The sequence below is a fragment of the Tamandua tetradactyla genome, assembly GCF_023851605.1.
Source record: "Tamandua tetradactyla isolate mTamTet1 chromosome 22 unlocalized genomic scaffold, mTamTet1.pri SUPER_22_unloc_3, whole genome shotgun sequence".
Lineage (NCBI taxonomy): Eukaryota > Metazoa > Chordata > Mammalia > Pilosa > Myrmecophagidae > Tamandua > Tamandua tetradactyla.
In genome coordinates, this window is record NW_027518253.1 from 2078046 (window position 1) to 2150134 (window position 72089).

The following is a 72089-nucleotide window of genomic DNA, read 5'->3' on the forward strand; positions in this document are numbered from 1 at the left end:
TTTTCCTTGGCACAAATAGGTCATATTTAGTGATGCTTGAATTTATCCTGTGGCTGTACAAGCATGAGTTGCATTTGGCCACAGGGATCATTATATTCAGTCCTGGCCTTCAGATACACCCAGTCTTAAAGTTCCTTTACTGTTTAGTAGCATGCTTATTTCTGGTGTATCTTAGCATTAGGTGTCTACCACCGCCTGTAATAACTGCCAATAGTTGAGACCCCCTAAGTGGCATATTGAAGGTTTCCAAGCTGCAATGGCCCTCAGAAACAATTTTTACTGCAGAGATAAACCCTTCTAGATTGAAGTTTCTGGTTCCCAGAAGGAAACTCTTTAAATAAGTTACATTGTAATTATTCCCCTGTATATGAGGCTGTGACACCAGGTTATCTGGAGCATTCCTCAAAAATTTCAAACAATCCCATTAGGTCTTTCAGGTCAATTCCATTCCCCAGGCTTAATAAATACTCTTTTACACCCTTGTCATGTTCATGAATCTCCACATTCTTGCCACTCCACTCAAATTCAGCAGTTCATTTGAAATCTATTTGAGAAACAAAACAAGTACTTTTGGAGGTAGATATTTCGAGGCATTAAATTTGAAAATATTCTTCTGCTGGCATCTCTTCATAGAAGCTGAGCTATCATCTTTTATCCCAGTTGACTTCTTTACTTCTAACTTTGTGTTTGATTCTCATCCCTTGCTAAAGTATCATGAATTTTATATTGTTATTTATAAATAATATATTTTATCTTAGAATCTACTTCATTTAAAATCTGATCCAGGCTCTTTGAATTTCAACAGGTTCTAAAGTCTTCCATTCTGAAACTTGATGAGCAGTTAAAACATTTTTGAACTTTTATTTACAGCTGCTGAACTCTAATGTACTTTTAAGTGCAAGTTGAGAGCAGAGTCCATGCATCAGATTCTCTCTTCATGCCACCCTTCTTACCCTCTCCAATCTGAGTCTTTATTCCCATTAATTCATGGACATCAGTTTTGATGATAGTAATATTTTCATCAATATAGCAGTCTCATGAGATTTTTCAGCCCTCATCTTATTTCATCCTCAGCAGAATTTGAGTAATTACTGCTTATGAAATCTTTTTTTCCCAGACAATTTTGACTATTCTCACAGGTTAGATTCCCAGAACTAATATGTAGGATATTTGTTTGTAAGTGCTGTTGTGATAAATGTGGTGGAAAGGAGAGGAGAGAAAGAAATCCTGGGCAGAGGGAAAATTGAATCTGCAAAGTAATCTTATTACTGATATGGACCAGTATGTAAGCCATAAACTAGAATGGCCATAACTACATACTTCCAGGCCTCTCTTCCTGAAGGAATCTGCAAGAGGAAGTATATTTACACATAATGCTACCATGGCTTCAGGTGTTCTTGGGGCCAATCAGTATCCTTCTACCTTGTATATTCTAGATTTCCCTCACCACTACATGGTACCTCTTTCAGTCTTAGGTCTTACCCTTGATAGGTCAGATCTCTTTGTCACAATACCTTGCTCAGGTAGGGTTTGTTAATTTTCCATTTATTAACAAAGTTTGACAGGAGAATATAGAGCGGTACCTAAGTAAATCATGTAGGTGTCAAACATATTCTTCCTTCCTTGTGTAATATAACAGCATACCTTCTTACCCCTGATCAAATTAATCACTCTTACCAAGATAGGGATCCCTATTCTTGCCTGTCAGGCCCTGATCTTAAACAGTAAGAAGTACCCAGCTGGGACTAAAGCAAAGAGTTCAGTGGCAGCATTCTTGACCTTATGTCTTTCAAATAAATAATAGAATTAGTTTATCAATGTTGTCAGTGTATTAAGTGTGAATTTTGGGCAGAATTTAATTATATTAATTTGCACACAACATATTAATTTATTGAACCATATTCTTCATGCTTGTAGAACTATATAATTTTTTTAATTTTTTTAACTTTTTTTATTAATTAAAAAAATTAAACAAAACTTTTAAATATCATTCAATTCTACACTTACAATTAGTAATTCTTAATATCATCACATAGTTGCATATTCATCATTTCTTAGTACATTTGCATCGATTTAGAAAAAGTAATAAAAAGACAACTGAAAAAGAAATAAAATGATAATAGAGAAAAAAAAACTATACTTACCATACCCCTTTCCCCTCGCTTTCATTTACACTATTTCAAACTGAATTTATTTTAACATTTGTTCCCCCTATTATTTATTTTTATTCCATATGTTCTACTCTTCTGTTGATATAGTAGCTAAAAGGAGCATCTGACATAAGGTTTTCACATTCACAGAGTCTCATTGTGAAAGCTATATCATTGTTCATTCATCATTAAGAAACATAGCTACTGGAACACAGCACTACATTTTCAGGCAATTCCCTCCAGCCTCTCCACAACGTCTTGAACAACAAGGTGATATCTACTTAATGCATAAGAACAACCTCCAGGATAACCTCTCGACTCTGTTTGAAATCACTCAGCCATTGACACTTTGTCTCATTTTACTCTTCCCCCTTTTGGTGGAGAAGGTTCTCTCGATCCCTTGATGTTAATTCTTAGCTCATTCTAGGGTTTTTCTCAGTCCTTTGACACTGAGTCTCACTGAGCTGCTTAATTTTTATTAGCTTTTAATTGGTATGTTAATTTTTAAAAATAAAATCAATACATGAGCAAGTTTAGAAACCTGAACAAGCACACAACAGTATAAAAAAGAGATCCCTTGCCTCCTCCCCAATGTCCATGCCCAGTTCCTCCCAGAGGCATGACTGATGTTAAAGCCTACTCAGTTTTGTAAAAATGTGATCTTTATACTGCAGTATCCTAAGAATTTGAGCTTTCTACTTTCTAATCCTTATATAGATTGATATCATTAAAAAGGCCTTGATTTTCTCTAGAGAACCTTTGCTCTCACATTTGCCTTGACCACTCACTCTCTACGTCTCAGTGAATGACAGTCTCATTCATTCATATGCTTTGGCTGAAAATGCTGGTATCATTCTTGACTTTTCTTTAAAAATTATACTCCATATTCAAGCCATCAGTAAATCTTTTCAGAGTCACTCCCAAAATATTTCCAGTACTCCACAATCTTTTTACTATATCTCTACTACCCCCTTAGATCCCAGTCACCGCCCCTCTCCTTCCTGCATCTCCTTGATTCTGCTTTTACCTCTTCAAGTCTGTGTAGATTAGATTACACCCGACACCTGCTTAAAGCCCTCTGGTAATTTTCCATCACACTGGAGTAAAATACGAAAAGGTTTTTCTTGGCCTACAAGGCCTTACATTGTCTGTACTTGGCTACTTCTCTGACTGTGTAATGAACTTCTCTCTCCCAGTTCATTTCACTCCAGCTACACTTGCTTCCTCATTTTTCGAACAACGTGTTTAGTACAATTTTCTTCTCAAGGTTTTTTGTGTTTGATTTTGCTTTTTTAAAACCTTTTATTCAGCCTGCAATATTCTTCCCTAAGACCGATGTGTGGCCCACATATTTTTTATCCAATTTTTTTATTAATTAAAAAAAATTAACTAACACAACATTTAGAAATCATTCCATTCTACATATGCAATCAGTAATTCTTAATATCATCACATAGATGTATGATCATCATTTCTTAGTACATATGCATCGATTTAGAAAAACAAATAGTAAGACAACAGAAAAAGAAATAAAATGATAATATAGAGAAAAAATAAAAATAAAAAATACAAAAATATATAAGTAAAAAACAAAAAGCTATAGCTCAGATGCAGCTTCATTCAGTGTTTTAACATAATTACATTACAATTAGGTAGTATTGTGCTGTCCTTTTTTTTTTTTTTGAAATCATACCATTCTACATATGCAATCAGTAATTCTTAACATCATCACATAGATGCATGATCATCGTTTCTTAGTACATTTACATCGGTTTAGAAGAACTAGCAATATAACCGAAAAAGATACAGAATGTTAATATAGAGAAAAAAAATAAAAGTAATAATAGTAAGAACAAAACAAAACAAAACAAAAACCTATAGCTTGGATGCAGCTTCATTCAGTGTTTTAACATGATTACTTTACAATTAGGTATTATTGTGCTGTCCATTTTTGAGTTTTTGTATCTAGTCCTATTGCACAGTCTGTATCCCATCAGCTCCAATTACCCATTATCTTACCCTGTTTCTAACTCCTGCTGAACTCTGTTACCAATAACATATTCCAAGTTTATTCTCGAGCGTTGATTCACATCATTGGGACCATACAGCATTTGTCTTTTAGTTTTTGGCTAGACTCACTCAGCATAATGTTCTCTAGGTCCATCCATTTTATTACATGCTTCATAAGTTTATCCTGCCTTAAAGCTGCATAATATTCCATCGTATGTATATACCACAGTTTGTTTAGCCACTCGTCTGTTGATGGACATTTTGGCTGTTTCCATCTCTTTGCAATTGTAAATAATGCTGCTATAAACATTGGTGTGCAAATGTCCGTTTGTGTCTTTGCCCTTAAGTCCTTTGACTAGATACCTAGCAATGGTATTGCTGGGTCATATGGCAATTCTATATTCAGCTTTTTGAGGAACCGCCAAACTGCCTTCCACAGTGGTTGCACCATTTGACATTCCCACCAACAGTGGATAAGTGTGCCTCTTTCTCCGCATCCTCTCCAGCACTTGTCATTTTCTGTTTTGTTGATAATGGCCATTCTGGTGGGTGTGAGATGATATCTCATTGTGGTTTTGATTTGCATTTCTCTAATGGCCAGGGACATTGAGCATCTCTTCATGTGCCTCTTGGCCATCCGTATTTCCTCTTCTGAGAGGTGTCTGTTCAAGTCTTTTTCCCATTTTGTAATTGGGTTGGCTGTCTTTTTGTTGTTGAGATGAACAATCGCTTTATAAATTCTGGATACTAGACCTTTATCTGATATATCATTTCCAAATATTGTCTCCCATTGTGAAGGCTGTCTTTCTACTTTCTTGATGAAGTTCTTTGATGCACAAAAGTGTTTAATTTTGAGGAGTTCCCATTTATTTATTTCCTTCTTCAGTGCTCTTGCTTTAGGTTTAAGGTCCATAACATTGCCTCCAATTGTAAGATTCATAAGATATCTCCCTACATTTTCCTCTAACTGTTTTATGGTCTTAGACCTAATGTTTAGATATTTGATCCATTTTGAGTTAACTTTTGTGTAGGGTGTGAGATATGGGTCTTCTTTCATTCTTTTGCATATGGATATCCAGTTCTCTAAGCACCATTTGTTGAAGAGTTGGGTTGTTGTTGGGTTTTTCATATATTCCCTCTATCATTTTAAAGAAGTTCCTTTGTATTCCTATCCTTTGAAGTGTTTTCAACAGGAAAGGATGTTGAATCTTGTCAAATGCCTTCTCTGCATCAATTGAGATGATCATGTGATTTTTCTGCTTTGATTTGTTGATATGGTGTATTACATTAATTGATTTTCTTATGTTGAACCATCCTTGCATACCTGGGATGAATCCTACTTGGTCATGATGTATAATTCTTTTAATGTGTTGTTGGATATGATTTGCTAGAATTTTATTGAGGATTTTTGCATCTATATTCATTAGAGAGATTGGTCTATAGTTTTCTTTTTTTGTAATATCTTTGCCTGGTTTTGGTATGAGGGTGATGTTGGCTTCATAGAATGAATTAGGTAGTTTTCCCTCCACTTCGATTTTTTTGAAGAGTTTGAGGAGAGTTGGTACTAGTTCTTTCTGGAATGTTTGATAGAATTCCAATGTGAAGCCGTCTGGTCCTGGACTTTTCTTTTTGGGAAGCTTTTGAATGACTCATTCAATTTCTTTACTTGTGATTGGTTTGTTGAGGTCATCTATGTCTTCTTGAGTCAAAGTTGGTTGTTCATGTCTTTCCAGGAACCTGTCCATTTCCTCTAAATTGTTGTATTTATTAGTGTAAAGTTGTTCATAGTATCCTGTTATTACCTCCTTTATTTCTGTGAGGTCAGTAGTTATGTCTCCTCTTCCATTTCTGATCTTATTTATTTGCATCCTCTTTCTTCTTCTTTTTGTCAATCTTACTAAGGGACCATCAATCTTATTGATTTTCTCATAGAACCAACTTCTGGCCTTATTGATTTTCTCTATTGTTTTCATGTTTTCAATTTCATTTATTTGTGCTCTAATCTTTGTTATTTCTTTCCTTTTGCTTGCTTTGGGATTAGTTTGCTGTTCTTTCTCCAGTTCTTCCAAATGGATAGTTAATTCCTGCATTTTTGCCTTTTCTTCTTTTCTGATATAGGCATTTAGGGCAATAAATTTCCCTCTTAGCACTACCTTTGCTGCATCCCATAAGTTTTGATATGTTGTGTTTTCATTTTCATTCGCCTCGAGGTATTTACTAATTTCTCTAGCAATTTCTTCTTTGACCCACTCATTGTTTAGGAGTGTGTTGTTGAGCCTCCATGTATTTGTGAATTTTCTGGCACTCTGCCTATTATTGATTTCCAACTTCATTCCTTTATGATCTGAGAAAGTGTTGTGTATGATTTCAATCTTTTTAAATTTGTTAAGACTTGCTTTGTGACCCAGCATATGGTCTATCTTTGAGAATGATCCATGAGCACTTGAGAAAAAGATGTATCCTGCTGTTGTGGGATGTAATGTCCTATAAATGTCTGTTAAGTCTAGCTCATTTATAGTAATATTGAGATTCTCTATTTCTTCATTGATCCTCTTTCTAGATGTTCTGTCCATTGATGAGAGTGGTGAATTGAAGTCTCCAACTATTATGGTATATAAGTCTATTTCCCTTTTCAGGAAGAGAATTTTAAACAAGAAGGAGAGTCCTTATTTACTTTCTAATTATTGAATTTGACTGCAGGCATTTAAGCTCAGGCTATTTGAGGTCAGGTTAGGTTATAGTGGACAAACACTTTCTCTAGATTCAAAATTCATTAGTACTTTTCTCAGGGAAACTTGCCTAAAATCGTTCAAGGAATAAATTCATGAATTTGGACTGGTAGGAAGCACAGACAAATGAACTAATACCTGAATAATGACAAATTTTATGAATGATGTGAGGGAAAGAAACTCAGTGTTTAAACCTGGCCCAAGATCTTAGTCATCTCTGTGTGGAGCAGGGACAAGGCAGGGCATGATAAATATTGTTCTCAGTAAATATATGTTGATGTGAGTAAGTGTAGGTTATATTGGACAGTAAACATTCAGGTGAGCCAGAAATTTTTGGGTTGTGAATTCAATTTTATGAAAGTTCTCACATTGGAGGGGAACCTGGGTATGGGGCATAACTGTGAGAACAAAGTATATGAAAAGGAGATTTTCGTAGTAAGGTGCATCATCTGATTATTGAAATGAGAGGTAGCATTCAGGTAATGGTGCAAACCTTAAGGAATTTGAACTGGGCACCAAGCAGAAAACGTTTAAACTCAGGCTGTGTCTTTTTCTAGTCATGTACTTTTCTAAGATTACAAACCTTAGAAAAGTTTCTGGTTTTCTAAGGTTTCTGAACCTCTTTTCGTTTAATTCATTAAATAGGTAAATCTGCCTTAATCAATATGGTTTATTTAAATATTAAATAAATGTAATTCTCCAAACACATTTAATAGAATGTTGTTTATGTGAATTCAGGAGCAAATGTGTAAGTTAATCTGACTGTTTTCAGAAAATATCATCATTTGTCCATGGAATAAATATATAATTATTAACAATGTTAATAAAAATTTAAAACATAGAAGATCTTCCACACCTATGAATGATGAAATGATAGATGTTACAACTGAAAGCTATTAATATAATATAAGATGTCAACTGCCATTTTACTAATCTCTAAGTAAGGTATGGGTTTTATTCCAAATCCTAAATTCTATTTATTTAATTTGAGCCTCCTAAACCTATTAGGATTGTGAGATGTTATAACACATGTGCATATGTGACTTTTTGATGGAAGGGATTTTCAGGAATATATTTGTAATACAACAGCCATCCATTTATCCCTCAAAATGGAATAAGTCTTTGATAATAAAATGCATAGTTTCTTGGTTATCTCAATCCAGCAGGATGAGATCATAAGTAAGTATTGAGAGAGTGATAGTATTAGACATTTAATGTGGAAGAACCAGAAAAATTTCAGGCAAATATCCTCAGAAGGACAGCTACAAGGTAAAGTAGGACAGAGGTGAGAGTTGGGAGGATGGAGGTGGATATTTCAGAAGCCAGACATATTGATAGCTGAGAAAATCCACAGTGATTTCTCTGGATGTGGAGACCAATGTTTTGAGTCAGGAAGGGAAAGGAAAATCTCTGAAAACCATGGGCTGATGAAGACATAGAACTCAATGGTTTTCATCTTGTCTGTACAAAGAAGTTATTCTCTTAGAGCATATTTCATGTTTCTGCTTATTGGATTGGGATTATTCCCAGGTGGAGTATTAGGATTCATGAGAGTTGTGTCTGGATGTCAATGATAAGTCCATAAACTAATAGCTTCTTTCTACATTCTCAGTTTTGCTTACCTAGTGCTTATCTTGTTGTGAGTGTAAGCCCAGAGGAAGGCAATTCTCAGCTGAGCTGTTGACCATGCAGCCACTGGTGAGTAAGGAATACTTCTTTTTACTGAAATTAACTCTGTATTTTCAGCAGATGGGCACAGATATTTGTGCTAGTTTGAAAGGATTTATGTGCCCTAGAAAAGCCATGCTTGAATCCTAATCAATCTTGTAAGAGCAATGGTTTCTTCTAATCCCTATTCAGCACTATAGGTTGGAAACTTGATTAGGTTATCTTCATGCAGATGTGGTCAATCATTTGTCTGCATTACACTTGTTTAGATGGAGACATGTTTCCACCCATTCTGTATAGATCTTGATTAGTTTAGTGGAATCTTTTAAACAAAGAAGGATTTTGTAGAATGCTTCAGAATGACATAGTCACATGAAGCAGAAAGTCCACCAATCAGTGACCTTTGGAGATGAAGAAGAAAAATGCCTCCAAAGGAGCTTCATGAAGCAAGAGGCCTGGAGAGAAAGCTAGCAGACACCACATTTGCCATGTGTCCCGCCAACTGAGAGAGAAATGTTGAATGTCATCACCTTCTTGAACCAAGGTATCTTTATCTGGATGCCTTAGATTGGACATTTCTATAGACTTGCTTTAATTTAGACAATTTCACAGCCTTACAACTGTAAACTAACAATTTATTAAATTCTCCTTTTTAAAAGCTGTTCCATCTGTGGAATATTGTATTCTGGCAGCTAACAAACTAGAATAATATTCCAATCTCATTTATAAGCTATTCAAGGATCTGAGCTAAATTTATATTTGCCCTGGTCTCTGGAATGGTGATGGTTCAAGTTTGCTGCTTAGATTTCCAACCTATAGTACTGAATAAGGATTAGAAGAAGCTGTTGTTCTCACAACACTGACTAGGATTAAAACATGGTTTTTTTTTCTAGAGCACATAAATCCTTTCAAACTGGCACATTCTACCCTCTGGACCCTAAAAAAGACACATTTTCCCCATATACAAAATACATTCATTCCATTACAATGTCAGAGAACCTTAAACCATTTCAGTAACATTGCCAATACAACACAAGGTTAAAACCAGTAAAAGTCTCATAAAAGTCAGCTACAGGCTAGGACAGTTGTAAGGCAAAATTTTCTTCTGGGTCTGGACCTGTGAAACTCAAAGAAGTATGAAACTCAAACAAGTTATCTGCTGCCAACATAGGAGAAACAGTCATAGGATATATGTACCCATTTCCATAGGGAGGAAGGAACACATGTGTCACAGGACCCAAGCAGTCTCAAAAACCTGTAGAGAAAATTCCATTAGATTTCAAATCTGAGAGTCATTTATCTTTGAGGCTTTAGAAAGCAGCAATCCCACCCTTTCTACAGGCCTATGTTTGCCTCTCTGAATTGAACCTTGGGAGACACTGGAGAGACCACCTTTTACTCAACTCCACCCTCGCTAAGCATCAGGGCCACACCCAGCCTCACTGCAAGCTTTAGGGTATACACTCAACCCCTCCATGTGGTGGCAGCCCTACTCTCCCCAATCTCCGAAGAGTGTGCTGCACCCTCTCCCAGGCCTGAGGCATCACCACTCTTCCACTGCAATGAGGTGGAAGGCCCATCCTCTTCCTTTGGGGTAAATTCACCCTCTCCACATGCTTGGATGGGTCTACTCTCCTAGCCTGAGGCTTCTTGACTTCAGACCTCAGCCTCCATGATTCTACTTTTGAAGTTATTTTTCCTCCAATGTGTCCTTTCTCTGTCCCTCTCTGTTCTGACTGCCAGTGGTTCTTTTTACATAGCTCCTGCAACACTTTCACTGGCTTTCTATAAAATAGTCTCAGATCATGTCCATCAGACATAAGAAGTTTCCACAGATCTGTCTTGGATAACTTCATGTCCAATCCTGGCTTTCTCTAAAATAGCTGGTGGTTTCCACATTTGGTTAAGTCTTCATGTTCAGCACTATACTCTGGGGTTCCCCTTTCCAGAAGCTCAGAATTTTCCAGAAAATCAACATCTGATTTCTGTGTACCCAAGCATTCAGTTTTCAGCTTATCCCTTTCCTATTGCATTTTGCTCTAAGCTGTGAGGAGAAACCAGGTTGCACTTCCCACATTTAATTTGGAAATCTCTTCTACTAAATTACCAAGTTCATGGGTTTTAAAATCTGCCTTCCATCCAAATTCACATGTCAATTGTGCCATATTATCTGCCATTTTAAAACAAGGATTACCTTCTTTGCTGTTTGCAATAACACATATCTCATTTCTGCCTAAGGCCTTATCAGAAGTATCTTTAGAGTCCACATTTTTACCAACAGTTGCTTCAAAGCATTCTAAGCCTTCTCTATCAAGCTGCTCACAACTCTTCCAGAATCTTCCCCTTATCCATTTTAAAAGCCACTCCAACATGTTTGGTATTTGTAAATTGTAGCACCCCACTTCTCTGATACCAAAATCTGTTCTACTTTGTTAGCTGACATGATGGAAAATACCAGAATCAAAAGAATGACTTTTAAAAGGGGAATTTAATTGTTGCTAGTTTACGGTTTTAAGGCTGTGAAATTGTCCATTAAAATATGTCTATAGACATATTTTATGTCCAATCTAAGACATCCAGGTAAAGATACCTTGGTTCAGGAAAGCTGATGACATTCAGCATTTCTCTCTTAGCTGGAAGGGCATATGGCAAACATGGTGTCATCTCCTTTTGCTTCATGAAACTTCCTGGAAGGCATTTTCCTTCTTCATCTCCAAAGGTTGCTGACTGGTAGACTCTGTGGTTCTCCCATCCTTCTGTCATGGTTTTGTGGCTCTCTTCTTGTTCTCAAAAGGGGCTCTGTCTGAAATGGCTTCTTTTATATAGGATTCCAGCAAACTAATCAAGACCTAGGTTGATTCATATAATCAAGTTTAGCACCCACTATTGATTGAGTCATGTCTCTGTAATGATAATCTAATGCTTTCAACCTATGATAATGAATAGGGATTAGAAGAAACCATTGCTCTCACAAGACTGATTATAATTAAAACATGGGTTTTCAAGGGTACATCAATCCTCTCAAACTGGCACAGTGATCATTCCTCAATAAGTAATCTTTCCAGCACAAGTTTGCTGCAGATTCCACTAAGACTCTGTATTCACTGGAAAACTGAGAGAGGTTTGTTCTCATTCAGCCCATGTCCTCTTTGGAGAAATATTGCACTCATTGATCCTGTTAATGCCTACAGTGATCTTAGTTGGTAGAATTGAGTAACAGCAGATATTTATAGTTGGTAGGGAGGCTGGTGTTCAACAAGTGAGTTCATCAGTACAGAGTTGCAGTTGCTAAAATGGAGGATTTTGCATTGTTGAGAGAAATGTGAGGACTAGTTAACAGAAGGAAAAGAGGAATCATTTATTTTCCTCAAACTGTAATTTCTTAAAGTTTTAATATTGTATATTTGTATGTTTTTAAAACTTTCAAAATGGATACCTAAAATTTTCCCTTTCTTTTGTTCTCATTGCTCTTTTCCCCTTATTTTAGGAATTTATTCAAATTTTGTAACTAGAAGTAATGAAAAGTATTGTTATTTCTTCAATGTTAGTTTGAGTATAGTAGGTAGAGTAAATCATAGCCCTGAGAAATTTTGTGATGAATTGGAGAGACCAGAATGGCTTGAGGACCTTCTTTTATTCTTGAACATGAAGAGGAGGTGAAGATATTAAAGAGAGGATGAACATGGGTTTTGAAGATCCCAAGGAAAATTGAGTTTGAATGATCTCATATCCCTGGAATGGGCAGCTAGGATCATCTTTTGGTATAGGGGTTTCAGGAGTTTGTGAAGTGAGCCACTGATCCATACTTGTATTTTATGATGAATACCTGAAGTTATGGAAAATTTAATGAGGCAGCATACACTTTTACAACTTATCCATGATACCTATTTAGTTCTGTAGAATGCTATACTTAACTGCAAAATTTGCTGCCATTCCACTGAAAAATATAGCTATATATTATGTCCAGATGCAAAGTACTTTACACATAAGCTCATTAGATCTTTCAAAATTTCAAACTGTTTGTGAAATTATGTCATAGATGAGAGAAAACAGATCATCTGGGGCAGTAATATAACTATAGTTATGAAATTGGCAACACATGGGTATTCTTTGTCCTGTGATGAGTCTGTACATTTACTCGAAATAGGCAGAAAATATTTTTGTTCTTATAAATGCTGAAGTGCAAATTATATCTCACCATCTGCAAGTTCTAATGACCAGTTTATTGGGAAATGTCAAGATTATATTAGACCATGTGTTTTTTGAGATTTTTTAAAATTATAGAGTCAAATAAACAGTGTGTATATGTATGTGTCCATATCTGTGAAAGACAGATTGCTCAGTACTGAGAATCATCTGACTAGAAACACAAGTGCAGTTTGAGCTGTCAGCAACAGTTACCAATTCCTCAGTGCTAAGCTCCTAATCATTGTACTCTGAATATTGGCAGATGGCCCTCTCTGAACACTGTATCTCTGATGCTTTTAGGAGTTAGTGAAATTGAAAGATGTAGTTATAGAGTTTACTCAGGCAGAGTGGGTCATGCTGGATTCATCCCAGAGAAGGCTGTTCAGAGATGTGATGCTGGAGAATATCAGTCATCTGTTCTCTGTGGGTGAGTATGAAACTTACCTATCTAATCCTCTTAAGAAGTGTCTAGAACAGCTTGTGTATATTGTCTTAGATTTTACTTTATATTCACATTCTATGTTATTTCATGACATGAAATACTATCTAAGATTTTTGTCTCTTTACTTACTACTTATGTCCAGTTTTTCCCCTAACTAAAATATAATCTTTGTGAACACAAATTCCATCTATTTCTTTTACTCAAATTTAAAGACTCAGCACGATGTTGAGAATACAATGAGTATTTTCTATACAGATAAACAAGGAGATTAAATATGCCCTAAATAATTATTGTGCTCTAGAGATTTTGTGTGGACTCAGATGGTAGTAACAACACAACAGGCGTATCATTTTCCACATTAACTTAGAATGTTCCAAGGGAACCTATTGTATTACTCAGGGTTTTCCAGAGAAACATCCAACAGAAGATATCTATAAATATGAGATTTTATACAAGTGTCTCACACCAACTATATGTGGATGTATGAGTCAAATTTTATAAGGTAGGCACTAGCTGGCAACTCCAATGAAGGTCATAAATGAACTCCCCAGGAGGTGCTGGATGGCTTAAGAAGGCATGGAATTTATCTCTTCTCCCTTAAAAGTCTTCAACAAATTGAATTAAATCCAACTGATTCAGTTCTCTTTTTGTGGAAGACATTCTCTCATTTGATAATAGATGTAATTAGCCATAGATACAATAAACTAAGTAATGATTTAGTAAGCCAGCCTTCAATTTATTAATCAGCCATGAAATTTCTTTGAAGTAATGGTTATGCCAGTGGTTACTTGACCAGAAAACTGGGCACCCTCACATAGACAAGTTGACATATGAACTTAACCATCACAATGTTTTTGAATTCTTTGTGAAAATCATAATGAACTATTATGGAAATCTAGAATTTTTCTTGTCTGGAAATATAGAGTGTTCTGCCATCTGTTCTTGAGCTTGGTTCAGCAACCAGAAGTTCTCACTGTATTTGGGCATAAGATCAAGATTTAAGGCATCACCACGCTTCCACTGCAATGAGGTGGAAGGGCCATCCTCTTCCTTTGGGGTAAATTCACCCTCTCCACATGTTTGCATGGGTCTACTCTCCTAGCCTGAGGCTTCTTGACTTCAGACCTCAGCCTCCATGATTCTACCTTTGAAGTTATTTTTCCTCCAATGTGTCCTTTCTCTGTCCCTCTCTGTTCTGACTGCCAGTGGTTCTTTTTACATAGCTCCTGCAACACTTTCATTGGCTTTCTATGAAACAGTCTCAGATCATGTCCATCAGACATAAGAAGTTTCCACAGATCTGTCTTGGATAACTTCATGTCCAATCCTGGCTTTGATGGTGAAAAATGGTCAATATTCTATGTTCCAGGTAATTTTCCCCAGGCTGACCTTCAACAGTTATATTCTTTTTAAGTCATGATAGTGGTTTGAAGCTGTATGTACTGCAAAAAAAGAATATTCTTAAATCTAATCCATTCCTTCACCTGTGAACAATTGTTTGTATTAAATTTGATGAGGTTACTTTAGTTAAGTTGTGTCCTTTCTTCAGCAGGATGGATTTTCATCTATTACTGGAGTCTTTTATACGAGAATAAAATTCAGAGAGAGAGAGGAAAAAAAGCCATAGGCATAAAATTCTGAAGTTGATTAAACCTTGAAGAAAAGAAAGAAATCAGGAAACAGCATCATGCGTCTTGCCATATGGCAAGCTAAAGAACAATGGTTTCCAGTTGTGAGTCTCAGAAAGCCACAGTCTTGGGGAGAAAATGTTGTCTTGATGATGCATGGATTTGGACATTTTCCAAGGCTCAAAATGATAAACAAATAAATTTCCATTTTTAAACCAGCCCATTACATGCTATTTGCTTAAGTAGCCTAGGAAACTTAAGACAGAGTTTGGCCTAGGCATTTGACGTGCTTTTGTTGCATATACCACAAATGGCAATACAGCTTCAGAATGGGGTAATTGGTTGAGGTTGGAAGGATTATGAGGTCATTTATAGGAATGGGTTAGATATCTTTGAAGAGAGCATTCAAAGACATATGGATGTGAAAGGTATTTCCAGTAATGCCCTAGAAGGAAATGATGGTGTATTATGGAGACAGGAGGAAAGATGATTCCTGTCACTATTGAGTTTTGATATTGTAGAAGACAGATCTTCATTTATGAACATGGATATGTAAGTAAGGCAATTTCCAAGATAAGCATGGGAAGTTCAGAATTCTAATCACCACTTATGTTAAAATGTGAGAGAAATGTGATAAGCTAGCAACTGAAACCATGGGCTTAAAGAAACCAGATATTGTTAATTTAGAGAACCTGAAGCTTCTGGAAAGTGAGCCCCCAGAGAATAGCCCTTCATGTGAGGGTTTAATTAAACATGAGAAAAATCAGCAGTTCTGTTCTACTCAAGATTGGAGATGCAGTTATCCAGGAAAAATTTGTGTAATGTTGTTCTGTCTGATGGTTTGGACCTCTGTGTACAATATTCACAACTGACAAGTTGTTTGCAAAATCTGCCTGAGCAATCACTGGCAGCCTTGATGAAAAGGGACAGATTGTAGGACAAATCACTTCAAGGGTAGAGCCATTGAAGCTGAGGTCTGGACCAAAGACATCTCAGGCAAGAAGGTGGGCCTGGCAATATATGTAGAAATTGTGTGTCTTTTTCACAGCTTGGAGTGTGTTGGCCTCACCCCATGTTGAATATCACTCCACTCGTTCAGATGGTGGGATCAGAACCCATTAGGATTGTAGAATTTCTCTCTGCCACCACACTGTTCTGAGAGGTATGTGACTACTCCCCAAAGGTTTCAGAGTCAGACCACAACCCCAAAGTCCTGAGAAGTTGGAGATTTCACTCCTGTGTTTATAGAGAGCATGGCTGTTGCACAAGCACTTGGGAGGGCTGAAATTGCCACTTCATCAGTCTTGGAGGACAAAATTTCATTATATATGTGATTCTCAGAACTTGAAATGTAGCAGAGTATGCCATGCAGGGTTTGGAACCATAAACTGTGTTTTCCTTTCACCTACCAATCAAATGGACGTGTTTATTTTATGCTTGCCACTCCATTGTACATTCTTCTCTAGATTTCACAGGTACACAAGCAGAGGGTTTGTGCTACAGGACAGACCACACCCATAGCCAATTTTGATTAGACTTTGTACTAAGCATTGCTTCTGTAATGCCTCAAATTTGGGGAGGATATTTTAATGGAATGAAAGTATTTTGCCTATAGAAAGAACAGTCCTTTCTGGGTTGCAAATTGTGGAGTGTGGTTGTTTGAAATTGTATGTACCCAGAAAACATTTTGTTAACTAAAATCCATACCTGTGTTTTTTTTAATAGCTGTGCTTTTATACCAATTTATGACCTTTTGGTGAGTTCCTTCAGTTAAAGAGTGTACCACCCAAAAGAGGATGTGTTTTAATCCTATTACTGACATACTTTATCAGAATTTTATTAAGAGAATAAAATTCATACTGAAAGAGAAAGCTATCTGAAATAAGCTGAAATTATGAAACCCAGAACAGAAGAAGGAGACCCAGTGATCCTGTTTGTGTCTTGACATATGACAGGCTAAGGAAACAGGATCAACAGATGTCAGCTTCAGAATGCCACAGTGTTGGAGAACAAGCATTGTCTCAACTGTACTTTGATTTGGACATTTTCCTGGCTTCAAAACCATGAGCAAATAAATTTCCAGTTTTAAGCCAACCACTTTCATGGTGTTTGTTAAAGCAGCATAAGAAGCTAGAACATCACTGTGCCCATTTGAAAATATTATGTACTCCAGAAAAGCCATATTTTAACCCTGACTCAATCTTGTGGAAGCATCTGTTTCTTGGAATCTGACAATAGTGTAGGTTGGAAATTTTTATTAGATCATCTTCTTGGAGATGTGACTCAACCCATTCCAGATGGGACTTGATTAGTTTACTGGAATCCTTTAAAAGAGAGAATCAGAGAATCAGGAATGACAGAAACATCAGAACCAACAGAAACATCGAAGTAGAGCTGACAGCTGCAGGCATATGGAGAATAGGGACAAGATGTTAAGAAAGGCAGAACCTGGAGAGAATCAAGGGAAGCCAAAAGATGAAAGCCAGACCTGGAGAAGTAAAGTGAAGAACACTCACTGGATCAGAGGCTGAAAGCAATGGAACCTGGAGCAAGGGACCAGCAGATGCCAGCCACATGATTACCCAGCTGACAAAGGTGTTCCAGACACCTCTGAATTGAAGAAATGATGTGCATGTCATTCCAAAGTGGAAGAAATCATTCTTTGTAGATGGGAGGCAGAATTTGAAAGTGATGAAATTGGATATTTAGCAGAAGAAATTTCCATATTAAATATGGAAAATGCAGCATGCATGGCTCTTCCTTGAAGTTTATAGTAAAATGTGAGGGAAAAGAGATAAGTTGAGAATGGACTCTTGGGTACAAAGGAAATGAAATTGGTGTCCTGGAAAGGTTTTGGTTTCCACAAAATGAGACCACTGTTAATTGGGCCATACATGAGAATTTATCCAAGCATGGAAGTAACTCAGACATTACAGGAGAAGCAAGGATTGGAGAGAGTACCCAAAAAGGGCTTGTGATAGGTGCTTTTGTCTGATCACTTGATCCCAGTATATTTCAGAGAAAATGAAAAAAGTACTGTGGAATCTGTATAATTGGAACCATTGCCTCTCTGGTATAAAGGGAATAATGTAGAGGGAAAATGTCTTCAGAAGCAGAACCATGGAAGCTAAAGTCTGGAGACAGGAAAACTTGGGTCAGGAAAGTGGGCCCATCCATACATGTGGAGAGAATGCATTTGACCTGGAAGCAGAGGGCAGACCTTCTGCTTCATTGTTCAGGAAGGGTTGTGCCACTTCAGGCCTTAGAAAGGGTGGAGTCCATTAACTAGGGATTGGCAGGAGCCCAGCTGACACACCATTGTTCTGGAGGGGATGACCATGTGCCACCAAGATGGCAGATATCCTGGGTTCTGGTCCAAGTATGGAGAAGGTGGAGCTGAGAAAAGATGTTGCTCCTAAAGAACTTCACTTTTGCAAGAAACCCAGCATTTGGAGAGAGAACAGGGCCACTTCATAGGCCCTTGGAAAGGGTGGGAATGCTGCTTTCTAAAACCCAAAGGATATATGCCTCTCAGAATTTTATATCTAATGGAGAATGCATGTGGGTTTCCAGAACTGTATGAATACAGTGACCCCATTTTATTTTTATATATCTATATAAATACATATATTTATATATATAGCAGTGGAAACATGTATCCTATGAGTGTCCTGATTTTGTATATTGGCAGCAGATGACTTGCTCTAAATTTCACAGGTCCAGAGCAGGAGTAGAATTTTTACCTTAGAGCAGACCATGTCTATAATTGACTTCATTGAGAATTTTTACTGGCTTTAACATCTTACTGTATTTGAATTATTACTGAAATGGTTTAAGGCTTTTGTGATATTGTGATGGAGTGAATGTGTTTTATATATTGAAAATACATGTCTTTTGGGGGGGCCAGAGTTTGTAATGTGCCAGTTTGACAATGTTATGTACCCTAGAAAAGCTGTGTTTTAACCCTGATCTAATCTTGTGGGAGCAGCTATTTTAATCCTGATTCAATAAGTCTAGGTTGGAAATTTTGATTAGATCATCTCCACAGAGCTTGGGCATGCACAATTGTGGGTTTGAATTTGATTAGATGGAGATATGACTTAACCCATTCCAGGTAGGTCTTGATTAGTTTACTGTAATCTTTTAAAAGAGGGAATATTATGGAGAGAATCAGAAATGACAGAAACATCAAAGCCAACATAAATTTCACAGCAGGTCTAACCCAGAGGCAGACACATGGAGAATAGGGACACAGATATTTGGAGATGCTTGGAGCCCAGTAGATGTTGCCATAAGATGGTAAGCAAGGCAGAGCCTGGGTAGGGCAAAGGGAAGCCAAGAGATGAAAGCAAGCCCTAAAGAAGCAAAGTGAATAGTATCCACAAGAACAGAGGCTGAAAGCAATTGAGCCCAGGAGTAAGTGAGCAGCAGATGCCAGCCATGTGTTTCTGACCCATTGGCCTTTCTTGAGCAAAGGTAATCTTTTGTTAATACCTTAAGTTGGACACTTTCATGTCTTTAGAACTGTAAACTTGTAAATTATTAAATTCACCTTCATAAAAATATTCCAGTTCTAGTATATTGCATTCCAACAGCTTTCAAACTACACAATCACCTTCAATAGACTTCATGATAATATATTGTTAACTGCACAGAACTCAAAGTTTCTTGTATTTTTCCCCATAAACAGGATATCAAGTCTGTAAACCAGATGTAGCTTTAAAATTGGTTCAAGGGGAAGAACTGTGTGAAGAAGGAATTGGATTTTTTCAAAACCAAAATTCAGGTGAGCACTTCATTGGAACATGTATTTAGGACAAGGAGGAACCTTGTCAATGAGTAACTCAAATATCACCTGTAGATTTCTGCAAGTTATATTTTCTGAAATGTACATGTACATATTGGAGAAATTTCCTCAGTTCAAAGTATCAAATACTTATCACTCTGTATTCAAATGTCATTGGCTTTGGCAAAATAGATGTCTATGGACAATTGGATTTAAACTTTCACTTATGGCCCTTTTCTCATCCTTAGCTTCAATGCTTTTCCCTCTCTTTATCTCCCCAACATATTTTTGAAATAATTTTTCTTATAATTAAATCTTGAAAATATTTTCTAATTGATAGTGTCATATGAGGGTTTCTACTACCTCAAGTAATCCTTAATTTGATATTCTTTTTCAGATAACTGTCATTTTAGAAATAATTATATTGCTATGTGTGCTATTTCAATATATTCATCTTCCTAATGCTGGCCTAGAAATTATTGGTTTTTCAGTTCTTTCAGGCAGGGAAGATAGTGTTAAAGAACAAGAAATGCTATCTGTGCATCATATCTGCAAAAAAGACATATCTACCATCATATCATTGGTAAGCATTATGGCTGTAACCCTGGTATTCCAAATAGATACCTAGAAATGGAATAAATTAAAAATTCAGTACAATCACTTAACTGTAAGTTGGTTTGAGTGTGAATCCAGGAAATGTCTGTGATAATTTGAATATAGAAAACATTTAATTTGAGCACAATAATATAACCTTCCTTATATATGAAAAGATAATTCTATAAATACAGCTCATCTACTGAATCTCTGAAACATTATAAAGTCTTCAAGACTGATTAGAAAGTTCTGCAGTTGAGAAGCTGCAAAAGAGTAGATCTCTGTACATGCAGAAGAATAAAATGATTCATAAATAACATGGGAAATATTTTAATTGGAGATTGTCACTGATTGGTTACTTTAGAATTCAGATGTATATGGGTTGATATCTATGGACAAACCTCTTACATTTTCTCCTCTGTTTCCTAGAAGCAGAATTTTCATACTCAAAAGAATGGTATTGTATGTAGTAAATTACCAGAAGATTGTACTCATAGTTCCAGAATGTTTCAACATGTATTAACCCACAAAGGAATGAAATCCTACTTCAGCAATCTATTTGGAAAAGCCCTCAATGATCTATCATCTTTTAATCAACAACAGTATTTTCACCCTGGAAGTAAGTCATATGCATGTCATCTAATTGAGAAATCCTTTGTTCAAAACTCTGGCCATACACATCACAATGGAACTCATGTTGGAGTGGAACCCTGTGAATATCATCTATGTGGAAAAACCTTTACTAAATATTCTGAGTTCAGACAACATGAGAGAACTCACACTGGAGAAAAACCATACAAATGCCATCCATGTGGGAAAACCTTCATTCATTATTCTATCATTAAACAACATGAGAAAACTCATACTGGAGAAAAACCCTATAAATGTCATCTATGTGGGAAAGCCTTCACTTATTCTTCTAGCCTTAAACAACATGATAGATCTCACACTGGAGAGAAACCATATGAATGCCATCTATGTGGGAAAACCTTCACCCATTATTCTACCCTTAAACAACATGAGAAGACTCATACTGGAGAAAAACCCTATAAATGTCATCTATGTGGGAAAGCCTTCACTCATTCTTCTATCCTTAAAAAACATAATAGAACTCACACTGGAGAGAAACCATATGAATGCTGTATATGTGGGAAAGCCTACAGTAGTTCTTATGGCCTTAAACAACATGATAGAACTCACACTGGAGAGAAACCATATGAATGCCATCTATGTGGGAAAGCCTTCACCCGTAATTCTATCCTTAAACAACATGAGAAGACTCATACTGGAGAAAAACCCTATAAATGTCACCTATGTGGGAAAGCCTTTGCTCATTCTTCTAGCCTTAAAGAACATGATAGAACTCACACTGGAGAGAAACCATATGAATGCCATCTATGTGGGAAAGCCTTCACCTATTATTCTACCCTTAAACAACATGAGAAGACATACTGGAGAAAAACCCTATAAACGTCACCTATGTGGGAAAGCCTTCAATCAATCTTCTAGCCTTAAATAATATGATAGAACTCACACTGGGGAGAAACCCTATGAATGCCATCAATGTGGGAAAGCATTCAGTTTATCTTCTTAGAGTACATGAGAGAATTCACACTGGAGAGAAACCATATCAGTGTCATTTATGTGGTAAAATCTTCACCCATTATTCTGTCCTTAGAAAACACAAGAGAATTCACACTGGAGAGAAACTCTATGAATGTCATTTATGTCATAAAGTCTGCACCCATTGTTCTTACTTTAGAAAACATGAGAGAACTCACACTGGAGAAAAACCATATGAATGTCATCTATGTGGGAAAGCCTTTACTCTTAGGTCTGATCTTAGAGTACATGAGAGAATTCACACTGGAGAGAAACCATATGAATGCCATCTGTGTGGGAAAGCCTTCAGCCAATATTTTAACCTTATACAACATGAGAACACTCATACTGGAGAGAAATCCTATGAATGTCATTTATGTCACAAAGTCTTTGCCCATTACTCTAACCTTGGAACACATAAGAGAAGTCATGCTGTAATGAAACCTTAGGAATGTCATCTTTATGGGAAAGACTTTACTCAGTATTTTAACTAGAGACAAGTGCCTTTCTCCTTAGCATTCAGCCTTGCCTGAAAGACAATCAGTTTTCAGAGTTCCCAGGTGAAGGAGCGCATGTGCAAAAATTGAATCCAAATATAATACTGTTTCCATAGTATGACAACATTGTTTATAACACTGAATACAAAGTGGCCATTGATTTAATATTCACTCACTACCTCCTTAACTAAATTCAGATTAAGTATCACAACTTTGACTGATGTGGATTTATCACATTTAGTCTCTATAATGGGATTTAAACTTGTTCTCCCTTAATAGCATTGTATTGACAAGGTAATTAAGCAGATTTTGAAATAATTATTGAATTGTAGATTTTATATATAAAATTGGAATGACAATGTAAAGAATGCCTGGTCTGTTCAAAATCCCAATGGTTATACCTTCATCACATTTACCCCTTAACAAAAAATACACTAGTGCATGTTTCCTCAAAATAGACTTTGAAATCCGGTGGTGTTTTCCTTCCAATTTCTCCCTAAGGATCCTGTGACTGTCCCTCCTTTGCATATTGGCACCAGATAGCCTGTTTTGAGATTAATAGGTCCACAGCCAGAAGAGAATTTGTGTCACTTTGATATAATTTACAGTGATGTGTATAGTTGCCAAGTTGACAAGGGGTGGACATATTGTAGTTAGATTCAGTTGTCAGCTTGGCTAGGTGAAGGTGCTTAGTTCTATTGCTGAGGACATGAGCCAATCGCATGTGAACCTCATCCAGTTCTTAGCTTCTAACATCTTAAGACTTTCTGTCCACTTTGAGTTTTCATGTCCCTTGGCTCTCCCAATAGTGAAAGCTTCATTTATCCCCATGTGTAAAAAGGAAACATCTATATCTATCCAGCACAATGAGGCTACAATGTACACATTTATCTGGGTAACTTCAGAAGGCCTCTTATTTTTCCCTATGATAATACTACCAATAGTGATATCTAAAGATATTTATTGAACCCTAGAAAATGCTAAGGACTTTATGCATATTATTTGGCATTATTAGTCCAATCTGTTAGATGAAAAGAAAAACGTACTTCATATGTAAGTATTTTATTGAAGGTCATGAAATTGGGAAGATTCAGGGCCAAAATTTGAAACCAGGAATCTTAAATCGAGATCAAGTACATTTTCTATTACTCCAAAGCTATTGTTATGGGTGTTTACAAGGCTATCTGCATGGATAATTGCCCATTTCTATTTGTTGATCATTAAGCATGTGTAGAAGAAAGGCATTTGCAAAATTTTTTGTTTCTGAGTCACTATGTACTTAACAACAATGGTGGGTTATCTGCTCAATGCACTCAAATGATCAGTGCTTGAGACACTACCATTTCAGGAAAATAAAGGATTTATTACTAACCACAAAGGAGAAGATCAGATGGCCTATTGACCTAAAATCACTTTCCAAAACAATAGTAACACTGTCAGATTTATAGTATCCAGAAAACGTGCAGATTTTAGGACAAGAAGCACAATGGACTGAGATGTGAAGGTTGGACATGATTTAATTATTAAGCCAGGACAGACTGATGACATGTTTAGTCACAGAACACATGTAAGAAAATGGCAGTCTTAATATGATGAAAGGTGTTTGAAAATGTTATGTATATTGGAAGCAGATAACTTGTTTTAAGTTTCTGTAGCCAGAGGAAAATTATTTACCAGCCCAGTCTATGTTATAACCTTTTTCTATTAGTCTTTGTACTTAATACCATTACTGAAATTATTTAAGGCTTTTGTGATATTGTGGTGGAACAAATGATTTTGTATATGGAAATAAATGTCTTTTTGGGGTCCAGATGGTTCAGTGTGCTGTTTTGAAGTTATACCCCAGAGAATGCAATGTTCTTTTTATCCATTCTCATAGGTACAGACATACTGTATGTGGGACCTTTATGTCAGTTTATTTCAAATAAGATGTGACCCAACCCTTTCAAGGTGGGTGTTACAGTTTGCTAAAGCTGCTAGAGTGCTATATACCAGAAATGAGTTCTCTTTTGCAAAGGGATTTATTGTCACAAGTTACAATTCTAAGGCCATGGAAATACCCAAAATGAGGAGCCAAAAAGATGATATCTACTCAGAATAAAGGCAGCTGGCACTGGGGTTTCTCTGCAACCTGAGAAAGTGTGTGGCCATGTCTTCAGTCCTCTCCTGGCTTCTGGTATCAAATAGCTCTTTCAGCTCCTGAGGGTCTGTCTTGCTTCTGCCTGGGGTATTTTCTGTCCTACCTTTTTCTCAGTGTATGAGATATCTTAAAGGATTCCAGTAAAGTAAAACTGAATGGGCAGTAAATAAGCAGGGTCACATCCCCTCCCCATAGAAACAACCTAAACAAATGGTTCTACTCACCATAAGTCTTATTCACAAAGTTGGATTGAAAGAGCATGGTTTCTCTTGGGTGACTAGCAGTTTCAAACCACCATGGTGGAACCTAATCCTTTTATCGGTGTCTTTGTGAGTAGATAAAAGACAGAAAAAAAGCTCAGATAGCTCAGAGAGCAACACCTGGAGAACTTTTTAAAGAGCTGGCAGAAAAATCCCCAGGAGAAACTTCTAGAGAAAAATCCTAGGTATGCTAATAAATAACCCACAGAAACTGAGAGAGGAGGTTACTTTAATGATGAGCTGAAAGCAATGAAACCCAGAAGTGAAGGATCAGCAGACACTGGCCATGTGCCTTCCTACCTGACAGGAAACACAGATGCCAGTGGCCTTTCTTCAGAGAACATATTTTACTGTAGATGCCTTAATTTGGATTGTTCAGTCTTAGGACTGTAAATTTGCAAACTAACATATCCCCATTTTGAAAGCTAACCCATTTCTGATATGTTGAATTTCAGCAGCTTTATCAAACTGAAAAGCAGTCACTTGTGGTTTAAAGTTTAAACCACATACATCAGGCTGGGCAATTGTGCTTAGATCCAGCTCTGTCTAACAAAATAGTTTTAGAATTGCAATGGATTGGTTCTGGGGCTGGCTCACTAATAAACTTTAGGGACAGTGTTTAAGGCCCCAATGTAAAAGAGGATAAAGGGTACAAGTAAGTGTCAGTCACAAAGTTTTACAACCACAAGTCAAAGGCAAAATAGTTATATAGACATTATACAAGATCAAGTTAGCTGCATCTTTATTCAGTAATTTCAGGTACTTGCCTCTGGCTATTCCAATATACTAGAAAGCAAAATGTATCTATATAAGGATTAAGAAATCATAATTGTTAAATTTTAACTTCTCATATACAGCCTCTCTCTCTCATTTGATCATTATCACAATTTTGAAGGTTATCTTGTAGATCAACTTTCTACCTTCTTAAGCTGAAAAGATGAATTGATATTATGGGGTAGAAGAATTAAACTGGATGCTTTTGTTAGAGAGTATGGTACCTCAGTTTCAGGGCTTATCTGGTATATGGGCAATCAGGAGTTTATATCTCAAAAAATAAACTTAATGAATACAACATTTAGAAAGTCTTAAATAGAGCCTTTTGCATTCTTTAGGGTTTTCAGTAACCCTGGTGGTTGGGTCTTGGCATTCTGTGACAGTTTGCAATAGCTGGCTGAATTACTTGGTTACTTGCATAAAAGTAACCCTGAGAATTATCTCTCAACTCTATTTGAAGTCTCTTAGCCATTGAAACTTTGTTTCCTTTCCCCCTTTTATTCAAGAAAGTATTATCAATTCCATTATGCCAGTGCTCATTCCTGGGAGTACACATGTTGCCAGGGAGACTTACACCACTGCAAGTAATGTCCCATGTTGGGGAGAAAGGTAGTGAGTTTACTTGCTAGATACCCACATCTGAGCTACAAAAGAGGTTCTGTGGGGGTGACTCTTAGGCACTAAGTAAATATAAGCTTAGCTTCACAAATGCATAAATAACTTTCATAAATGCAGGCCTCAAGATTGAGGGCTTGGTTTATTAAATTGGAACCTCTATTGCTTAAGGGACTAGGTGGAATTCCCCAGGTGGGAATGTTTAATAATTCCATGCTTTTTCTCCAGTCCCTCAAGAACTTGCCAACTCTTTCTTCGTTTTCTACCCAAAATGTCTCAGTTATCACAATAATGTATGCAGTACATCAAGAGCACATGCTTTATTCTAGATTCTGTGTCAAAGAAAGCTGAATTATGTTGTATAGATAAACTGACAAAACAGGTTAAATTAGATTATGTGTTTGTGTAAATTAAAATTTTGGTCAAAATATATACCACTTCTTTGGTCTCACACAAAACTTAAAGTTTTAATATAATCTCAATATAATCCTTTACCTTTCATTCTGGTGTACTTTAGTCCTAATCTGATAAGCTTCATTCACATCACTAATGAAGTCACATCTCCTTTCCATCTTCTTTCACAGTTGCTGTATGTTGGAGTGTTGAATTTCAGGGCTAGAGTATTGTAACTCTGTGTCTCAGGTGCCACACATCTACCCAAAGTTCCAGGGAACTACCAGGTTATAGACAAATAGCAAACCATCTCAGGATTTAGAAATAACAAAGCTCAGGAATAAATGTGTTTGCAGTATGCAATTACATTTTAGGCCATAATTTTATCATTAGTATTTTTAAATGAATCTCTTTCAGAAATTTAAAAAAATTTGAGAGTTGTCTTATATTGAGATCATCAAAAACAAAATATCACAGAAGTTTTGTCTTGTCTCATATTAACCCATTTATCAGGGTTTTGTTAAGTAGAATTAAGAACATGATGTATACACTTACTTTGCTTCTCTTTTAAAGTCCTTTTATGATGAACATGAAGTTTTGACTTGCAGCTGACCATGTATTCTTTTAAAGAAGCAATAGAAAAAATGTAGTGTAGCTTACAAATAAATTTGCTTGTTTCTGTTAATGATATGTAAACTTTTTTCTAAGAATAAATAAAACCATGACTAACAACATTGTACTGTTTAACATCATGCAGGTCATTATCAGAATATAGCATGGACAGAGAGAACATTGTTCAGTCTTTAGGAATTTTATACAATCTCTAAATATATAAATGGCATTTCATGCATATAAATTTAGTAACAAAAGTATATTAGCCAGGGTTCCCTAGGATAACAGAACCAACAGGAAATATCTGTAAATATACCATTTTATAGAAGTGCCTCAGGTAACTATAGGGATGCCAAAGTCCAAACTCCCTAGGTAGGCAGTGAACTGGCAACTCCAATGAAAGTCCTCCATGAACTCCCCAGAAGGGGCTGACCAAGTGAAGGGGAGATGAAAATTCTCTTCTCTATGTATGCTGAAGTCACCACTTCTCCATAAAATGTCCTCAAATGATTGGATTAATTCTAGCTGTTTGGCCATTCTGATAGTGGAAAATACTACATCAGTCAGCCATAGATACCATCAGCCATAGATGTAAACAAGTGATTGATGATTCAATAAGCCAGCCTTCTGGCTTATTAACCAGCCATAAAATGTCTCTGCATTAAGGGAAAATTCAGTACTTGTTTGAACAGACAACTTTGCTCCAACACCTAATCAAATTGACACATGAACTAAGTATAACCATCCAGCATTGGTTAACTTGGCAGCTATACACACCACACATCCCCTTAAACCATACTTAAGTTCTGAATAGGACACAATAATACACATATTCTTCACCTAACAGTTCCAACTCTCATGTACAACCAGAAAGAAAATACATCATTCCAGAGAAGGGCACATGTTCTTGGCTAACATTCACTCCTAGAACATCAATACTACAACAAGAACAATGCAACTTATGTCATATGTCAAGGGGATAAAGTAGAGAAGGAAACAAAGATATTTGACTTATTTACAAATGCAAACATACAACAAAGCAAAGAAGAAATATTCATACCATTACAGTCCTCATTTCTGTAACTAGTCACACCAATAGAGAAGGTTCATATTTATAACTAACTTCATCTACTACAAACTCCATTCTCCCTTTACCCTCAGCAATCACTTCAGCTGACCATGGTTCTTTACTTCGTGTGGTGACCCAAACTTTCATTCCTGAAGTTTCTGGGCTGTTGGTATTCCTGGATAGGGTTCTTGCATTTTTCCACTGACTTTAATCACAGGGCATGGTAATAATGAAAAAGGTAACCTACCTGATTGCCTGATCCAAGGAAAACGTGCATTTACCTCCCTTGTGCAGTTGAGCCCTATTTCCTCAGGATAAGATCAATCACCCGAAACAATACAGTAATACCCTTCTTTTTCTGTGGATTCAGAGGGATGAGAAGCCCAAAGGGAGTCCAGATGAGAGTCTTAAAGTCAAGTTCAATGGAATCATTGTTGTGTCTCCTGGTAGTAACACTCCTCTTTTTGGAACTAGACTTGGAGAGCTGCAAAGCTTGATGTTGGGGGGAAAGGAATAAAAATTTATCTAGTGGTCTACTATGGGTGACAGTGAGTGGTGCCACTCCTGTTCCCACCCACTGATTCCTGGGCCTGTGAATCCTTGTTATGGAGGAAAAACAAAATGTAGTGAATGCTGATTCAGAGCATACCCAGCCTTGTAGAGAACACTGCCCCAGATTTGCAAGGTTTTTGCACATACTTAGTGCTATAATTGAATCTTTGAAGACCATCCCTCCATTCTATCAACCCAGCTGTCTCTAGATGATGGAGAACATTGTATGACCACAGATTTCCATTAGCGTGTGTCCATTCTTGCACTTCATTTGCTGTGAGGTGGGTACCTTGATCACAAGTAATGCTGTATGGAACAACATGACAATAAATAAAGCATTCCTTAAGTTGACAGATGGTGGTTTTGGCAAAAACATTGTATGCAGGGAAGGCAGTCCCATATCCAGAGTATGTGTCTATTCCAGTTAGAACAAATTGCTGTCCCTTTCATGATGGAAGTGGTCCAATATAATCAGCCTGCCACCAGGTAGCAGACTGATCACCTCAGGGAAATGGTGTTATATCAGGGGACTAAGTGTTGATCTCTGCTGCAAGCAGACTGGGAACTCAGCAGTGGTGGTAGCCAGGTTTTCCTTGGTGAGGGGACGTCTATGTAGTTGAGCCCCCACATAGCCTCCATCACAACACCATGACCAGTTTGCTCATGAGCCCTTTGAGCAATGACAGGAGTGATGGGGAAAAATGGATGACTGGTATCCACATAATGGGTTATTTTAACCACTTGATTACTAAACCCTTCCTTTGCCCCTCTGGTGAACATTCACAAGGGACACAAATATCTTCATATTTCTTGTCCACCCAGAAAGTTCTATCCTCATATCACTCCCTCACATGTCTTTGTCATCAATTCCCCAATGATCCTCCTTTCAAGTCCCTGACAATCCAGCCAAACCAAAAGAAAGAGCCCGTGGGTCAGTACACAAGCACATCTTCTAAGTTCTCCTTAAACAAAAACTGAAAATGAGGTGCACTGCTTGATGTACCAAACACAGAGGAGATTTCCACTCAATCCTGTCCTTCAGGGACATCCCAGCAAGGTACTGCAGTGCTACAGATGTCCAATTTTCAGCACTACAGGCATATAATGCATCTGTAAACCAGGTCCAAGTTTTCCTTTTTTTTTTTTAAAGATTTTTTTTGTACTGATACATTCACATCTTTTATTTATAAAAAAAATTACAGCACTTATAAAGAGCCAGCAGAAAACAGCACACTCGTTCATTTCCTCTCTTTTGGCCAGCCCAGTGAGTTCCCCATGTACTCTTTGCCAGGTGACACTCACTTGGTGGCCCTGAAGCCAGACCTGTCAGACTGTCCTTCCTCTCCTCTCTGAAAACAAAGCATTTTCATGAGACACTGAGTACCCACTATTCAAGTCGTTCGAACACTGAACATGTTAAGACATCTGGATCTGTACCTCGGGTATATAATCAGGTTTCATTTTCCCTTTTCATTTACTATGAACACTGTAAAACAGGAGGCCACCTATTACTATTAATTAAAATGAAGTGATCTCAGATTTTTAAAAGTCAACCCATAACCTTTGACATTTTCCATCTAATTTTGTTTTCTGTATTTTATGAGGTTAGCTATCTTATTGTATTTTTAAATGAAGCAAATAAATATGAATGTAAAAAAGAGAACAATAAAAGTATGAAAATTACAATTAAGTCTTTTACAAGAATAAAAATAAAAAAGTCAGCCTTTGTACACACACATCCCCTAACACTTTTGAAGGAGAAGCAGGGTGGGGGTAAGTCATGGAAAAAAGATTTAAAAAAAAGAAATAAGTAATATGTATTGTTTAGTGCTTAAGCTAATTTTTCAAAATTTTATAATCTGGTAAGGAAACTGTATTAAATATGGAAGTTAAGATGTTGCATTTTCCACAAAGGTTTCAAAACATTTTGGTAATAATTCAGGTTTTAGTGGACGACTATGTTGGAATATTACTTCTATTAAGTTTCTACTGAGATGCTAATTTGACTTTCAATGCCGCTTTACTTCTAGATAAAACCAGTTATCCTCCACTCCTAAATCCAAGAGGGATAGCTCCGTGACTGCTTGAGTGTATACTGCCATTCCAGGGTTCCTGGGTGAGCCATAAAGACACTATTTCACAAATGCATATTTATTATAAGTTTGAGAGTAAGCAATCCCATTTTTTGTACTATACTCAATAGTCACTCTTTAGCTCCATTAAATAAGACACTGCAAGGGGAAAGACATAGCTTGAACAATGGCTTTCAAGTTCAAGTTGAACTATATTATAATTATACTGTGGCACAGAGGCAGCTTGTGGGCAATTCTTGTTAAAACAGCACAATGTTATCGACTTCTGGCAAGACTCTTTTTTTTTTTTTTTTTTTTTTTTTTTTAGAGAGAGGGAGGAAAGGAAGGAAAGACAGAGAAGGAAGGAAGGATGGAAGGAAGGAAGGGAGGAAGAAAGGGAAACATTTTTAAACATTTTCTTGTTTTATTATATTTTGTTTGTTTGTTTGTTTTTTACATGGGCTGGGGCCGGGAATCGAACCGGGGTCCTCCGGCACGGCAGGCAAGCACTCTTGCCCGCTGAGCCACCGCGGCCCGCCCGACTTCTGGCAAGACTCTTAATATAGCCTTGAGCACCAACCTAAAATTAATGAGCCAAGAACCTCATTTATTTCCTACAACTACAGTTGAGTCTTTCCAGAATAACAAATGTACATGAGGTACAACTCATCACAGCTTCTTTCTCATATCCATCTTGTGGGTAAAAATTCTCTTTTTAAAATTACAATTTAAAAGTTATTTAACATTTTCTATCGTATTAAATTAGCAACATAAAATGTTAGACTTTATCTCTAAAGTTCTACTCTGGTTTCCTAGAGATTATATACATGTTTTCACTTCTAATTTGCAAGAAAATTCCTAGTTGATATATGGTAACACAACATTAAAGAGATACTATACACATGTGTCATATATATATATGTATAGACAAAATACACTTCAAAAAGAAGCCAACACACTTTAGCAAAAATCTAAGCTTGCATAGTTTAAAAAAAGAATTATGAATACAATTTTTGTTAAAATAGAAAATGGGGAAGAAAAGTTATTGAATGGATATGAAGAGAGATCTTTTCCAAACTTTTATTTGTGCACATTCAATTGAAAAAGATAACTTTTACAGGTTCTTTGGTACCCATATTCAGCATACAAAAATGGAAAAGACTATTCACAAATAAAACACGTTAACTCAAACCAGAAAAAAAAATCAACAACAACAACAACAAAACAATTTAAGGTAGTGCACACTGTGACAGCTCTACTTAGAGGACATGAGAATTACTGCGGAAATAAATAGAATGTCCTTTTGTAAAAGCAGCAATGTCATGTCTTGTAAACTTCCTTTTATATTACAGCAAGGTTTGAAATAAAACCCAAAGGGACTGGAGCTTATACTGCAGTCGTGACTGAGTAAGAGTCCACTTCCTCCACTACTGTTGGTCCAGTTTCCTTTTGTTTTGAGTCCAATGTGCAGCAGGCTTTAAAAGGTGCTCAGGTAGGGCTTCTAACCAATGAAGTGATCAATTATAAAATTTCTTTTCTGCTTTCAAACACAAATGGGTAAATCTGTTCCACAGCAGTAGCGACAGACTTGACGTTGGGCCCTGTTACTGTGATACTTCCTGTTGAAAAATCTGTAATGTAGCTCTTAGAGATTTTATTCTATAGCACACTGCAGGATGAAGTTCAGGTTCGTAACTGGCATGAGGTCTATTGTTCTTTGTGAACTCTGGCAAACGGATTTCAAATGGCATGTTACACATTGCCAAAACGTTAACAACTTTAATATCTGTAAATATTACCTGAAAACCTAGTTTTTGCAGACTGCGTGCTAATCGTCTGGCACCAAATTTAGCCTCTTATTCACTTGTTGCTCCAGTGCAAATAATTTTTCCTGAGGACCAAATTGTAGCTGTAATTCTAGGTTTTCTAAGCTTCATTAACACTTTTCCAACATCACGCTTATAAATTACATTTACTCCCTCCAAAGCAATCTTCCGTAAATTCAAATGGCATCTTGTTCTAAAAACACAGACTACATTTGTAATCAGAATGTCCAATGCAACATCGCTGTCTGCATCCATTGGGGTAGTTTAAAAACTTAACGTCTGGACTTCCGGCTTAGTAAGATGCGCGGATCTTAGTTTCTCCTCCAGGACAGCTACTAGGGGAGTAGAAATGATACAGAACAGCTCCCAAAGCCACGACAGAGATAAAAAAGACAGCGTAGGGCGGGCCGCGGTGGCTCAGCGGGCAAAGTGCTTGCCTGCTATGCCGGAGGACCTCGGTTTGATTCCCGGCCCCAGCCCATGTAACAAATATGGAGAAACAGAATACAATAAAACAAGAAAATGTTTAAAGATGTTTCCCTTTCTTCCTTCCTTCCTTCCTTCTATCCTTCCTTCCTTCTCTCTGTCTTTCCTTTAAAAAAAAAAAAAAAAAAAAAAAAAAAGACAGCGTACCCCATCCTGGAATGGCTGCTGACTGAGAGAACCCACTCTGGTGAGATCACCGAGGGGTGCAGGCTTCACCGGGCGGGGCGGCAAGCGGTCGGAGTCACTCCCTTCCCCCTCCCCAGGCCAGCTGGGAGAATTGGACAGGCGGTCCCCTCAAACAGCGGCGGCTGGTGCCCACACCACACGTGGCCCCCGGACCAACTGAGAGAATTGGATCGGAAATCCCCAGGCTGCGGAGAACAGCGATGGGGGGGCCCATACCAAACTCGTGACTCCCCGGGAATGCGCACTCTCCCGGGTGGGCCACTGTGGCTGGCGCCCTCCGGCCAAGCGTGGCGCCCCGGGCTGACTAGGAAATTCAGATTGGCACTTTCCCGGGCTGCAGCGGCCTGAGACCCTCCCCGCATTCAGACCCCGGGCTGGCTGGCTCTCTTCCAAGCCGCTTCGGCTAGCGAACCTCCTGGATGGCGAGAGTTTTCCAAATTTAAAGGACCCACAGCACCTTTTACTGGTGGGACCCACAGACAAACGTGTGCCACAAGCGCCACCTACTGGGTAGGATAAGAAACACAGAACCCAGAGATTTCACAGAAAAATCTTACAACCTTGTTGGGTCCGACACCCAGGGAAATCTGACTAAATGCCCAGATGCCAGCAGCAGAAGATAACTGTCCACGCTCAGAAGATTGAGAATATGGCCCAGTCAAAGGAACAAACCAATAGTTCAAATGAGATACAAGAGCTGAGACAACTAATGCTGAATATATGAACAGAAATGGAAAACCTCTTCCAAAATGAAATCGATAAATTGAGGGAGGACATGAAGAGGACATGGGCTGAACATAAAGAGGAAATAGAAAAACTGAAAAAACAAATCACAGAACTTATGGAAGTGAAGGATAAAGTAGAAAAGATGGAAAAAACAATGGATACCTACAATGATAGATTTAAAAAGACAGAAGATAGAATTAGTGATTTGGAGGATGGAACATCTGAATTCCAAAAAGAAACAGAAACTGTCGGGAAAAGAATGGAAAAATTTGAACAGGGTATCAGGGAACTCAAGGACAATATGAACAACAGAAATATACGTGTTGTGGGTGTCCCAGAAGGAGAAGAGAAGGGAAAAGGAGGAGAAAAACTAATGGAAGAAATTATCACTAAAAATTTCCCAACTCTTATGAAAGACCTAAAATTACAGATCCAAGAAGTGCAGTGCACCCCAAAGAGATTAGACCCAAATAGGCATTCTCCAAGACACTTACTAGTTAGAATGTCAGAGGTCAAAGAGAAAGAGAGGATCTTGAAAGCAGCAAGAGAAAAGCAATCCATCACATGCAAGGGAAACCCAATAGACTATGTGCACATTTCTCAGCAGAAACCATGGAAGCTAGAAGACAGTGGGATGATATATTTAAATTACTAAAAGAGAAAAACTGCCAACCAAGACTCCTATATCCAGCAAAATTATCCTTCAAAAATGAGGGAGAAATTAAAACATTCTCAGACAAAGAGTCACTGAGAGAATTTGTGACCAAGAGAGCAGCTCTGCAAGAAATACTAAAGGGAGCACTAGAGTCACATACAAAGAGACAGAAGAGTGAGGAATGGAGAAGAGTGTAGAAAGAAGGAAAATCAGATATGATATATATAATACAAAAGGCAAAATGTTAGAGGAAAATATTATCCAAACAGTAATAACACTAAATGTCAATGGACTGAATTCCCCAATCAAAAGACATAGATTGGCAGAATGGATTAAAAAACAGGATCCTTCTATATGCTGTCTACAGGAAACACATCTTAGACCCAAAGATAAATATAGGTTGAAAGTAAAAGGTTGGGAAAAGATATTTCATGCAAATAACAACCAGAAAAGAGCAGGAGTGGCTACACTAATATCCAACAAATTAGACTTCAAATGTAAAGCAGTTAAAAGAGACAAAGAAGGACACTATATACTAATAAAAGGAACAATTAAACAAGAAGACATAACAATCATAAATATTTATGCACCGAACCAGAATGCCCCAAAATATGTGAGGAATACACTGTAAACACTGAAAAGGGAAATAGACTCATATACCATAATAGTTGGAGACTTCAATTCACCACTCTCATCAATGGACAGAACATCTAGAAAGAGGATCAATAAAGAAATAGAGAATCTGAATATTACTATAAATGAGCTAGACTTAACAGACATTTATAGGACATTACATCCCACAAGAGCAGGATACATCTTTTTCTCACGTGCTCATGGATCATTCTCAAAGATAGACCATATGCTGGGTCACAAAGCAAGACTTAACAAATATAAAAAGATTGAAATCATACACAACACTTTCTCAGATCATAAAAGAATGAAGTTGGAAATAAATAATAGGTGGAGTGCCAGAAAATTCACAAATACATGGAGTCTCAACAACACACTCCTAAACAACAAGTGGGTCGAAGAAGAAATTGCTAGAGAAATTAGCAAATACCTCAAGGTGAATGAAAATGAAAACACAACATATCAAAACTTATGGGACGCAGCAAAGGCAGTGCTAAGAGGGAAATTTATTGCCCTAAATGCCTATATCAGAAAAGAAGAAAAGGGAAAAATGCAGGAATTAACTATCCATTTGGAAGAACTGGAGAAAGAACAGCAAACTAATCCCAAAGCAAGCAAAAGGAAAGAAATAACAAAGATTAGAGCAGAAATAAATGAAATTGAAAACATGAAAACAATAGAGAAAATCAATAAGGCCAGAAGTTGGTTCTATGAGAAAATCAATAAGATTGATGGGCCCTTAGCAAGATTGACAAAAAGAAGAAGAGAGAGGATGCAAATAAATAAGATCAGAAATGGAAGAGGAGACATAACTACTGACCTCACAGAAATAAAGGAGGTAATAACAGGATACTATGAACAACTTTACACTAATAAATACAACAATTTAGAGGAAATGGACGGGTTCCTGGAAAGACATGAACAACCAACTTTGACTCAAGAAGACATAGATGACCTCAACAAACCAATCACAAGTAAAGAAATTGAATGAGTCATTCAAAAGCTTCCCAAAAAGAAAAGTCCAGGACCAGACGGCTTCACATTGGAATTCTATCAAACATTCCAGAAAGAACTAGTACCAACTCTCCTCAAACTCTTCAAAAAAATCGAAGTGGAGGGAAAACTACCTAATTCATTCTATGAAGCCAACATCACCCTCATACCAAAACCAGGCAAAGATATTACGAAAAAAGAAAACTACAGGCCAATCTCTCTAATGAATATAGATGCAAAAATCCTCAATAAAATTCTAGCAAATCGTATCCAACAACACATTAAAAGAATTATACATTATGACCAAGTAGGATTCATCCCAGGTATGCAAGGATGGTTCAACATAAGAAAATCAATTAATGTAATACACCATATCAACAAATCAAAGCAGAAAAATCACATGATCATCTCAATAGATGCAGAGAAGGCATTTGACAAGATTCAACATCCTTTCCTGTTGAAAACACTTCAAAAGATAGGAATACAAGGGAACTTCCTTAAAATGATAGAGGGAATATATGAAAAACCCACAGCTAATATCATCCCCAATGGGGAAAAATTGAAAACTTTCCCCCTAAGATTAGGAACAAGACAAGGATGTCCACTATCACCAGTATTATTCAACATTGTGTTGGAGGTTCTAGCCAGAGCAATTAGACAAGAAAAAGAAATACAAGGCATCAAAATAGGAAAGGAAGAAGTAAAACTATCACTGTTTGCAGATGATATGACACTATACATCGAAAACCCGGAAAAATCCACAACAAAACTACTAGAGCTAATAAATGAGTACAGCAAAGTAGCAGGTTACAAGATCAACATTCAAAAATCTGTAGCATTTCTATACACTAGCAATGAACAAGCGGAGGGAGAAATCAAGAAACGAATCCCATTTACAATTGCAACTAAAAGAATAAAATACCTAGGAATAAATTTAACTAAAGAGACAAAAAACCTATATAAAGAAAACTACAAAAAACTGCTAAAGGAAATCACAGAAGACCTAAATAGATGGAAGGGCATACCGTGTTCAGGGATTGGAAGACTAAATATAGTTAAGATGTCAATCCTACCTAAATTGATTTACAGATTCAATGCAATACCAATCAAAATCCCAACAACTTATTTTTCAGAAATAGAAAAACCAATAAGCAAATTTATCTGGAAGGGCAGGGTGCCCCGAATTGCTAAAAACATCTTGAGGAAAAAAAACGAAGCTGGAGGTCTCGCGCTGCCTGACTTTAAGGCATATTATGAAGCCACAGTTGTCAAAACAGCATGGTATTGGCATAAAGATAGATATATCGACCAATGGAATTGAATAGAGTGCTCAGATATAGACCCTCTCATCTATGGACATTTGATCTTTGATAAGGCAGTCAAGCCAACTCACCTGGGACAGAACAGTCTCTTCAACAAATCGTGCCTAGAGAACTGGATATCCATATGCAAAAGAATGAAAGAAGACCCATATCTCACACCCTACACAAAAGTTAACTCAAAATGGATCAAAGATCTAAACATTAGGTCTAAGACCATAAAACAGTTAGAGGAAAATGTAGGGAGATATCTTATGAATCTTAGAATTGGAGGCAGTTTTATGGACCTTAAACCTAAAGCAAGAGCACTGAAGACGGAAATAAATAAATGGGAACTCCTCAAAATTAAACACTTTTGTGCATCAAAGAACTTCATCAAGAAAGTAGAAAGACAGCCTACACAATGGGAATCAATATTTGGAAACGACATATCACATAAAGGTCTAGTATCCAGAATTTATAAAGAGATTGTTCAACTCAACAACAAAAAGACAGCCAACCCAATTACAAAATGGGAAAAAGACTTGAATAGACACCTCTCAGAGGAGGAAATACAAATGACCAAAAGGCACATGAAGAGAGGCTCAATGTCCCTGGCCATTAGAGAAATGCAAATCAAAACCACAATGAGATATCATCTCACACCCACCAGAATGGCCATTATCAGCAAAACAGAAAATGACAAGTGCTGGAGAGGATGCGGTGAAAGAGGCACACTTATCCACTCTTGGTGGGAATGTCAAATGGCACAACCACTGTGGAAGGCAGTTTGGCGGTTCCTCAAAAAGCTGAATATAGAATTGCCATACGACCCAGCAATACCATTGCTGGGAATCTGCTCAAAGGATTTAAGGGCAAAAACTCAAATGGACATTTGCACACCAATGTTTATAGCAGCGTTATTTACAATTGCAAAGAGATGGAAACAGCCAAAATGTCCATCAACAGACGAGTGGCTAAACAAACTGTGGTATATACATACGATAGAATATTATGCAGCTTTAAGACAGGATAAGCTTACGAAGCATGTAATAAAATTGATGGACCTAGAGAACATTATGCTGAGTGAGCCTAGCCAAAAACTAAAAGACAAATACTCTATGGTCCCAATGATGTGAATCAACACTCGAGAATAAACTTGGAATATGTCATTGGTAACAGAGTTCAGGAGGAGTTAGAAACAGGGTAAAATAATGGGTAATTGGAGCTGATGGAATACAGACTGTGCAATAGGACTAGATACAAAAACTCAAAAATGGACAGCACAATAATACCTAATTGTAAAGTAATCATGTTAAAACACTGAATGAAGCTGCATCCGAGCTATAGGTTTTTTTTTTGTTTTGTTTTGTTCTTACTATTATTACTTTTATTTTTTTCTCTATATTAACATTCTATATCTTTTTCGGTTATATTGCTAGTTCTTCTAAACCGATGCAAATGTACTAAGCAACGATGATCATGCATCTATGTGATGATGTTAAGAATTACTGATTGCATATGTAGAATGGTATGATTTCTAAAAAAAAAAAATGGACAGCACAATACTACCTAACTGTAATGTAATTATGTTAAAACACTGAATGAAGCTGCATCTGAGCTATAGTTATTTTTTTCTTATATATTTTTGTATTTTTTATTTTTATTTTTATTTTTTCCCTATATTATCATTTTATTTCTTTTTCTGTTGTCTTGCTATTTCTTTTTCTAAATCGATGCATATATACTAAGAAATGATGATCATACATCTATGTGATGATATTAAGAATTACTGATTGCATATGTAGAATGGAATGATTTCTAAATGTTGTGTTAGTTAATTTTTTAAATTAATAAAACAAAAAAAACTTAACGTCCCACCACGAAGATCACATCCGTAGGAAGAGGGGGCGGCGGCAGAAAACGCGGCGGCAGAGCTGCTGCCAGTGGCTGCGGACGCGAAGGATCAGCTGGAGGACAAGGATGATGATGAGGCGGACGCGCTCCCCAGTCTCCATGGAACTCCCGCCCCACCCGTTGCTAGGAGCCCCCGGGGTGCGAGCTCAGGCTTTGGCGCTTTGTTGTTCCGGATCCGGGCTTTTTTAAAGATTTTTAAGTCAAGCAATTGTAAGGAAGTCCCCAAGAGGCCATAACTCTGAGATGGGAAAGAGAATTAATGTGGAAGGAGTAGGGGCAATGGCATTTTGACAATGTCCTTCTGTAACTAACTTGTGCTTTTAGGACCTCCTCAAGCCTTTTTTCACATACACTATTCCCATGTTATGATGGAGTGCTGCTCTTTTTGTTATGGCTTGGTAGGTCAGACAACACATGATAGGCACCTCAGGTCTCATTGTTAATTGATGATCATGTCAAGCACACAGTCCTTACTAAGGCCCAGTAACAGGCTGTAACTGTTTCTCAAAAGGAGAGTAGTTATCTGCAGGAAGTGGACCATGTGGCCTATATATGACATTCTTCCTTTTGGAGATGAAAAATCACTTTGCCTTAATAATATACCAAGATTATGAACAGCAACAAATCATATAGGCTATCGAGACTCAGGCAATATATACAATTGTCTACTTTGAACCAGCATAACCCAGGAATACTTTTTTGTAATTGTAATGCACATTTTATTTAATTATAAATTTTGTCAAGTAGATTTCATTGTTAGTCCTATCCCAAGGCTATTTATATTTCAATAATGATTTGTTCACTATGCTTACCAGTGCAAAGTTAATATTAGAAAAAAATTGTGAATTGGGGAATTATTTCAGAGCAAGCATGGCCTTTTCTGCAGCATTTCCTTATTACCTACAATTTCTAATCTCCATGCCAAGTAGAGAGTATTCTAAACCAATGCCACTCTCCTCCATCTTTCTGCAGCAAATCTTGCCTCATAGCTACCTATGTTGGTTAGGCCCTGAGAACAGGAAATGGTGAGACAGAATGAATCAATCCTTGTCTGTTTAACATGTGTTATAGCCTATTCATGTATATATATATATATAAATATAAATATATATATATAAATATATATATATACACACACACACACATATATAATACACAAACTATATATATATGCACCCACAAATATATATATACATTTGTGTGTGCATGAGCAGGCACCAGGAATCAAACCTGGGTCTCTGACATGGCAAGCAAGAATTCTGCCACTGAGATACAATTACACTGCCCTAGTTTATGTTTTTAAAGATGCAATTTTTGTGGTATACATTTTATATTCACATACTATGTGTGCTGGTTTGAAGCTATTATGTAACCAAGAATAAAACATGTTTTAATCTTGATCTAATCTTATGAGGGCAGACATTTCTATTAATCCCGATTCAATACTTTAGAGCAGAATGTTTTTATTAGATTATATCCACGGAGACGTGATGTCTAATTTTGCATGTCACCTTTTGATTAGATGCAGATGTGAGTCTGCCCATTTGTGGTGGGTCTGAACATTTCCTGGAGTACTTTAAAAGATACTGTGGTACCATAGATACCACAGAGCAGATGAGATGCTTGGAGAAAAGTTGCTTCAGAGCTAACAGAGCCAACATGAGACCCAGATGTTTGGAGGGAGATGCAGTTCCAAGCTGATGTCATGATGTGCCTTCCTACAAGAAACTAGGGAAGCCAAAACACAGAACAAAGTTCTGAAGGAACTAAGTGAAGGACCACTGATGCCAAGTGAGGAACCCACACAGGAAACAGAGGCTGGAAGCAGTGGAACACATGAGTAATAGATCAGCAGTTACCAGCAATGTGCCTTCCCAGCTGAGGTGTTCTGGATGGCATTAGCCTATCTTGAATGAAGTAACCTCTTATTCAATTTCCTTTGTAAAAGCCATTCCATTTCTGGTTTATTGCATTCCAGCAGCTTAACAAACTAAAACACCATGCAATCATACAAAGTGTATAACAAGCGATTCACAGTATTAATGTAGATCTGTGCATTCCTCAAAATTGAGTTTTGAGCATTTTCATTACTCCATAAGAAAATAAAAGTAAAAAATAACATTCAAAACAAACAATACCTGATATCCCCTATTGTTTATTTAGTGTTTATTGCTCACTTTTTCTTATCTGTCCATATGCTAGATAAAGGGATTCAGTCACAAGGTTTTCACAATCACATGATCACATATTAAAATTCTATAGTTATGCAATCATCTTCAGAAATCAAAGCTATTTTATTACAGCTCAACACTTTCAGGGATTTCCCTCTAGCAACTCAAATCCATGAAAAACTACAAAGGGATAACTATACACAGCATAAGAATAGCTTCTGCCAAAATCTCCAAGCCACTGAAACTTTATTTGGTTTCATTTCTCCTCCCCCTTTTGGTCAAGAAAGATTTCACATTTTCATGAAGCTGAGGTCAAGCTGATCTCCTGGACTCTTGTTCACATTGCTAGGGAGATTTACACCATTGGGAGATTTATACCTCATTTAAGTGTGAAGGCAGTGAGTTAGACTGTGGATTTGGTTTTGAGAGAGGCCGCAAATGAGGATCTCTGGGGTGAACCTTTAGCATAATGATAAGTAGGTTTTTCTTCTCCTTTGCAAAAATAAGTTTCATATGGCCAAAATCCAAGATCAAGGGAATGTCCCATCAAATTAGCAGTCACCAGAGACTGTGAGAATATTGGGTCCTCCTCAGGTGGGTGAACTTTAATATTTCTATGTTTTTCCTCAGTCACTCAAAGGGAATTAGCAAATATATATTTAAATTTTTTTATTGTGAAATATAGCATATACAAAAAGCAATAAATTTTAAAGTACATTGAAACAAGTAGGTATAGAAGATATTTCATAGTTTGGTATGGGTCACAGTTCCACAATTTTAGGTTTTACCTACTAGTTGCTCCAAGATACTGGAGAGTAAAAGAAATACCAGTATAATGATTCCACAATCATACTCATTTATTAATCCTGTTTGTTCTGTTATAACTCCTCCTTCTCATTTCATCCTCCTCCCTAATTTAGGGGTATTTAGGAAATGCCCATTCTAATGTTTTCATGTTGGGAAGGGCTGTTGACAACATGGTATAGTTGAATGCAAATTATTGACCTCCTCAGAAAGACTGGCCACTCTGGAATCAAAGAAGCATCTGGCCTAGGAACTCCTTTGGAATTTGTAGGACTCTGGAAAGTAATCATAGTGCATGAAGAATTTATAGACTCTCAGATAGAGCCTCAGATGTTCTTTAGCACTGACAGAAATAGTTTTGACTGGTATGTGACAAACCATGGTAAGTAGCAATATCTAGGTGAGGCTTGCATAAGAGTAACCTCCAGAATAATCTTTCGATTCTGTTGAACACCCTTAACGATTGATATAGTATTTTGTTGTAATTATTTCCCCCATTTTCATCAAGAAGATATTGTTGACCCAATAGTTCCAGGGCCAGGCTTATCCTGGGATTCATGTTCTTTGTTGTCAGGCAGAATTTCAACCCTGGATGTTTTGTCCCATGTGGGGGGAGGGTAAAATTTTTACTTGCAGAGCTCAGCCTAGAGAGAGGGTGGCCACAGTTTAGCAACAAAAGAGGCCATCTGGAAGAAACTCTTCAGCCCAAGTATAGTTAGGCTTAAGTTCTCTGCTACATAAATATGTTTCAGAAGAACAAGTCTCAAGACCAAGCACATCACCTTTTGACTTGGTGGTCCCTATTATTTGAGACAGAATCAGGTGTTTCCCTCATAAAAACTTTAACAGTTCCATATTTTTTCTCCCATCCCTCAAGGGACTTTCCCAATGCTTTTAAATTATCTGTTCAATATAGTCTTGGATACATACAGATATTATGTTAAGCTATACAGAATTACCAACCCTTATTCCCATTCTGGTCTCCATGTCTTTGGGTTCTTTAAATGATCTATAGATAGTTTGAGTTAGATTATGTGCTACAGAAAATTTAGATTTTGCACAAGAGAAACTTCTCTACCTTTGATCTCATACAGTAAGTGAAGTTCTAAAATATGACAGTGTCCTACATAACCCTGTATTCTGACTTAAATCAGTCCCTATCAAATTGACTTTGTTCTTATCTCTAGCTGAATGCTGATCTCTTTTTTTATTCTTTAATAACTGTTGTATGTGGCAATGCTGAATTTCAAAGATGCAGAACTCCTACTCTGTGTCCCAGGTGTCACACACTCCTAGTAGAAAATAAAAGGAAAGTTATTCAAAACTTAGAAATATGAGGTAACTTCATAAAATTTACACCCAAACCACCGGTAACCCAAAGCTCCAGGCAAATACCAGGTCATGCATATAAAGCACAATATCTCAAAATGTAAAAATAACAATTTTAACTCTGGACTAGATGTAACTGATATAAAAGCCCACAATCTATGTCCCAATTTCTCATAAGTATTTCCTAATAGAGATCATACAATATTCGTGCTTTTGTTTCTGGCTTATTTTGTTTCACATAGCCCCCCAGTTCATTCACATGGTTGCATACTTCACAACTTTTTTCCTTTCTGTAATTTGATCATATGTATACACCACAGTTCCCCATTCTGCTTCTCAGTCAATGTAACTTCCATCTATTGGACATAATGTGCTATGTACATTGCCAACAATCCATGTCTGATATTATCCTCACTTAGTTGTACAATCATCAGCACTCTCAAGTTTTGAACAATTTTGAATGATACAAAGAGAAAAACACACATTCACCTAATATAAAATAAAAAACCTCCCCTATATTTTGTCCTTCACCCCTAATTATTTACCCCTGGTATCGCTGTTGTACTGTTGATATCTTCCTGTGAAATATAGAACATAGCATGCAATAGTAGTTTTCCAACTACATCTATCTATATATTTTTACTCTTTGTACCATATTCAATCCCTTCAAGCAGTTCATTCAAGAATTTATTTACATTTGTAGTGTTAATTAATGATCTACATGGTATTATAAAACCCCTTTAATCATATTCACATTCAATATGGCAACTATGCTAACAGACCCCCTAATAAACTGCTTTCACTTCTATCTATTTCCTTACATTTAAGTTCAACCTCTCTAGCTAACCATTTATCTATCCCTGGTTTCTATGTAGCTCTATAATACTCTGAGTTTACATTTACCATGGTCATAATAAAAAAATCATACAGTATCTAGCCTTTGGTGTTTGACTTATTTCACTCAGCTTTATGTCCTGAAGGTTCATCCATGTTGTCATATGATTCAGGACGTCATTTCATCTTACTTGGATTGTTTCCATCTTTTTGTTATTGTGAATTATGCTTCCATGAACAAAAGTATTCAAATATTTGTCTTTGTCATTGCTTTCATCTCTTCTGGGTGTATACCAAGTAGTGGTATTGCAAAGTCATAGGGCAACTTGATATTTAATTTTCTAAGGGTCCACCAAACTGTCTTCCATATTGCCTGTATAATTATACATTCCCATCAGCAGTGCATAAGTGTTCCAATTTCTCCACATCTTCTCAAACATTTGTAGTTCTTTGTTCCTTTACTACCAGCTATCCCTATAGGGATGAGGTGGAATCATATTGTAGTTTTGATCTGCATTTCCCTTATAGCTAAAGAAAATGAGAATCTCTCCATGTGCATTATAGCATGTGTATTTTCTTTTTGGAAAACATGTCAGGTCATATTCTTAGCTTATTTTATAATTGGTGTTCTAGTTTGCTAGCTGCCAGAATGCAATATACCAGAAACAGAATGGCTTTTAGAAAGGGGAATTTAATAAGTTGCTAGTTTACACTTTCAAGACCGAGAAAAGGTCCCAATTAAAACAAGTCTATAGAAATGTCCAATCTAAGGCATCCACGGAAAGATACCTTGGTTCAAGAAGGCTTATGAAGTTCAAGGTTTCTCTCTCAAGTGAGAAGACACATGGTGAACACAGTCAGATTTTCTCTCTCATCTGGAAAGGCACTTGGTGAACACAGTCAGGGTTCCTCTCTCATCTGGAAGGGCACTTGATGAGCACAGCACCATCTGCCTCCTTCTTCTCCTGTTTCATGAAGCTCCCTGGGAGACATTTTCCTTCTTCATCTCCAAAGGTCGCTGGCTGGTGGACTCTGCTTCTCATGGCTATGTCATTCTGCTCTGCTCTCTCTGAATTTGCCTTCATTCTCCAAAATGTTTCCTCTTTTGTAGGACTCCAGAAACATAAAGATCCACCCAAGTGGGTGGAGACATGTCATCACCTAATCCAGCTTAACAACCACTCTTGACTAAATCACCTCTCCAGGGAAATGATTGCAGTTGAAAACATATAGTATTGAATAGAGATCATTATGCCTTTATGAAATGGAATTTAGATTAAACATGGCTTTTCTAGGGGACGTGCATCCTTTCAAACCAGCACAATTAGGTTGTTTGTTTTGTTGAATTGTATGATTTCTTTATGTATGCAGGATATCAAACCATTACAGAATTCATGATTTCCAAATATTTTATCCCATGGTGTTGGCAGCCTCTTGACCTTTTAGGCAAAAACTTTTGAGGTACAAAAGCATTTGATTTTGATGTTCCTATTTACATTTATTTTCTTTCTTTGCACTTTGGGCATAAAGTTTTGGAAGTTATCTCCTATTACAGGGTCTTGAAGATGTTTCCATTTATTTTCTTCTAGGAGTTTAATGGTACTGGTTCTTATATTTATATCTTTCATCCACTTTGAATTAACTTTTTCTTTCTTTTTTTTTTTTGCATGGGCAGTCACTGGGAATTGAATCTGGGCCTCTGGCATGGCATGCAGGTATTCTGCCACTGAGCCACCATCACACCACCCTGAGTTAACTTTTCTAAAGGCTGTAATGTAAGGTTCTCCTTCACTCTTTTGACTATTGATATCCAGTTATTCTACACCAATTTATTGAAAATAATATTCTGTCCCAGTTAACCTTATTTGGGTACATTGTTCAAGAGAAGCTAACCATAAATTTGGTGGTCTTTTTCTACACTCTCAATTATTTTCCATTTGCCAATACTTCTACCTTTATGCAAGTACCATGCTGATTTGACCATTGTGTCTTGATAATAAGCATTAAAATCAGGAAATGTTAATCCTCCTACTTCATTTTTTTTGTGGGATATTTTAGCTGATGAAGATCTCTTTCCCTTCCAATTTGTATTTGACGATTAGCTTTTCCAAGTCTTCCAAACAGGTTGTTGGAGTTGTTCTTGTTATTTCATTGAAGCTGTAGATCAGTTTGGGTAGAATTGACATCTTAACTACCTTTAGCCTTCCTATCTATCAATAGTGAATGTCTTTCAACTGATTTAAATCCTTTCTAATTTCCTTTAGCAATATTAAGTAGTTTTCTGTGTACAGGTCTTTTCAATATAGAGTTAAGTTTATTCCTAGGTACTTGACTATTTTAGTTCCTATTTAGAATGAATTTTTTTCCTTAATTGCCTCCTGAGTTGGTCAAGACTTGTGTACAGAAACATGTCTGATTTTTGCATATTAATGTTGCATCTTGCCAATTTTCTGAATTTATTTATTAGCTCAAGAAGCATTGACATAGATTTCTCAGGATTTTCCAAATATAGCATCATGTCATCTGAAAATAATGAAAGGTTTGCTTCTCCCTTTCTCACTTGGATAGCTTTTATTTATGTTTCCTGCCTAATTGCTCTAAATAGAACTTCTAGTACAATGTTGAATAATGGTGCAGTGGGCATCTTTGTCTTATTTCCAATCTTAGGAAGAAGGATTTCAGTCTTTTACCTTTGAATATGATTCTGTCTGTGGGTTTTTTATATGTGCCCTTTTTTTTTTGCATGGGCAGGCACCAGGAATCAAACCCAGGTCTCTGGCATGGCAGGCTGTGTGTGTGCCCTTTATCTTATCGAGGAAGTTTTATTTAATTCTTAACTTTTGAAATGTTTTATCAGAAAAAGATGGGGAATTCTGTCCAACGATTCTTCAGCATCAGTCTGGATGATTAAGTAAGTTTTACCTTTCAATTTGTTGATATGCTGTTTTACATTGATTGATTTTCTTGTGTTGACCGAAACTCACATTCTGGTATAATTCTCACCTGATTGAGGTGTATAATTCTTTAAATGCGTCACTGGATTCAATTTGCTACTATTTGCTGGGCATATTGCATGTGTATTCTTTATGGAGATTGGTCTCTAATTTTCCTTTCATATAGCATCTTTAAACAGTTTTTTTATTAGAGTGATGTTATCTTCATTGTTTTGGAAGAGTTTGAGCAGGATTTGTTTTTGTCCTTTTTGTAATATTTGATAAAATTCCTCTGTGATGCCTTCTGGCCTTGGGATTTTCTTTGTAAGATTTTTGGTGACTGATTTAATCTCTTTAATTATTGTTTGTTTGCTGAGATCTTCTGTTTTTTCTCAATCACTGTAACTTGTTCATGTGCATCTAGGAATTTAATCATTTGTTCTAAGTTGTCTAATTTATTGGCTATTTGTTCATAGTATCCTCATGATTTTTGTTTACTTCTTCAGGGCCCATTGTAAAAACCCTACATCATCTCTGATTTTGTTTATTTGCCTCCCCCTTTTTTCTTTGTCAGTCTAGCTAAGAGCCCATTGATTTTATTGATTTTGTCAAAGGACCAATTTTTTGTTTCATTGATTCTTTGTGTTCTGTTTTTTCTCTCTCCAATTCATTTAATTCTTCTTCAATCTTTGTTACTTCTATTCCTCTATTTGTTTGGGGGTTGGTTTGCTGTTCTTTCTCTAGTTCCTCCAGTTGAGCCATTAGGCCATTGAATTCCCTCTTTCTTTTTAAATATGGGCATTTACTGCAAACAGTTTCCCTCTCAGCACTACCTTTGCCATGCCCCATATGCTCTGATCTGTCGTATTCTATTTACATTCATCTCCAGGTATTTGTCAATTTTTCTAGTGTTTTCTTCTTTGACCCACTAATTATTTGAATGTACATTATTTAGTCTCACGTATTCGTGAAAGTTCTGCTTCTTTAGTGGTTATTGATTTCCTGCTTCACCCCATTTTAATCAGAGAAATAATTTCAATCTTTCTGAATTTTAAACACTTGTCTTGTGTCCAGCATATTATCTATCATAGAGAAGATCCCCAAAATATTTTCTGCTGTTTTGCCACGTAATGAGCTATATGTGTTTCTTAGGTCTAATTATTTTATCAACATGTTAAAATCCATGATTTTCTGGCTGATCCTATGTCTGATTGTTCTTTCTATAAAGGAGAGTACTGTACTGACTTTTGCCACTAGTATTCTTGAAAAGTCCGTTGCTCCCTTCAACTTTTCCAATGTTTGCTTTGTGTACATTAGAGTTGCATAACTGACAACATAAACATTTATGATTGCTATTTCTTCTTGTTGAATTAGTCCTTTTTAAATATGTAGTGTCCTTTTTTGTGTCTTATGATGTCTTTGTATTTAAAGTCTATTTGGTCTGATAGTAGTAAAAATTCTCCTGCTTTCTTTGGCCTACAACTTCCATGGAAAGCTTTTTCCATCCTTTCACTTCATTCTGTTTGCTTCCTTGGGTCTAAGATGAATCTCTTCTAAACAGCATATAGATGGGTCATATTCTTAATCCATTCTGCTAATCTATACCTTATAATCTGTGAATTTAATCTGTCAATATTCAAAGTTGTTACTCTAAATGTTCTTCTTCAATCTACCATCTTATCCTTTGATTTATATTGGTTAAATCTTTATATTCTTTTCCCTCTTTCTCTTTTCATCCTTTAAATTACCCTTATTGAAATTATTGAAATTATCAGTTCTGTGCCCCCTCCAGTCCTCCAACCCTATCTTTATTGTCACCTAATGAACCCCTTTAGTATTTCTTCTAGGGCCATCTCTTATCAAGAATTTCTCTCAGACTTTGTCATTGAAAATTTGGGTCCCTCCCTTACTTTTTTCAAAGACAATTTGACTGGTTACAGAATTCTGGGGTGGAAGTCTTTCTCTTTGCAGATGTTGAATATATCAAAGACCCATCTTCTCACCTCCCTGTTTATTGTTAAATAGTCCACACTCAGTCTTTTGTGATTTCCCTTTTATGTGGTGAGTTGCTTCCTTCTTGCTCCTTTTGGCATTTTCTCCTCCTCTTCAACATTTGACAGATTGATTAGTATGTGTCTGAGAGTAGGCCCATTTGGATTTATTCTATTTAGGTTCTATTAATTTTCTTTGATTTGCATACTTATGTCTTTTATAAGGGTTGGGAATATTTCCCCCATTATTCCTGCAATCTTCTTAGCTCTTACTCTTCTCTTCTTCTTTTGTGACACTGATGATTCTATTATTTGTGTTCTACATGTTGTTCATTATTTCTCTGGGATCCAATTCAAGTTGCCCTTCTGTTTTGCCATTTTTCTTTTGTACATTTAGATTCAATTTCTCTGTCCTCTAGTTCTCTTATTCTTTCTTCTACCTCTTCAAATCTGCTGTTGTTCACCTCTAGTATATTTTTTATTTGATCTACCATCTCTTTAGTCTCTGTGGTATCTGCTGTTTTTCCTAATCATTCTTTTTCTTTATACCCTTCTAGTTTCCTCTTGTAGTTTCCTCTTGGTATCCTATATGCCAGTACCCAACCCACTGTATTCCTTTAGGAGAGTTGTATGAGCATCATTATTAGTTGTTCCAAAGTCTGTGTCTCCTATGGTATTTCAATTTTTGCACTGGAAAATATCTGTCTGTATCTTCATAAGCTTGGTGAGTTTCTGTTGATTTTGAGTCATTTAATTGTCTTGTTAGTGTTATCATGGAAGTTGATTTCACTCAGTGGTATGAGGTTTTACATTTGCTTGAATTTGTGTGGAAATTCTCCTTTAGGTTTTGGTTTATTAGTATTTCCTGGCCAAATCAAGTCCCAAAACTCAGGCAGGGGATGCCCCTCAACTTGTGGGTCTCTAAATCTAGACAGTGTGCCAGTTTGCACTTTCTGTTTCTTACCAGAAGATGGTGGTCTTGGGCCTCACCTTCCCCACAGGAATGCCTTTCTCTAATTACAGCATCCCTATGGACAGATGGAGACCCGGTGCAATTCTAGCCAAGTCCCTTCATCCTGGTGTGAACATTAAGGTACCAACCCCATAGCTGGTGGTGAGGCAGTGTGCACTTCATTGGAGATATTTCTTGTGGGCCTGATTAGGCTGGTGTTCCCCAGATCCCTCATTGGAATTACCTGCGGTCATGGAACTGGTTATGGCAGCTGCTAGTGTACACAGTCAAGTGGAAATGCACATTGGCTAGGCTTGTCAATGATACAAAGTTTTGGCCCAGTGGGCAGGAAATGGAGGCACAGGGACTTGGGCTGTGGTTTAGTTGTGACATAGGGCAGAATGTGCAAGTGTGGGTGTGAGGGTCATGGAACAATGTGGCATGAGTGGGGTGCAATGCATGGTTTGTGGGGGTGTGGTTCATGGGGCAGGGTTTGGGTGGGCATATGGTGGTGTGCAGTGCATGCGGTCGGGTCCAGCTACAGGATGTGACCTAGGGCTATGCATGGTGAGGGTTGGTGTGCAGGTGTCTGGGTGTATGGATGTTGGCCAAAGAGTCAGGGGTGGTTGGATGAAGTGCATACAGGGCTCAGGGATTGTGGGCAGTGCGTGGCATGTTGGATGTAGGGGAAGGCATTGCAGGAGATAGGCTGCAGGGGCAGCATATATATTTGGGAGTATGTGGCAATGGGGTGGGTCAGACTTGAGTGTGTTGGTCACAGGAGGACACGATTCAGATGTGCAGTCATGCATATGCTACAGTGTGCACTGGTGTAGGCATAGGCAGTGTGCTCATTTGAAAGCTGCTGGAATACACTGTACCAAGAATGGAATGTGTTTTTCAAAGAAGAATTTAATAAATTACATGTTTACAGTTCTAAGAAAGTAAAAGTGTCCAAATTAAGGCACCAACAAGAAGTTACCTTCACTCAAGAAAGCTAATGTGTCTAGAACATCTCTGTCAGCTGGGAAGTCATGTGACTGGCATCTGCTGATCCCTTGCTTTTGTGCTCTGTTGTTTTAGCCTCTGTTCCTTTGGGGGTTCCTCACTTTTCTTCTCTGGGGCTGGCTTTCCTCTCTTGGCTTCCCTCAGTTCTCTTCAGTGCTGGCTTGCTTAACATCATATGGTGATTGTCCTGGGCTTAATATATGTCCAAACATCTATGTCTCTGTTCTCCAAATGTCTGCTTTTGTGTGAGTTCTGCTCTGAAGTTTCTGTTGGCTCTCTCTCTGAAGGCTCTTACTCTCTACAAAATGTTTACTCTTTTACAGGAGTCCAGTAAACTAATCAAGATCCACCTGAAATAGGTGGAGTTAAATCTCTAATCAAAAAGTTACACCACATTACTTACCTAACCACAGAGAATCAATCTATCTCTCTCTCCAAATGTTCTCCAGCACTTGTATCTCTCAGTTCATTTTTCAGCAGTTTTATTCACACAACATAGAACACAAACTAAGATTGAATCAGGATTATAACATGGATTTTCTGGGGTAAATAATTCCTTCAAACTAGCAGAGGTGGGTTGAGTGAATTGGTGGTGGAGTGTAGGGGTTGGGGTGCAGGACATGGGCTGTCACTTTTGGGCCATCTCCATCCATTACAAAACATAAACATTGCCATGATAAACAACAATGTGCAAATGTCCACTCATGTCCATGCTCTTAGGTCCTCAAAGTATACATCTCAATACAGGGTTGCTGGTATGGCAACTCACATCTAGCTTCCTGTGGAGTCACTGTTCTCTAGATTGGTTGCACCACATTACATTCCTAACCACAGGAAATAGGTCCATCTCTCTCTCCAAATTTTTTCCAGCATTTGTATCTCTTCGTTCATTTTTAACCAGTTTTATTCATGCATCATACAACACAACCTAAGTAAAATTCAATGGTTCTGTTATAATCACAGGGCCTTGGTCTTACCAGCACAATCCCAGAGTTTCCATTTCCTTTGCAAAGTATACTATACCCCTCCCTCATATCCCCTGGTTATTGACGTTTTGCTTTGTCATATTGCTGTTGTTACATTCAATGGATGGATATTATAATTTTACTGTTAACTAGAGGATTCATTTCAACTGACTGTATTTTTCACCACATGCCATCCCATTTTCAATACCTTGCAATATGGACATTCATTTGTTATCCTACATATTCGCATATCTATCCATTTAATCACCATCATTGCCCACTCTAGGCAATGGTAGACTATACTTTGCCAGTCCTTACCCCTCTATATTTTCTTCTAGTGTCATATATGACAACAGCCCTCCTCCCTCAACCATACTCCCACTCAGTTTTGTTTAGAGTACTTACAATATTGTGCTACCACCAAATAGTAGTGTGCTATCAATTTCTGGATTTTTACAATCAGTTCTGTTGAACATTCTGTATTCCTTCCTGCTGAATATTCTGTTCTCCTTCCTCATCAAATGCCAAATCTCTACACTCTTTTTTTCTCCTGATACTTGTGTTCTAAAATGTATCCCTCAAAGTAAACTCATTAATATTAATTCCTGATAATAAGACAATACAGAATTTGTCTTTTTGTATATGGCTAGATTCACTTAGCATATGTCATTGAGGTTCATCCACATTGTTGCAGTTTCATGACTTTAGTCTGTCCTTAACGGCATAAAATATCCATCATATGTATGTACAAGTTTGTTTAGCCACTTGCCCACTGATGGTCATTTGGGCTGTTTCCATCTCCTGACAACCATGAATAATGCCACTACAAACATTGGTGTGAAAATGTGGAATGGGATTGCTGGATCATATAACAATTCTATACTTTGCTTCCTTAGAAACAGCCAATGTGCTTTTGAGTGTTTACAGCATTCAATGTTCCCACCCACATGAATAAGTGTGCTTTTTCTCCACTTTCACTCCAGCACTTGCAGTTTTTTGTTTTTTTTTTTTGATAATATCCATTCTATTAGGTGTGAGGTTATATGGTTTGGATATGCATTTTCCTAATAGCGAGTGAGGTTGAGCATGTTTTATATGTTCTTAAGCAATTTGTATTTACCCTTCTGAAAAAAATGTCTGTCCATGTTTTTGTCCATTTTTAAAGATTCCTTTGTTTGTTGTTGTTGTTGTTGAGTTGTAAGGTTTAATTTTGAAGAAATTCCATTTAGCTATTTCTTTTTTCATTGCTCATGACTTTGGGCAAAAGTTCTACAAAACCACCTCCTATAACAAAATCTGTAAGATATTTCCCTACATTTTTTTCTAAACATTTTATGGTCTTTGCTCTAATTTTTAGAGCTTTGATACTTAGTTTTTGTATAAGGTGCAAGATAGGGAGTCCTCGTTCATTTTTTGTTTATGGATATCCATTTTTCCAAGGACCATTTAATAAAGTGGCTGCTCTGTTCCGTTTGAGTTGGCTTGATAGCCTCATGAAAGATCAATTATATACAGATGATAGGGTCTATTTCTGAATACTCAATTCAATTCCATTGGTTAGTATTTCTACATGCTAGTGTCATACTGTTTTGACCACTGTACCTTGTAGTATGCTTAAAAGTCAGGTAGTATGAAACCTCCCACTTCATTCCTCTTTTCGAGATACTGTCCCTTATAAATAAATTTGGTTTATGATTTTTATATTTCAGGAAAGTATGTTGTTGTGATTTTAATTGGTACTGCATTGAAAGTATAAATTAATTAGGGTAGAATTTATATCTTAACTATATTTAGTCTTCCAACCCATGAACACGGTGTGGTCTTCCATTTATTTTGTTTTTTTTCTGATTTATTTTAGAAATTTCTTCTCATTTTCCTTTGCGTAGGTCTTTGGGGGGCTTGGTCAAATTTCTTTGTAAATATTTTATTGTTTTTTTTTGGTATTGTTAATGGAATTTTTTTCTTGATTCCTCTTAAGATTGCTTACTACAATGTATAGAAACACTACCGATTTTGGGGTGTTGATCTTGTTCCCTGATACTTTGGTGCATTCAGTTAGTAACTCTAATAGCTTTGCTGTAGATTTTTTCAGGATTTTGACATATGTTATCACGACATCTACAAACAGTGAAAGCTTTACTTCTTCCTTTCTAATTTGTATATATTTTGCTTATTTTTCTTTTCTAACTGCTGTAGGCAGAATTTCCAGCACAATTTTGAATAACAGTGGTGAAAGTAGGCATCCTTATCTTGTTCTTGGTCTCAGAGGGAAAACTTTCAGCGTTTCCTAATTGAGTGTGATGCTAGCTGGGGTTTTTCATATTTTCCCTTTATCATGTTTCATAAGTTCTCTTTTATTTGTATCCTTTGGACCATTTTTCTGAAGAAAGTATATTGAATTTAATCAAATGCGGTTTTTACATCAATCAAGATGATTATACACTTTTTCTGCACAGAACTTTTTGATGTGCTATATTACATTAATTGTTTTTCTTCTGTTGGATTACTCTTACATATCTGCAATAAATCACAGTTGCTTATGGAGTATAATTATTTTAATGTTCTGCTGGATTTGATTTGTGAGTATTTTTGTTGATGATTTTTGAATCTACATATATTAAATAAATTGATCTTTAATTTTCTCTTCTTGTAGTGTCATTTTGTGGCTTTGGTATGGGTGATGCTGTCTTCATAGAACAAGATACTTAGTTTGTCCTCCTCTTCAAATTTTTAAAGCGTTTTAGCAGAACTAGCACTAATTCTTTCTTGAATGCTTGACAGAATTCACATGTGAAGCCAACTGGTCCTGGACTTTTTTTTCTGGAGTGTGTTCTAGTTTCCAAGCTGTTGGAATGCAATATATCAGAAATGGAATGACTCTTAAAAATGGGAATTTATTAAGTTGCAAGTTTGCAGTTCTAAAACAGTGAAAATGTCCAATTAAAAGTAAGGCTATAGAAATGTCCAATCTAAGGTATCCAGTAAAAGACACTTTGTTTCAAGAAGGCCAATGATATTTTGTGTTTCTTTCTCAACTGGAAAGGCACATGGTAAACATGGTGACATCTGCTTTCTCTCAAGACTTCTTGTTTCATGAAGCTCTGCCAGGGGCATTTTTCTTCTTCATCTCCAAAAGCTGCATGGAATCTCCTGGCTCTCATGGCTCTTAAGCTTTTTCCAAGATGGTTCCCTCATACCTTAAACGATTGGTCTGCAATCACAAAATTGGATTAAGAATAAAAGGTCATGGCTTTTCTGGGGTACATAACAGTTTCAAACTAGTAAACTAGCTAAAGCTCCAACAATTCTTTTTTTATTTTCTCAAAGGACGAACTTCTGGTTTAGTTGATTCTCACAATTCTTTTCATGTTCCTAACTCCTTTTATTTCTCTCTACTCTTTGTTCTTTCTTTCCTTCTGTTTGCTTTGGAGTTAGTTTCTGTTCTTTTTATAGTTTCTCCAGGTAAGCATTTAATTACTTAATTTTTGCTCTTTCTTCTTTTCAATATATGCTTTTAGGACATTATGTTTCCTTCTCAGCACTGACTTTGCTGCATCTTATGAGTTTTGAAATGCTGTGTTTTAATTTTCCCTTTCCTCGAGATATTTACTGACTTCTCATGTAATTTTTTTCCATGACCCACTTGTTGTTTAATAATATGGTGTTTAGCCTTCATATATTTATGAATGTCCAGGACTTCCACCTGTTAATGATTTTCAACTTCATTCCATTATCATCTGAGAAGGTGTTTTGTATAATTTCAATCTTTTGAAACTTATTGAAACTTATTTTAAGACCTAACATGTGATCCAGCTTGGAGAATGATCCATGAGCAACTGAGAGAAATGTATCCTTCTGTTGTGAGGTGTAATGCTCTGTGAATGTTTCTTATTTAGGTCATTTACTGTATTATTCAAAATCACTGTTTCCTTGTTTTCAGACTAGGTATTCCATCCATTCTTGAGAGCAGTGCATTGAAAATTCCAACTATTTTGTAAAGGGGCTTACTTCTCCCTTCAATGTCATCAGTGCATGCCTCATGTATTTGACATCACTCTGCTTCAGTGCATAGATATTTAGTTTTTATCATGAATTCCTAATGAATTGTTCCTATAATTAATACACCGTGTCTTTCTTTGCCCCTTTAAGTTGTTTTTCATTTGAAGACGAATATATCATGTATTAAAATAGTTAGCTCTTCTCTTTACTGGTTTTTGATTGGGTGAAATATCTTTTTTCATTCTTTCACTTTCTATCTATTTCTGTCCTTGGGTCTAAACTGATTCCCTTGTAGACAGCATATAGTTTGGTCCTGTTTTGCAATCCATTCTTACAGTCTATATCTTTTGACTGGGGACTTTAATCCATTCACATTTAATGTTATTAGTGTAAAGCCAGTACTTTCTGCTAACATCTTGTCTTTGGGATTTTAGAGGTCATAATTTTTTTCTCTTTTTACCCTTACTGATAGATTTCATTCTACACTCTTCTCCTGACATGTCTCTCCTGTGTTTTCCTAACTGCTTGTAATGCTACATTCACTATTTCTCATAGCTCTGGTCCTTTAGCCACAACCTCTTCAAGTAACTACTTGTTTGAAACTATTTTAATTCTTCAGCAATTTTGAATGACAGTTTTGTTGGGAATGGAATTCTAGTTCGTAGTTTTCTGTTTTGTAATCTTGAATAGATCATATCATTGCCATCTTATCTGCATGGCTTCTACTGACAATCTGAACATAATCTCATCATGCTTACCCTGTACATGATGGATCAATTTTCTCTTCCTACTTTTAGATTCTCTGTTTGTACTTTACATTTGACAATCTAATTAGTAAGTGTCTTTGTGGAGATTTAAGTGGATATATATTTTTTAGCATACACTGCCTTCTTGCATCTGTAATTTTATGTTTTTCATAAGACATTGAAGTTTTCAGTAAGTATTTCATCCATTAGTCTTTCTGTCCCTTTTATTTCTTTTCTCCTTCTGAGACGCCCCTAACACATATATTCCTGTGCTTCATGGTGTCATTTAATTGACAATGAAATTAAATGCAATGATTAGTGATTAAAGAGTAAATAAACATTTATTATACCTATATCACACACCAATTAACAGGTAATCAGGCTTCATAAACTTAATTTCATTAAATTAATAAAATTAGTTTAATTTAATAAAAATTTTTGGATTACATATTTTTTAGAAGTGTAATCAAAAGACAAATTGAAGTCATGGCCTTGAACCACATCCATAGCAGTACACAAAAACAGAAAGGTATAGAGGTCATACCAAAAGCAGGTAATTTTTGAAGCTGGATCCATGTCTCATTCCCAGCTCCAGGGGAGTCAAAATTCTATTCTGACTTCCTGATCTAATTTTACTTGATGACCCACTCAGCCCATCTGACTTCCAGACTTAGAACTGGAAACATTTTCTCCATATGTATCTTATTAAGGCACCGAAGTTGTTTGTGGACAAACAGAGAAAAGTTTGGTTGCAAAGCTACTAGACTAAAACAGTGGAGCAGCCACAAGAGGCTTGATTACAATGCTCATGCAACATAGTGGTGTTCCAGAACTTTAAGCATTTAGACGCCCCCTCCTCTTAGGAACTTTCTGGGGTTGCCAAATTAATATCACTGAAATTGTGAGTTCACTGCCTAATTTGTTGAAATGGCCAAACCCTTCCTGAGATGGGCAGTATTTCATAAGAGAAAGAACTTATTGACAGGCAAGTAACAGGATATCAGATGACGTACAAGTCTAAGAATATATCTCCCTGAACTTAAATACTTCAGATAACTGTATAGCACTAAATCATGTGCTAGTTTTAGGATAGTGAGCAAATGTATCAAGATGTCAAGTTTAGTGGTAGCACCAGAGCCTGCCTGGGGTTCCCTGAACTGCAGTGGCCACGACAGTACTGTCGGCTTGGCGGCTGGCCAGTGGGCGGAGCCTACTGCTCAACTCCACCTGCCCCAGACCCTACCTCAGGCTGACCGCTACAGACCTTTGTGATGGAGGGGCTGAGGCCCCTGTGAGTTTTTCTTTGGTTTTTCCTGTTTCATTTTCTCGTTTGAAATACCAAAAATCACAAAACAATGCAAACATTCCTATTTCGATCATTCCGTTCTGTGGATACAATGTGGGATTCACAAGATCATCACGTGGTTGCATATTGATCATCATGATCATGTCTTGGAACATTTGAATCTTATCAGAAAAAGAAATAAAAAGATAACAGAAATAATTTATGCATTCCAGACCCCTTATCCCTCCCTTTCATTGATCACTAGCATTTCCAAATAAAACTGATGTTTTCAAAAATTTATCTATTTTTTCATTGAAAAAAATGAAGCAACAAACACATGGAACATTAACATGTGATCATTTCGTTCTACGTATATAATCAGCAATTCTCAATATCTTCACTTAGTTGCATATTCATCATTTCTGAGAACACTTGCCTCAATTCAGAAAAAGAATTAAAAAAGAAACAAATAGAGAACAGAAAAAAGAATAAAAGCAAAACAGAAAAAAGATTATTATGCATAGCATACACCTTGCCCTTCTCTTTCATTGATCACTAACATTTCAAAGTGAATTTACTTTAAGATTTGTTTCCCTTATTATTTATTTTTATTCTGTATGTTCAACGTGTCTGTTGACAAGGTAGAAGGAATAAGCATCCGACACAAGGTGTTCACACCCACAGAGTCCTATTGTGAAAGTATATCATTATACAATCATCTTCAAGACACGTGGCTACAGGAACACAGCCCAGCATTTTCAGGCACTTCCCTCCAGCCTCTCCAGCCTATATTGCCAGCCCTATTGTTTTGTGGCCCACAGGGCATGCCCTCCCTCTGCCAACTCAGCAGGTCGTCTCACTGCACCCCCCCAGCCATGGAGGGCCTACCCCAAGAGGTGCGCATCTTCCTTGAGACATGGGACAGATCTCAGGGGACAGGCTGTTACCCAGCACCAAGGAAACAAGAAAGCCTGCTTGACCCAAAGAGGAAGGGATACATGAACAAAACCAAGATTCAGTGGCCAAAGATTAAAAGTAGTCCACATGTTATCCTGCTGCATTCTTGGTTCATCCAATATTCATTTATGGTGGAGTGGTGTGGCAGGAGGGAATTACCTGAAACTGTTGAGCCCTGTTCCCCAAGCCTTGACTCTTGAAGATGATCATCGAAAGATTTAACTTTGACAATGGGACTGTGGTCTTGGGAAATCCGTTTATTTTGCTGCTCCTTTCCTCCCAGGTGTGGATCGATGTGCAAATGCGCTGTGGACAAGAATCAATAAATAATAGAGAGCAGGAAGGGGAAAGCAAATTGTGTATTCGCATATACCGTTGGTGAAGAAGAACAGAGAAATGACAATGCTTGTGTGCGATTTTTTCTTCTTAAGAATTCTTCTCATATTCTACCGAGTGATCACAGTCCTAAATCCACACCAGTGTGATGATACTGTGAGCCAGTTGATTCCCACCTGGATGGAATGCACTGCTATCAATGTTTATGCAGAGAAACAATTTTCCAAAAGCCTAGAGAGAGTGCAGGTGATATATACAGATTTTTTCCAAAGCCCCACATTCCCCGGACTGGCACCCTGAGCACACATGTGGCCAGTTTGCGATCTTTCGATTCCTTCCCCAAGGAGGACTGGTACTGAGCTGTCTGTCACCATCAATTGAATCAAGAAACCTGAAAAAAAGATGCAAACGGCAGGCGGTCTCCCATCCAAGTCGGAACCACACCTGACCCTGCTTAGTGTCCCTACTCAATGACGAGCATGCGCAGTGAAACAATTTAGGAACTTAGCGCCGAGGTCCACCGCCGGCAGTCCCAAGAGCCAAGGCTGGGGAGGACTGTGCAGGCCCTCCCCAACTTGCTGTCTGGCACCCGATCTCAGGGCCCTGCTGGCTGCCAGCCCTCTGTGAGCGTCTCCCTTGGTCGTCCTACTGCCCGCATCCAGCCACATCAGGCATGGTCAGTTCGCAGCACCTTTCCAACCTGCATGCAGCCCAACTCTCTGGTGTCCCTTCCAGCAACCTACCCCTCCTGCCAGGTCGATCTCCGACGCTCTCACCACCCTGCAGATCCCACCCACACAGCGCTGCCATGGTGCAGCTTCTCCCCACCACCACTCCAAAATGCCCAATGCCCCCAGCCGCTTTGACCCCTGGGTGGCCAGAGCACCCTCCGGAGCCAGGCTCCAACCTGGGACCTGTAAAGCGCCTCTGCAGTAAACCTATCGGTGAAGAGTGGACTGCCACCCCGCCAAGACACCAGGCATCCTTTCAAAAACACCTCTGACTTTGGCCGGGCGCCTCCGGTCCTCTCAGGATTCGGTGAGTCCTCGCAGCTCTGCTTCGCTCAGTCTGCAGGAAAGCACAGTCTGTGCCCCAGGTGTCCTCTAACCGGTTGCGCTCTGGGTTTTGAGGGTCGCGCAGGACGTCCAGCGGCATCGTTCACTGTCATCAGAGATCGATGCCTTCATACTGGACATGCCGATATGCCTCCGTCTGCCAGAAACATGGGAGCGTTGGAGCGGTTGGACACCAGACCCTCCCTGGGGATCCCTAACCCACAGTTGCCATCACCGCCGCCTCCGCAGAGGGCTGGGCACTGGGCTTGGCCTCCTGCTCAGCTCCACCTTCCTGACTCCTCCTCCCACTGACTCCCATAGACATTTGTGACGCAGAGGCTGTGGTCCCTGAGATTTTTTCTTTTAATTTCTTGTTTTATTTTCTATTCAAATACCAGATGACACCAAATAAAAGGCAACAATCCTATTTTGATCATTCCGTTCTGTGTATATAATGAGTAATTCAGAATTTCATCACATACTTGCATATTCATCATCATGATCATTTCTTGAAACTTTTCATCTATTCAGAAGGAGAAATAAGAAGAAACAGAAAAAACTGTGCACATGCAGTAGCCCTTATCCTTCCCTTTCTTTGATCGCTAGCATTTCCAGCTAAATTGATTTTAACATTTGTTCCCTCTATTACTCATTTGTATTCCATACGTTCTACCTCTCTGTTAACAAGGTAGATAAAAAGAGCATCAGACACAAGGATTGGCCTCTGCCTGTCAGAAGCCCGGGCCCGTTGGTGCGCCTGGGCACCAGAGCTTCCCTGGGGTTCCCTGACCTGCAGTTGCCTCAACTGCCCAGTCGGCCAGGCAGCTGGGAAGTGGGCGGGGCCTCCTGCTCAACTCCACCTCCCCCGACCCTCCACCCAGGTGACTTCTCCAGGCCTTTGGGAGGGAGGGGCTGAGACCCCTGTGAGTTTTTCTTTTGTTTTTCCTGTTTCATTTCCTTGTTTTAAATACCAGAAATCACCAAGCAGATGCAAACATTCCTTTTTCGATCATTCCGTTCTGTGGATGCAAGGAGGAATTCACAAGATCATCACGTGGTTGCATATTGATCATCATGATCATGTCTTTGAACATTTGCATCTGTTCAGAAGAAGAAATAAAAAGAAAACAGGAAAGAATTCATGCATTCCGGACCCCTTATCCCTCCCTGTCATGGATCACAAGCATTTCCACAGAAAATTAATTTTTAAATAAATTTATTTGTTTTTCCATTGAAAAAAATGAAACAACAAACATACTAAGACATTAACATGTGATCATTCCGTTCTACATATATAATCAGTAATTCACAATATCTTCACTTAGTTGCATATTCATCATCTCTGAGAACATTTGCCTCAATTCATAAATAGAAATCCAAAAACAACAAATAGACATATTATGCGACATTCATGTCCCTGATCCTTAGTCTGAACTTGTACTAACCCTTTCCTTCTACTCGGTAGACTCTAAGAAATCAACCTATCTAGATGGTGCTTAAGCAATTCCTCAGATGGGGCAAAAGATAGGAAAGGAAGTTACAAGATGTTCTACTTCCTCCATCTCTCTTTCCTAAGCAACACTGTACAAGGGATCTGTCTGAAGAACAAGCCTGCCTGCCATTTGATGCAGAAGAAGAACTGATCCAAGTAAGTATTCCTCTCCCATCACATTCAGTGGATAAGACACACCAGAGGACCAGTATCTGAAGAGGTACAATAATATATTGCTTTGAACTCAGGCTTAGAAATCAGATCAGTCCGGATTTAAAACCAAGCTTGACTTATAATTAGCCCTTAAATCTTGTCCAAATGATGACAAAAGTTAGCGTTAATTTCCTTATATACAATATGAAATTATTAATATCGGGAGATGATATCACATGCTATACTAAACTTAGTAGAGTTACTGTCACATAGCCAGTGCTTGTTATTTGTTAATTCACATAGTATTTATAATTTTGTTAACTCCTCTAGCCTCTTCAGGGAATCTCAGCCTCTCTGTCAGTTATGTTAGTGGAGAGATTGCATACTCACAGAAGACTTTTGAATTGTTATGAATCTTGAATCAATAATGAATATAACAAAACTTGGCCTTTCTTCTCTCCTAAAGTTAACATTCTTTCAGAATTTTATTCAAATTTGTAGAATAATGAAGCAAGCTACACATATGAATGGATATGACTATTGCCATAAGCATGGTCAGTCTCTCCATAAGCTCTCCTGTCTTGTACAGCAGATGATGACAGCCAACAATGAGCCTTTACTCCACATGAGGCAGCATCCTAGGCACAGTGCATGCATTATCTCATAGAACTCCGTTGCAGTCCTAGGAGATTGGTTCCTTATCACCCTCTTTGTACAGGCAGGAAGATCAGACTTAAGGAAACTGGGAAACTTGTTGAAGTTCACATAGTAAGGAAAAGACACAGCCATGAGAGGCTATATTTGTGCTCCAAAGGTCTTAGTCTCAGGATTTTTAATATTGGACATCAGTTTGTTTAGCCTGAGTGTGTCTATCTTCAGGGCTTCAGCAGTAGGATAGCAGTTTCCACTCACCTAGATCTCTTCACAGTTTATCTTGCCCAATCCTTCCCATAGTTCTGTGAGACAGGTATTATCAGCGCTGTTTTATAGGCTTTGATTAGTTCATGCACCCACACTGCCATGACTCAAGATTCTGTGTCTAAGTCCCAGACTTTAAGATCAAGTCCAAACCATAAAGAGTGCACTAACCCAGTCTAACTGAATCTCCCCTCCCACACCCGATTGTCACAGATGCTACAGCCACAAGAGAGAACAGGATGAACTGGTTTGGCTGCCATCATTGTGAAGTGTTAATTCTAATCATCTGGGAACTGAGAATTCAGAACATCCTTAATTAGATGAGCTTATGTAATGTCAATTTGAATATATGCCTGAATTCACACTTGACATGTACATGAGGACAGACTCTAGGGATAAATGAGCTTGGAACAGCATATAAACATACACAGCAACAAATAAAAGATGCTGTTGATCTGTGTTTCCAACACATGTGGAACCCTGATTCCAATAACCAAAGGTGCCAGCTCTAGGCTGTGCACAGGATTTCTTAGAGCACTCTTAAAAGAGATCAAATTAGGAACCTGTCACTCCATGATAACTGCATTTGCTGCCAGTTCATGATGCTGGCAAGCCATCATTTTTCTGCTTCAACTTAGTTTTCTATTTTCAGCATTATATATCTTGCTCAACTAATCTCAAGTGGTCTATAACAACTTATATAAACACTAAAGAGCAAAAGACCAAATGCATAAGAAGGAAGCATATGGAGAGATGTCTTCTAAAATGTTAAGATTTTCCCCATCAATTTCCACTGAAACCTAAAGCTTTGGAGATTATCTCATTAAAAAAATAAATACATGAGTAGGGATGTTTGTGGTTCACATTCACAGGATGGTTTCACCTTATAGAGGAAAACAAATTCTGTCCATGAACTCAGCTTTACCTAGCAAGTTTCTCTAACAATCATTTGAGTCAGTAATTGAGGGAAAGAAATATTATACTTAAGATAAAAATGGATGAATTTGCAAAGTAGCAGTTAGTGATGGGTTCAGTGATTGCAAACTCATGCAGAGTGTTCTCTAAAGATAAGATGACTTGTCATAGACTGTTCTTGTTACTTGTTTTAACATATACAGAGACTTAAGAATGGTCAATGACTTCTTCATTGGTATTTTTCTCCCCAGGTGGCAGTCGGGCCTTCAGTTTACAGGTAAGTTGGATTTAAGTATGTTTCTATTATCACAGCTCTTTATGAATAATGACCAGCATACATAATATGCTAGAAAAAGAATATTGAAATATGATGGAGCCAGTCCATAGATAATAAGTAAAGCTTTTATTCAATTATTTTCTGATAATAAGGCAATATATTTCCTTTGTGGAAAACTGGATCATAAAATTGATTTTAAAAGACAGCATAAAATTGTTTATAATCCTTTGTTCAAGTAGATACTATTAGTTTTAGTGTCTTCTGTAGAGATATGTCTATTTTATATGTCATTTTAGACCATTGAGATTAAAAGGGCCATTTTATATTTACATTTTTTTTACCTACGATATTATACTGAAACCATGTTTCACATCAACAAATTTTCTTAGAAATAACTTTATTGTCCAGCTGACATCTCAAAACTACACATTGTAATTCATTTTACTGTTTGCCTTTTTGTGGACAGTATGGTTTTCTTTATATTGTTAACATTATGAAAAAATATTGAGAAATACAAACTTATTTGCTTAAGGTTTCCCAATATTCCTTATTACTGAGAATAAGGAGTATTGGGCCAAGGAAGATAACCAATTTTGAAGTTCATTCCCGAATAGGTAATTCCAACTCATGCTCACCATCAATGCATAATAGATTATATTTGACTTACTTGCAGAGAAGAAAACCATCTCTTTTATGGGGTGCATGATTCAGGTCTTTACAATGCATTTCCTTGGGGTAGTTGAGGTCATCCTGCTCATGGTGATAGCCTATGACTGCTATGTGGCCACCTGCAGGCCTCTGCACTGACAATCACAATGAGCCAGCAGATGTGTGGTCTCCTGGTGGCCAGGGCATTTCTTCATGGTCTGATTCAAATCCTTTTTATGCTGTGGTTGCACTTCTGTGGACCCAATGTCATTGACCACTTCTGTGATCTCTACCCTCTGCTGAAAGTCTCCTGCCCTGATACACACATCTTTGGACCCTTTGTTGCTGCCAATAGTGGGTTTCTGGGCATGCTCAGCTTTTCTATTCTTATCACCTCCTATGTCCTCATCCTTTGCTCCCTGAGGTCTCACAGCTCTGAAGGACAACAGAAGGCACTCTCCACGTGTGCCTCACAGGTTGCTGGGTTGTCTTATTCTTTGTGCTCTGCACGTTTGTATACCTTCAGCCCATGACCCCATTCCTTATTGATAAAGCAGTGGCTGTATTTCATACTATGATAACACCCTTGTTAAACCTTTTAATCAACACACTCAGAAATGCAGAGGTGAAAAAGGCAATGAGGAGGCTCTGAAGAAAAAGGATTATTGTGGGTAACAAATCATGAAAATAAAGAAGATAAATGGTTCATACTTTTAGCTTAAAAATGTGGTAATTCAGAAGATAGTGGTCTTATAGTCAAAATATGCAATATTATACTTACTTATCCCCTTCTTGTGTGGAATCTTGTGTGATTCCCCTTTTGTAAACTATCAACTTTAATTAAAAGGTGAATAAAGTCCCTTCCAATGAGAAACTTCTGTACATGTACAAATTATTAATCAGTGAGACATTGTTAACTGATATAAAACTTTGACAGTTTGGAAAATCTGTTTCATTATATATTCCACAGAAAATATTTTTGCAAATCTTTAAATATAACTCATGCAACAAATAGCACAAGTACTTAAAATATACAAAAAAAATTTATGGGTAGGAATTTTGTTGACAATGAATTAACTTAATCACAGTATAGCTGTATTATTGTGGAAGGAAGGCATCAACCAGAAATGTATTTGGATGAATGAGAGAAAGTTAAGGCAGGTGTCACCCCCAAATTCCTGCTGCTGTCTTGCTCAACCCATGCAGCACCTTTGCCTTGTTACTTGGACTCTGCCCAGAATAAATCACTTTTCCTGCACTAAGCTAAGGATTCATATTATATTATCCCAGGGACAGCCATAGAGCAAAGTTGTACATGATATTCTCAGACAGAACATATATGTGGAACAGTTTCTCTATCAAAAACATCCACACAATACTCCATCTCCAAAATATCTTTTAATGGATGGGCATGAGCTTTCAATAATCAGAACAAAAATAACTAGTACAAAAAGAAAGCTTATGATGTCTGAGTAATCAAGGTAGAAAGCTGCACATTCAAAGTGAATAGAAAATTGTAGACCAATTACATTCCACTTGAGATGTAGTCACTACAGTATAATTCTAAGAGAAAGAATGTAAACAAAAGAGAAACAAGATTAGAATCGGGACAAATACCCTGCTAATCAAAGCCATGTCCCTTTTATCTTTGAAAAGAACTATATTCACACAAATTACTCCAAAACCATAAATTATCCTCATTCCCTGCATATTAATATGCAAGACTTAGCAAAGAACTCATTCCAATTGAGAGGTCCCTTTTTCTCTATAAATCCAATCCATTTGCTCATCACCAAATACCCAAGTTGTGCAAACATATATTCTGCCTCCTTGTGTTTAAGAAAGAGCATATTATTAGCTTGCAGAAGTGTAATGTTTCGCACTTAGACTGAAACATTTAGCAATGAGTGTGCTACTTTCCAGCTTTCTTTTACTTTATTGCATCAAGCCAGGGGAAAACACATTAAAATGTCAATGCTAAGAGAAAGCAACCTGTATAATTGAGCAACTACACAGGTTTATTACACAGATCCTATATGTACACCCAACCCACCACGGATTTTGTCTCAACAAAATAAATTTGTACATGTTAAGTTACAGAGACTTCAGGATTCATTTGTTCCAACAGAAAATGCAGCTTATCATGAGTAATGCATTGATTATCTTCATAAAGATTTGTCTATTAAAAAGAAAATAAATTAACATAATTTTGTTACTATCTAGATTCTCAAGAAGTGTGGAATGAATAAATAACAATACTTACAAATAAAATCAAAATAAACCCTTTTCTCCTTCTGTGAAACACTCTACACTTATTGAGTTACTGAAATCATACATTTTGGCACTATCTTTTTCTCTTTGCCTAATTGTTAGGCAATGCTAAAGAAATTACACAATCATACCCTTGAGTGTAACTACAACAATTATAACCTCAAATGTGACCTATTTCCCAATGTTCCCTGTGCAAATTTTCTGTCTATTCTAGCCAATCACTCTCCTACACATTCTTCTTAGCACATGTTCTGGCTTGCACCAATATTTTTATAATCCTTGTCCCAGAAATTTTCCTTTCAACTCAGAAGAAAACCTTACCTTGTACTTGTCAGAAAAATAGGAATAATCTCAACATTAGGCATAATCATCACTAATTGTTTCTATAAAACTTTTTGCTTTTATGCTTTTCTGCACAAGCAATGAAAATATGTGGAGACTCCCATTTATTTATGTATTTATTTTCATGTGCAGGCACTGGGAATCAAACCCAGGTCTTCAGCAAGGCAGATGAGAACTCTGCCTACTAAGCCACTGTGGCCTGCTCCCTTTTAATTTTAATACATCTACTTGTGTTCTGCATATAATGGTTTCTTGTCTCCTCAGAAATATCAGTTCTAGCTCCCAAGGTAAAGCATCCCCAAACTGTTTACACATCCTGGCTGACCCACTGAAGCTTTTGGCCATGGAAGACAAAAATCATATGGGAGAGAATAACAAAATCAGTTCCATTCTTTTCTGTATGGAATCAATGATCAAGCTAGTTGAGAATTCCAGGACATTCACTGTAGGTATCAGTCCTCTCCTGTCTTTGATGACATCCTCTTATTGGGGTAGAACTCATACCAAGCAGACAGATTGATGGAAGCCATGGCCTACATAAGTGAATAAGTGTTTCACTGCATCCCCAAGGACTCTCACTTTTGCCAGAAAGAAAGCCCTCAATGGTGAATCTTTCTGTGGGTAGAGACAATTCCATCCCTCCACTCATCAGCTCCTTAAGTATGGAAAAGACCAGAACTCAAAGTACCACGTGAACTGCATGATTCCAGGTGATCCCAATAGTAGTTGCAACTAGCTACACAGCAGAAGCTTAGATAAAGGAAATGGAAGTGGAGCCCTCCTCTATACAGTTTCTTTTTCTCCTTCTCTAGCTTTCTGTTACAAAGAGATGAGGCTGAGTGGGATTTTCTCAAGGGCTTCCACATATAGGCATGGCACTTACTTCTATGTCTGCAAGATTCTCCTTCTCTAGGATGTAAGATGAGCCTGCACTATTTTGCCAAATAGATTATGATATACTGACTCCTAGACATTCATCAAAAAAAATTGTATCCTCCATTTTATATTACTTATTCAGAGGATGAGAAATGCTGAAATTCCTTTCTCCTAAATCCTCCTATTTAATCATAAATTTGACACAGTCTGCAGGTTATATAGGGGAGTTTATTTTACTTTTAACTGTGAAAATATTATATGTTAAGTGACATGAGAAAAATCTTATATATTTATGTGTGTAGTTACTATTTTGAGTAGTCTCCATTCCTTTGTGTAGATCCATATTTCCATCTAGTATTACTTTCCCTCTACTTGAAAGACTTCTTTTATTATGTCTTGAAATTCAAGCCTTCTGCTGATAGATCCTTTTAGCTTTTATTTCTCTGAAATCATTTTAATCCATGTATTTCTTTTAAATAATCCTCCTGCAAAATTTCTTGCAACAACAACCTAAATATTTCTCCATCAGAAAATGGGCAAGCAAACTGTCATGCAATCACAAATTGGAGTGTCACTTAGCAGTAAAAAGTAACGAATTACTGATATACACAACAAGGACACATTTCAAATGCATTATGTAAAGGGAAAGGATCAAAGCTTAAAAGACTAATGCGTTAAATTTACATGACATTTTGAAAAAGGCAAAAATATAGGAACCAATCAAGATTAGCAAGGGCCTGGAAGTAGGTGGAGGGTTTGACTACAAACAGGCACAAGCAGTCTTCAGGTGAAGAATCAATCTGTATTAGAATTTTGGTGATTCTAATCAGTGGGGGTTACAAGTTGTATATTTGAAAAGTTCATTGAGCTGTACAATTTAAAGATTATTTTTTTCACAGAACAAGTATATTTCAATTTTTTAAATGCATAGGTTCATGGTCTTTAGACAAAATATCTTTGGAAAAAAATACCTTTGAAAAATATAATAGGTCAGTTCCTTCTATTCAATAAAATAGCAAGAGTGACAAGAATATCCAAAACAATAAATTTATAAGGAAAAGTACTAAATCTATATGTTTTAGTTTGCTAGCTTCAAGAATGCAATATACCAAAATATAATAGATTTTAAAAGAGGTTTATTAAGTTGCAAGTTTACACTTCTAAAGCCATGAAAATGTCCAAATAAGGCACCAAGAGAGATTTACCTTCACTCAGGAAAGGGTGATGCTGTCTGGAACATCTCTGTCAGCTGGGAAGTCATGTGGCTGGTTTCTACTGGGGTGTTTGGTTTTGAGCACCTCTCAGCTGGGAAGGCACATGGTGACCTCTGCTACATTTCTCCTGTCATCTCAAAAGGCTTCCCTGGGGATGCCTTCCTTCTGTATCTCCAAAGATCCTGGCCATGAGTTATCAAAGCTCTAAAGTTTTTTCCAAAAATGATTCTCACTTAAAGGGCTCCAGTAAGCAACCCCACTTTGAATGGATGAAGGTACATTTCCATGGTAAAAAACTAATCAAAAGGTCCCACCCACAATTGGATGGATCACATCTCCATGGAAACAATAAAATGATCCCACCCAGCAATATTGAAAGAGAATTAAAGAAATGGCTGCTCCCACAAGATTGCATCAGAATTAAAGCATAGCTTTTCTGGGTTACATAACAGCTTTGTAAAGTACTTCTAAACGTATAAAAGAGTACTTCACTAATTGAAATAAGGAATAGGAATTCTCAATTCTGTAAAAACATAAACTCTTCCTAAATCAATTTTATGGAAATCACTAACTGTACTTTGTTTTGTTCTTAGAAAAGTTCATTTTAAATTTAAAGTGAATAATAAATATGCAAGAGTTGGAATATCTGTAGGAAAGGATCATAATGAAAGAATTTCAGACTTAGTTATTAAACAGCACTATAGATTAAGTGTCATTATATAATTATTAAATGGCACATGAAAAAAAGAGATCTTTGAAACAGAACAGAACACTGAAATTGATCCAAACACATATGAGAATTTAGAATGCAATTAAGTTGTGATATAAGAAATGGTGAAAGATAAAGTAATAACCAACCATCTAGATAAATAACTGAAATTCATTTTCTGTTTAATTTTCTATCTCAAAATAAATTTCCAACTGGACCAAACATTTTAAATATGAAATATAAAACCAAAAAGTTGTTTTAAAAATTAAATGCAAAAAGTGTGGAAGAATATTTAGGCAAGCATAAAGCCAAAAAATTAGTTCTAAGCAAGCTATAAAAATAGAGAGTAATTTGGCTATGAAAGTGTTTAAAAAATTCAACTATGGAAAAATATGTACAGAATAAAAATGTCAAAAAAATCACAAGATGGGAAAATAACAATCATATAAATAATCATGAAAGGGAGAACATCTTAGTATATCATTTTCTTAGTTTCAAAGCTTTATGTATACCGGATAGGATCATGCTCTTTTAATCCATTCCTGTGTGCTGACTTATTGTAGTGTGAGCTTTTGATTACCTTATTTCAACTGACATGTGATCCATCTCATTCAAGGTGGAATCTTTATAATAGGATAAAGGACACACAGAAAAACACACAGAAGCTGAGAGATGATATTAAGAGAAGCTCACAGAAAAAGCCCCAGAGAAGCTTCACTGGTAGCCAGTCTTCAGAGAAGGTCTCATCCTGTTGATGTCTTAATTGGGAAGTTTTCATGGCCTTAAAACTGTAATTTTTAAATTAAGCAAGTGCCATTGTTAAAAGCCAGTCCAGACAGAAATCCAGGAACATGGTGGAATAGGAAAGGCATGAGTTTGCCCCTGTTCTAAGGAGTAGCTAGAGAAGGGATGGGAAGGCAATTGAGAAGGCAATTCCAAGATGTGAGGGACCCAGAATGGTCTTCTCCACCAGATAGGAGGCCCTGGTTGCAAAAGCTGAAGAATTGAGAAGCAGAGAAACAGAGACCCTCTGGCTGGTGAAAGTAGCATAGAGTGCCCCTTTCCAAATGGTAGCCTGGCATCCTCAGGAGTGCACAGATAGGGAGATGGGGAGTAAGAAGTAAACCAAGCTGTGTTGTTTGAATGCACTACCTTCAACAGCAGAACCCCGTGACATGTGACTCACCCCCATATCTGAATGCAATCACCTGCCCCCTTCACTCAAATCACATCCACCCCATTGCCCCATCACTTGTGACCCACCCCAACCACCCACCCTAAACACATGCATGCCTGCCCCAGCCCAACCCACCTCTCCTGAACAAACACAGTCTCACTCAACACTGCAGAGACCCACCTCCCCCTCCCTGACTGCTGCATCACCACTTATAGGCTGCAACACTTACCTTCA

General features: G+C 37.2%; 1 protein-coding gene and 2 pseudogenes across 1 annotated transcript; 2 read left to right on the forward strand and 1 right to left on the reverse strand.

Moving 5' to 3' along the window:
• Window positions 1–8575: 8575 nt before the first annotated feature.
• Window positions 8576–24093, forward strand: LOC143672989 (uncharacterized). The gene is given in 7 exon segments (XM_077147387.1): window positions 8576–8587; window positions 13046–13172; window positions 19506–19601; window positions 20093–20184; window positions 20625–21637; window positions 21639–21782; window positions 21784–24093. Coding segments are annotated over 7 exon segments (1992 nt in total). The 3' UTR covers window positions 22292–24093.
• Window positions 24094–31811: 7718 nt separating this feature from the next.
• On the reverse strand, window positions 31812–32881 carry LOC143672961 (TATA box-binding protein-like 1 pseudogene; annotated as a pseudogene).
• A 28129-nt stretch (window positions 32882–61010) lies between these two features.
• LOC143672990 (olfactory receptor 4C5-like) lies at window positions 61011–66060 on the forward strand (annotated as a pseudogene).
• The last annotated feature ends 6029 nt before the right edge of the window (window positions 66061–72089 follow it).